The sequence below is a fragment of the Carassius carassius genome, chromosome 27 (assembly GCF_963082965.1).
Source record: "Carassius carassius chromosome 27, fCarCar2.1, whole genome shotgun sequence".
NCBI classification, from domain to species: Eukaryota; Metazoa; Chordata; class Actinopteri; order Cypriniformes; family Cyprinidae; genus Carassius; species Carassius carassius.
Genome location: NC_081781.1, coordinates 26,793,454 through 26,865,542, shown reverse-complemented (window position 1 = coordinate 26,865,542; position 72,089 = coordinate 26,793,454).

Genomic DNA, 72,089 nt, shown 5'->3' with positions numbered 1-72,089 from the left:
AGAGAAGCATTTTAGCAGATTTGGGCTAGATTTCTCTTAATTTGAATAGAAGCACTATTTCAACATTACTGGTCTCAGAAACCTGTAAACTGACAATCTTCAGCATTGAAGTCCTAACATAAGTTTTTGTGCATATAACTTCTAACACATTAAAAACTGTCTTACAGCATTGCAGAAAACATTTTATTTCATAAGACATAAGCATATTTCAGTTTGGCAAGATTTGCACTGAACATTGAATGAAGCAGCTCTATCTCACAAAGAGACAAGCTTTTGAGCAGATTTGGGCTAGACTTCACTTCATTTGAACAGAAGCACTATTTCAACATTACTGGACTCAGAAACCTGTAAACTGACAATCTTGAGCATTGAAGTCCTAACATAAGTTTTTGTGCATATAACTTCCAACACATTAAAAACTGTCTTACAGCATTGCAAAAACATTGTATTTCATAAGGCATAAGCATCTTTCAGTTTGGCAAGATTTGCACTGAATATTGAATGAAGTAGCTTTCTCTAATAGAGAGACAAGCTTTTGAGCAGATTTGGGCTAGATTTCACTTCATTTGAACAGAAGCACTATTTCAACATTACAGGTCTCAGAAACCTGTAAACTGACAATCTTGAGCATTGAAGCTCTAACATTAGTTTTTGTGCATATAACTTCTAACACATTAAAAATTGTATTACAGCATTGCAGAAAACATTTTATTTCATAAGACATAAGCATATTTCAGTTTGGCAAGGTTTGCACTGAACATTGAATGAAGCAGCTCTATCTCACAGAGAGAGAAGCTTTTTAGCAGATTTGGGCTGGATTTCACTTCATTTGAACAGAAGCACTATTTCAACATTACTGGACTCAGAAACCTGTAAACTGACAATCTTGATATTTGATGTCCTAACATAAGTTTTTGTGCATATAACTTCTAACACATTAAAAACTGTCTTACAGCATTGCAGAAAACATTTTATTTCATATGACATAAGCATCTGTAAGTTTGGCTAGATTTGCACTGAACATTGAATGAAGCAGCTCTATCTCACAGAGAGAGAAGCTTTTTAGCAGATTTGGGCTAGATTTCACTTCATTTGAACAGAAGCACTATTTCAACATTACTAGTCTCAGAAACCTTTAAACTGACAATCTTGATCATTGAGATGTCCTAACATAAGTTTTTGTGCATATAACTTCTAACACATTAAAAACTGTCTTACAGCTTTGCAAAAACATTGTATTTCATAAGACATAAGCATCTTTCAGTTTGGCAAGATTTGCACTGAACATTGAATGAAGCAGCTCTATCTCACAAAGAGAGAAGCTTTTTAGCAGATTTGGGCTAGATGTCACTTCATTTGAACAGCACTATTTCAACATTACTGGACTCAGAAACCTGTAAACTGACAATCTTGATATTTGATGTCCTAACATAAGTTTTTGTGCATATAACTTCCAACACATTAAAAACTGTCTTACAGCATTGCAAAAACATTTTAATTCATAAGACATAAGCATCTTTCAGTTTGGCAAGATTTGCACTGAACATTGATTGAAGCAGCTCTATCTCACAGATAGAGAAGCTTTTGAGCAGATTTGGGCTAGATTTCACTTCATTTGAACAGAAGCACTATTTCAACATTACTGGACTCAGAAACCTGTAAACTGACAATCTTGAGCATTGAAGTCCTAACATAAGTTTTGTGCATATAACTTCTAACACATTAAAAACAGCATTGCAAAAACATTGTATTTCATAAGGCATAAGCATCTTTCAGTATGGCAAGATTTGCACTGAATATTAAATGAAGCAGCTTTCTCTAATAGAGAGACAAGCTTTTGATCAGATTTGGGCTAGATTTCACTTCATTTGAACAGAAGCACTATTTCAACATTACTGGTCTCAGAAACCTGTAAACTGACAATCTTGAGCATTACTTTTTGTGCATATAACTTCTAACACATTAAAAACTGTCTTACAGCATTGCAAAAACATTGTAATTCATAAGGCATAAGCATCTTTCAGTTTGGCAAGATTTGCTCTGAATATTGAATGAAGTAGCTTTCTCTAATAGAGAGACAAGCTTTTGAGCAGATTTGGGCTAGATTTCACTTCATTTGAACAGAAGCACTATTTCAACATTACAGGTCTCAGAAACCTGTAAACTGACAATCTTGAGCATTAAGCTCTAACATTTTTTTTTTGCATATAACTTCTAACACATTAAAAACTGTATTACAGCATTGCAGAAAACATTTTATTTCATAAGACATAAGCATCTTTCAGTTTGGCAAGATTTGCACTGAACATTGAATGAAGCAGCTCTATCTCACAGAGAGAGAAGCTTTTTAGCAGATTTGGGCTAGATTTCACTTCATTTGAACAGAAGCACTATTTCAACATTACTGGACTCAGAAACCTGTAAACTGACAATCTTGAGCATTGAAGTCCTAACATAAGTTTTTGTGCATATAACTTCTAACACATTAAAAACTGTCTTACAGCATTGCAAAAACATTGTATTTCATAAGGCATAAGCATCTTTCAGTTTGGCAAGATTTGCACTGAATATTGAATGAAGCAGCTTTCTCTAATAGAGAGACAAGCTTTTGAGCAGATTTGGGCTAGATTTCACCTCATTTGAACACAAGCACTATTTTAACATTACAGGTCTCAGAAACCTGTAAACTGACAATCTTGAGCATTGAAGCTCTAACATTAGTTTTTGTGCATATAACTTCTAACACATTAAAAACTGTCTTACAGCATTGCAAAAACATTGTATTTCATAAGGCATAAGCATCTTTCAGTTTGGCAAGATTTGCACTGAATATTGAATGAAGCAGCTTTCTCTAATAGAGAGACAAGCTTTTGAGCAGATTTGGGCTAGATTTCACTTCATTTGAACAGAAGCACTATTTCAACATTACTGGACTCAGAAACCTGTAAACTGACAATCTTGATATTTGATGTCCTAACATAAGTTTTTGTGCATATAACTTCCAACACATTAAAAACTGTCTTACAGCATTGCAAAAACATTTTAATTCATAAGACATAAGCATCTTTCAGTTTGGCAAGATTTGCACTGAACATTGAATGAAGCAGCTCTATCTCACAGATAGAGAAGCTTTTGAGCAGATTTGGGCTAGATTTCACTTCATTTGAACAGAAGCACTATTTCAACATTACTGGACTCAGAAACCTGTAAACTGACAATCTTGAGCATTGAAGTCCTAACATAAGTTTTGTGCATATAACTTCTAACACATTAAAAACAGCATTGCAAAAACATTGTATTTCATAAGGCATAAGCATCTTTCAGTATGGCAAGATTTGCACTGAATATTGAATGAAGCAGCTTTCTCTAATAGAGAGACAAGCTTTTGATCAGATTTGGGCTAGATTTCACTTCATTTGAACAGAAGCACTATTTCAACATTACTGGTCTCAGAAACCTGTAAACTGACAATCTTGAGCATTACTTTTTGTGCATATAACTTCTAACACATTAAAAACTGTCTTACAGCATTGCAAAAACATTGTAATTCATAAGGCATAAGCATCTTTCAGTTTGGCAAGATTTGCTCTGAATATTGAATGAAGTAGCTTTCTCTAATAGAGAGACAAGCTTTTGAGCAGATATGGGCTAGATTTCACTTCATTTGAACAGAAGCACTATTTCAACATTACAGGTCTCAGAAACCTGTAAACTGACAATCTTGAGCATTAAGCTCTAACATTTTTTTTTTTGCATATAACTTCTAACACATTAAAAACTGTATTACAGCATTGCAGAAAACATTTTATTTCATAAGACATAAGCATCTTTCAGTTTGGCAAGATTTGCACTGAACATTGAATGAAGCAGCTCTATCTCACAGAGAGAGAGGCTTTTTAGCAGATTTGGGCTAGATTTCACTTCATTTGAACAGAAGCACTATTTCAACATTACTGGACTCAGAAACCTGTAAACTGACAATCTTGAGCATTGAAGTCCTAACATAAGTTTTTGTGCATATAACTTCTAACACATTAAAAACTGTCTTACAGCATTGCAAAAACATTGTATTTCATAAGGCATAAGCATCTTTCAGTTTGGCAAGATTTGCACTGAATATTGAATGAAGCAGCTTTCTCTAATAGAGAGACAAGCTTTTGAGCAGATTTGGGCTAGATTTCACCTCATTTGAACACAAGCACTATTTTAACATTACAGGTCTCAGAAACCTGTAAACTGACAATCTTGAGCATTGAAGCTCTAACATTAGTTTTTGTGCATATAACTTCTAACACATTAAAAACTGTCTTACAGCATTGCAAAAACATTGTATTTCATAAGGCATAAGCATCTTTCAGTTTGGCAAGATTTGCACTGAATATTGAATGAAGCAGCTTTCTCTAATAGAGAGACAAGCTTTTGAGCAGATTTGGGCTAGATTTCACTTCATTTGAACAAAAGCACTATTTCAACATTACTGGACTCAGAAACCTGTAAACTGACAATCTTGAGCATTGAAGTCCTAACATAAGTTTTGTGCATATAACTTCTAACACATTAAAAACAGCATTGCAAAAACATTGTATTTCATAAGGCATAAGCATCTTTCAGTTTGGCAAGATTTGCACTGAATATTGAATGAAGCAGCTTTCTCTAATAGAGAGACAAGCTTTTGAGCAGATTTGGGCTAGATTTCACTTCATTTGAACAGAAGCACTATTTCAACATTACTGGTCTCAGAAACCTGTAAACTGACAATCTTGAGCATTGAAGTCCTAACATAAGTTTCTGTACATATAACTTTTAACACATTAAAAACTGTCTTACAGCATTGCAAAAACATTGTATTTCATAAGGCATAAGCATCTTTCAGTTTGGCAAGATTTGCACTGAATATTGAATGAAGCAGCTTTCTCTAATAGAGAGACAAGCTTTTGAGCAGATTTGGGCTAGATTTCTTTTAATTTGAATAGAAGCACTATTTCAACATTACTGGTCTCAGAAACCTGTAAACTGACAATCTTCAGCATTGAAGTCCTAACATAAGTTTTTGTGCATATAACTTCTAACACATTAAAAACTGTCTTACAGCATTGCAGAAAACATTGTATTTCATAAGGCATAAGCATCTTTCAGTTTGGCTAGATTTGCACTGAATATTGAATGAAGAAGCTTTCTCTAATAGAGAGACAAGCTTTTGAGCAGATTTGGGCTAGATTTCACTTCATTTGAACAGAAGTACTAATTCAACATTACTGGACTCAGAAACCTGTAAACTGACAATCTTGAGCATTGAAGTCCTAACCAGTGGCGGCTGGTGAAAATTATGTTAGGTGGGGCTGTCATATTCGGTTATTTTAAATAGCTTGGCCTTGGTAACCATGGGACACCAGGTCTTATAGCATTGTGGCTCCCAGGTTGTGGAATGCTTTTGCTCAAGCGTCTGTCAAGCATTCACCCTTTTCTCCTTCAAAACCTTTTTTTTTTGTCTGAATATTACTCTTTAGCTCAGAATCTTTAAATTTTACCTTATTATTAATGTTTATGTTACTTGCTTGAATCTTTAACCTAACTTTGTAACTGAACTCTGTATATTTATATCTGCCCTTGGTATGTCTATCTTTGATGTTGAGGTTTATTTAGTTCAATTCCTTAACCTAGGCCTATATTGTAAAGCGACTTTGTTGGAAAGGCTATATAAATAAAAAAATCCTATTATAATTAATAACCACCCAGGATACCAGTGCTCTGTGAAAAGTAATTATTTAATGCCAATATTAAAAGGTTGAGGCATTTTTGCACAAAAACAAACATATTGCACAAACTTTCTATTTGCATTTGAAATTTAACTCAAACAAAATACTTAGTCATTAATTAGCTGATTAAATACAACTATTACCTGCAACAATTTTGAGTGATTTCAAACAAATGTTCCACAAAATGTACAGTAAATAAACATAATAAACTCGATACTTTAGTAGTGGCTCGCGCCCATTGCTCGCGCCTCGCGGCCGCGCGCAGTTTGGGGCGCTAGGCGAAGCGCCCATAGCTGACTAGATTTTAGCTCGCTGATTGGCTACAGTTTATGTCAAACATTTATATCTAAAATCAGCAATTGGCTAAACTGCTCCAAAGACCCGCCTTTCTGGGGCGCTTTCTCCAGCGCCCCAGAGCTGATCACGTGTACAGATCTAGACGGGACGTGTAGAAAAACAAACATTTTGAATTTCTATAATATTTTTCAAATATACTAGCTGCATTTACTATCTCAAACACACAAATATTGATAATTTTATATATGATTTATTTATGTATTTACATGTATTTGACTGCAGTCTATGGTATATGCTCATGGGGGGGCGGCGGCCTAGCGCCCTCTATTGGCCAGCCGCCCCTGGTCCTAACATTAGTTTTGCAAGATTTGCACTGAACATTGAATGAAGCAGCTCTATCTAAGAAAGAGAGAAGCTTTTTAGCAGATTTGGGCTAGATGTCACTTCATTTGAACAGAAGCAGTATTTCAACATTACTGGTCTCAGAAACCTGTAAACTGACAATCTTGAGCATTAAAGTCCTAACATAAGTTTCTGTGCATATAACTTGTAACACATTAAAAACTGTCTTACAGCATTGCAAAAACATTGTATTTCATAAGGCATTAGCATCTTTCAGTTTGGCAAGATTTGCACTGAATATTGAATGAAGCAGCTTTCTCTAATAGAGAGACAAGCTTTTGAGCAGATTTTGGCTAGATTTCACTTCATTTGAACAGAAGTACTATTTCAACATTACTGGACTCAGAAACCTGTAAACTGACAATCTTGAGCATTGAAGTCCTAACATTAGTTTTTGTCCATATAACTTCTAACACATTAAAAAGTGTCTTACAGCATTGCAAAAATATTGTAATTCATAAGACATAAGCATCTTTCAGTTTGCCAAGATTTGCACTGAACATTGAATGAAGTAGCTTTCTCTAATAGAGAGACAAGCTTTTGAGCAGATTTGGGCTAGATTTCACTTCATTTGAACAGAAGCACTATTTCAACATTACTGGACTCAGAAACCTGTAAACTGACAATCTTGAGCATTGAAGTCCTAACATAAGTTTTTGTGCATATAACTTCCAACACATTAAAAACTGTCTTACAGCATTGCAAAAACATTTTAATTCATAAGACATAAGCATCTTTCAGTTTGGCAAGATTTGCACTGAACATTGAATGAAGCAGCTCTATCTCACAGATAGAGAAGCTTTTGAGCAGATTTGGGCTAGATTTCACTTCATTTGAACAGAAGCACTATTTCAACATTACTGGACTCAGAAACCTGTAAACTGACAATCTTGAGCATTAAAGTCCTAACATAAGTTTCTGTGCATATAACTTGTAACACATTAAAAACTGTCTTACAGCATTGCAAAAACATTGTATTTCATAAGGCATTAGCATCTTTCAGTTTGGCAAGATTTGCACTGAATATTGAATGAAGCAGCTTTCTCTAATAGAGAGACAAGCTTTTGAGCAGATTTTGGCTAGATTTCACTTTATTTGAACAGAAGTACTATTTCAACATTACTGGACTCAGAAACCTGTAAACTGACAATCTTGAGCATTGAAGTCCTAACATTAGTTTTTGTCCATATAACTTCTAACACATTAAAAAGTGTCTTACAGCATTGCAAAAAAATTGTAATTCATAAGACATAAGCATCTTTCAGTTTGCCAAGATTTGCACTGAACATTGAATGAAGTAGCTTTCTCTAATAGAGAGACAAGCTTTTGAGCAGATTTGGGCTAGATTTCACTTCATTTGAACAGAAGCACTATTTCAACATTACTGGACTCAGAAACCTGTAAACTGACAATCTTGAGCATTAAAGTCCTAACATAAGTTTCTGTGCATATAACTTGTAACACATTAAAAACTGTCTTACAGCATTGCAAAAACATTGTATTTCATAAGGCATTAGCATCTTTCAGTTTGGCAAGATTTGCACTGAATATTGAATGAAGCAGCTTTCTCTAATAGAGAGACAAGCTTTTGAGCAGATTTTGGCTAGATTTCACTTCATTTGAACAGAAGTACTATTTCAACATTACTGGACTCAGAAACCTGTAAACTGACAATCTTGAGCATTGAAGTCCTAACATTAGTTTTTGTCCATATAACTTCTAACACATTAAAAAGTGTCTTACAGCATTGCAAAAATATTGTAATTCATAAGACATAAGCATCTTTCAGTTTGCCAAGATTTGCACTGAACATTGAATGAAGTAGCTTTCTCTAATAGAGAGACAAGCTTTTGAGCAGATTTGGGCTAGATTTCACTTCATTTGAACAGAAGCACTATTTCAACATTACTGGACTCAGAAACCTGTAAACTGACAATCTTGAGCATTGAAGTCCTAACATAAGTTTTTGTGCATATAACTTCCAACACATTAAAAACTGTCTTACAGCATTGCAAAAACATTTTAATTCATAAGACATAAGCATCTTTCAGTTTGGCAAGATTTGCACTGAACATTGAATGAAGCAGCTCTATCTCACAGATAGAGAAGCTTTTGAGCAGATTTGGGCTAGATTTCACTTCATTTGAACAGAAGCACTATTTCAACATTACTGGACTCAGAAACCTGTAAACTGACAATCTTGAGCATTGAAGCTCTAACATTAGTTTTTGTGCATATAAGTTCTAACACATTAAAAACTGTATTACAGCATTGCAGAAAACATTTTATTTCATAAGACATAAGCATCTTTCAGTTTGGCAAGATTTGCACTGAACATTGAATGAAGCAGCTCTATCTCACAGAGAGAGAAGCTTTTTAGCAAATTTGGGCTAGATTTCACTTCATTTGAACAGAAGCACTATTTCAACATTACTGGACTCAGAAACCTGTAAACTGACAATCTTGATATTTGATGTCCTAACATAAGTTTTTATGCATATAACTTCTAACACATTAAAAACTGTCTTACAAGCATTGCAGAAAACATTGTATTTCATAAGGCATAAGCATCTTTCAGTTTGGCAAGATTTGCACTGAAAATTGAATGAAGCAGCTTTCTCTAATAGAGAGACAAGCTTTTGAGCAGATTTGGGCTAGATTTCACCACATTTGAACATAAGCACTATTTTAACATTACAGGTCTCAGAAACCTGTAAACTGACAATCTTGAGCATTGAAGCTCTAACATTAGTTTCTGTGCATATAACTTCTAGCACATTAAAAACTGTCTTACAGCATTGCAAAAACATTGTATTTCATAAGGCATAAGCATCTTTCAGTTTGGCAAGATTTGCACTGAACATTGAATGAAGCAGCTCTATCTCACAAAGAGAGAAGCTTTTTAGCAGATTTGGGCTAGATGTCACTTCATTTGAACAGCACTATTTCAACATTACTGGACTCAGAAACCTGTAAACTGACAATCTTGATATTTGATGTCCTAACATAAGTTTTTGTGCATATAACTTCTAACACATTAAAAACTGTCTTACAGCATTGCAAAAACATTGTATTTCATAAGGCATAAGCATCTTTCAGTTTGGCAAGATTTGCACTGAACATTGAATGAAGCAGCTCTATCTCACAAAGAGAGAAGCTTTTTAGCAGATTTGGGCTAGATGTCACTTCATTTGAACAGCACTATTTCAACATTACTGGACTCAGAAACCTGTAAACTGACAATCTTGATATTTGATGTCCTAACATAAGTTTTTGTGCATATAACTTCCAACACATTAAAAACTGTCTTACAGCATTGCAGAAAACATTTTATTTAATAAAACATAAGCATCTTTCAGTTTGGCAAGATTTGCACTGAACATTGAATGAAGCAGCTCTATCTCACAAAGAGAGAAGCATTTTAGCAGATTTGGGCTAGATTTCACTTCATTTGAACAAAAGCACTATTTCAACATTACTGGACTCAGAAACCTGTAAACTGACAATCTTGAGCATTGAAGTCCTAACATAAGTTTTGTGCATATAACTTCTAACACATTAAAAACAGCATTGCAAAAACATTGTATTTCATAAGGCATAAGCATCTTTCAGTTTGGCAAGATTTGCACTGAATATTGAATGAAGCAGCTTTCTCTAATAGAGAGACAAGCTTTTGAGCAGATTTGGGCTAGATTTCACTTCATTTGAACAGAAGCACTATTTCAACATTACTGGTCTCAGAAACCTGTAAACTGACAATCTTGAGCATTGAAGTCCTAACATAAGTTTTTTTGCATATAACTTCCAACACATTAAAAACTGTCTTACAGCATTGCAGAAAACATTGTATTTCATAAGACATAAGCATCTTTCAGTTTGGCAAGACTTGCACTGAACATTGAATGAAGCAGCTCTATCTCACAGAGAGAGAAGCATTTTAGCAGATTTGGGCTAGATTTCACTTCATTTGAACAAAAGCACTATTTCAACATTACTGGACTCAGAAACCTGTAAACTGACAATCTTGAGCATTGAAGTCCTAACATAAGTTTTGTGCATATAACTTCTAACACATTAAAAACCGCATTGCAAAAACATTGTATTTCATAAGGCATAAGCATCTTTCAGTTTGGCAAGATTTGCACTGAATATTGAATGAAGCAGCTTTCTCTAATAGAGAGACAAGCTTTTGAGCAGATTTGGGCTAGATTTCACTTCATTTGAACAGAAGCACTATTTCAACATTACTGGTCTCAGAAACCTGTAAACTGACAATCTTGAGCATTGAAGTCCTAACATAAGTTTTTTTGCATATAACTTCCAACACATTAAAAACTGTCTTACAGCATTGCAGAAAACATTGTATTTCATAAGACATAAGCATCTTTCAGTTTGGCAAGACTTGCACTGAACATTGAATGAAGCAGCTCTATCTCACAGAGAGAGAAGCTTTTTAGCAGATTTGGGCTAGATTTCACTTCATTTGAACAGAAGCACTATTTCAACATTACTGGACTCAGAAACCTGTAAACTGACAATCTTGATATTTGATGTCCTAACATAAGTTTTTATGCATATAACTTCTAACACATTAAAAACTGTCTTAAAAGCATTGCAAAAACATTGTATTTCATAATGCATAAGCATCTTTCAGTTTGGCAAGATTTGCACTGAATATTGAATGAAGCAGCTTTCTCTAATAGAGAGACAAGCTTTTGAGCAGATTTGGGCTAGATTTCACCTCATTTGAACATAAGCACTATTTTAACATTACAGGTCTCAGAAACCTGTAAACTGACAATCTTGAGCATTGAAGCTCTAACATTAGTTTTTGTGCATATAACTTTTAACACATTAAAACTGTCTTACAGCATTGCAAAAACATTGTATTTCATAAGACATAAGCATCTTAAAGTTTGGCAAGATTTGCACTGAACATTGAATGAAGCAGCTCTATCTCACAGATAGACAAGCTTTTGAGCAGATTTGGGCTAGATTTCTCTTCATTTGAACAGAAGCACTATTTCAAATTACTGGTCTCAGAAACCTGTAAACTGACAATCTTGAGCATTGAAGCTCTAACATTAGTTTCTGTGCATATAACTTGTAACACATTAAAAACTGTCTTACAGCATTGCAACAACATTGTATTTCATAAGGCATTAGCATCTTTCAGTTTGGCAAGATTTGCACTGAATATTGAATGAAGCAGCTTTCTCTAATAGAGAGACAAGCTTTTGAGCAGATTTTGGCTAGATTTCACTTTATTTGAACAGAAGTACTATTTCAACATTACTGGACTCAGAAACCTGTAAACTGACAATCTTGAGCATTGAAGTCCTAACATTAGTTTTTGTCCATATAACTTCTAACACATTAAAAAGTGTCTTACAGCATTGCAAAAAAATTGTAATTCATAAGACATAAGCATCTTTCAGTTTGCCAAGATTTGCACTGAACATTGAATGAAGTAGCTTTCTCTAATAGAGAGACAAGCTTTTGAGCAGATTTGGGCTAGATTTCACTTCATTTGAACAGAAGCACTATTTTAACATTACTGGACTCAGAAACCTGTAAACTGACAATCTTGAGCATTGAAGTCCTAACATAAGTTTTTGTGCATATAACTTCCAACACATTAAAAACTGTCTTACAGCGTTGCAAAAACATTTTATTTCATAAGACATAAGCATCTTTCAGTTTGGCAAGATTTGCACTGAACATTGAATGAAGCAGCTCTATCTCACAGATAGAGAAGCTTTTGAACAGATTTGGGCTAGATTTCACTTCATTTGAACAGAAGCACTATTTCAACATTACTGGACTCAGAAACCTGTAAACTGACAATCTTGAGCATTGAAGTCCTAACATAAGTTTTTGTGCATATAACTTCCAACACATTAAAAACTGTCTTACAGCATTGCAGAAAACATTGTATTTCATAAGACATAAGCATCTTTCAGTTTGGCAAGACTTGCACTGAATATTGAATGAAGCAGCTCTATCTCACAGATAGAGAAGCTTTTGAGCAGATTTGGGCTAGATTTCACTTCATTTGAACAGAAGCACTATTTCAACATTACAGGTCTCAGAAACCTGTAAACTGACAATCTTGAGCATTGAAGCTCTAACATTAGTTTTTGTGCATATAACTTCTAACACATTAAAAACTGTCTTACAGCATTGCAGAAAACATTTTATTTCATAAGACATAAGCATCTTTCAGTTTGGCAAGATTTGCACTGAACATTGAATGAAGCAGCTCTATCTCACAACGAGACAAGCTTTTGAGCAGATTTGGGCTAGATTTCACTTCATTTGAACAGAAGCACTATTTCAACATTACTGGACTCAGAAACCTGTAAACTGACAATCTTGAGCATTGAAGTCCTAACATAAGTTTTTGTGCATATAACTTCCAACACATTAAAAACTGTCTTACAAGCATTGCAGAAAACATTGTATTTCATAAGGCATAAGCATCTTTCAGTTTGGCAAGATTTGCACTGAACATTGAATGAAGCAGCTCTATCTCACAACGAGACAAGCTTTTGAGCAGATTTGGGCTAGATTTCACTTCATTTGAACAGAAGCAATATTTCAACATTACTGGACTCAGAAACCTGTAAACTGACAATCTTGAGCATTGAAGTCCTAACATAAGTTTTGTGCATATAACTTCCAACACATTAAAAACTGTCTTACAGCATTGCAGAAAACATTGTATTTCATAAGACATAAGCATCTTTCAGTTTGGCAAGATTTGCACTGAATATTGAATGAAGCAGCTTTCTCTAATAGAGATACAAGCTTTTGAGCAGATTTGGGCTAGATTTCTCTTAATTTGAATAGAAGCACTATTTCAACATTACTGGTCTCAGAAACCTGTAAACTGACAATCTTGAGCATTCAAGTCCTAACATAAGTTTTTGTGCATATAACTTCTAACACATTAAAAACTGTCTTACAGCATTGCAAAAACATTGTATTTCATAAGGCATAAGCATCTTTCAGTTTGGCAAGATTTGCACTGAATATTAAATGAAGCAGCTTTCTCTAATAGAGAGACAATCTTTTGAGCAGATTTGGGCTAGATTTCACTTCATTTGAACAGAAGCACTATTTCAACATTACTGGACTCAGAAACCTGTAAACTGACAATCTTGAGCATTGAAGTCCTAACATAAGTTTTTGTGCATATAACTTCCAACACATTAAAAACTGTCTTACAAGCATTGCAGAAAACATTGTATTTCATAAGGCATAAGCATCTTTCAGTTTGGCAAGATTTGCACTGAACATTGAATGAAGCAGCTCTATCTCACAACGAGACAAGCTTTTGAGCAGATTTGGGCTAGATTTCACTTCATTTGAACAGAAGCAATATTTCAACATTACTGGACTCAGAAACCTGTAAACTGACAATCTTGAGCATTGAAGTCCTAACATAAGTTTTGTGCATATAACTTCCAACACATTAAAAACTGTCTTACAGCATTGCAGAAAACATTGTATTTCATAAGACATAAGCATCTTTCAGTTTGGCAAGATTTGCACTGAATATTGAATGAAGCAGCTTTCTCTAATAGAGATACAAGCTTTTGAGCAGATTTGGGCTAGATTTCTCTTAATTTGAATAGAAGCACTATTTCAACATTACTGGTCTCAGAAACCTGTAAACTGACAATCTCGAGCATTCAAGTCCTAACATAAGTTTTTGTGCATATAACTTCTAACACATTAAAAACTGTCTTACAGCATTGCAAAAACATTGTATTTCATAAGGCATAAGCATCTTTCAGTTTGGCAAGATTTGCACTGAATATTAAATGAAGCAGCTTTCTCTAATAGAGAGACAATCTTTTTAGCAGATTTGGGCTAGATTTCACTTCATTTGAACAGAAGCACTATTTCAACATTACAGGGCTCAGAAACCTGTAAACTGACAATCTTGAGCATTGAAGTCCTAACATAAGTTTTGTGCATATAACTTCCAACACATTAAAAACTGTCTTACAGCATTGCAGAAAACGTCCCAAGGTTACGTATGTAACCCTAGTTCCTTGAAGGAACGAGACGCTGCGTCGAAACGCTTTTGGGGAACGTCCCTGACGAGACCGACTCTGAATATCGTGTGCAATCAGTCCATCGGAAAGGCGTGACGTCACGGGCGGGGTGACGTAGCGACCAAGAAGCTATAAAAGCACGTGCCGTGCAGCTGGCTTCAGCTTCGAGTAGGGAAGCAAGCGCCGGCAGGGGTGCCGGGAGTATGGCTCTGCGACGCAGCGTCTCGTTCCTTCAAGGAACTAGGGTTACATACGTAACCTTGGGACGTTCCTTTTCAGGAACTCGAGCTGCGTCGAAACGCTTTTGGGGAACGATGTGCCAACGCTGCCAGACTTCCAAATCCCTGCCTAGTGTGTAGTCAAAAGAGCACAGCTAAGACGAGAGGACAGAAGAGCCCGGCGTGGCTCGCATGTCAAGATCGTAAAATCGGACAAATGTGGAGGGCGTGGACCACCCCGCAGCGTTGCAGATGTCCAAGAGGGACACACCTGCTGAGAAGGCCTTGGAGGCCGCCATACTCCGAGTAGAGTGAGCCTTGGCCCCCAAAGGGGGGGGAAGACCAGAGGACTCATAGGAGAGGTTGATAGCCTCGACTATCCAACGACTAAGGGTCTGCTTGGTGGCAGGAGAACCCTTGTTAGAAGGACCGTAGCAAACAAGCAATTGGTCTGATTTTCTCCACAGGGCAGCTCTGTGGACGTATGCGTCCAGTGCTCGCACTGGACACATACAGTTTAGCTTCTCTTGGTCGTGCTCCCGAAAGGGAGGAGGACAGAAGGCCTGCAGTACGATAGGCTGTGGTGTAACAGAGGGAACCTTCGGAACGTAACCCGCTCGAGGGTATAAAAATGCTTTGGCCATACCAGGGGCAAAGTCTAAGTAGGTAGGGGCCACCGAAAGGGCCTGAAGATCTCCAACTCTCTTTAGTGAGGTGATTGCCAGTAATAGGGCAGTTTTAAGTGTCAGATGTCTATCTGAGATATCTTGTATAGGCTCGAATGGAGCTTTACAAAGAGCCTCTAGAACCACAACCAAATCCCAGGGGGGAACACGGGATCGTACTGGAGGTTTCAGCCTCAGCGCACCGCGGAGGAAACGTGTAACTAGGGGGTGTCTACCCACTGACTGACCATTGAAAGGGACGTGGAAAGCAGCTATGGCCGCCACGTAAACCTTTAAGGTGGAGTGGGATAACCCCGCAGAGAGCCTGGCTTGAAAAACTCCAGAACTGTACCAACTGGGCAGTCTGCTGGGTCAAGCTGGCGGTCTCTGCACCATGAAGTGAAGAGCTTCCACTTCAGGGCGTACAGTTTCCTCGTAGAGGGAGCTCTGGATTGGAGTAGGGTCTCAACAACCTCGGTTGAGAGACCGGCTGCTAACAGCTGTGCCCCCTCAGGGGCCACACCCACAGCCTCCACAACTCCGGGCGAGGGTGAATTATCGTGCCCTGCGCCTGTGAGAGTAGGTCTGTCCTGATCGGTATCTCCCACGGAGAGCCGTCGAGGAGCGAGACTAGATCTGAGAACCATACTCGGCCCGGCCAGAACGGGGCTACTAGTAGTAGACGGGCCCCGTCCCGGCGTACTCTCGCCAGAACTCCCGGGAGCAGAGCGATAGGGGGAAAAGCGTACAGACGAAGCCTCGGCCAGGTCTGTACCATAGCGTCCAGTCCCAGAGGAGCTGGATGAACTAGAGAGAACCAGAGGGGACATTGCGATGTCTCCTGAGTCGCAAAGAGGTCCACCTGAGCTGTACCAAATACTCTCCATATCTGCTTCACCACCTCGGGGTGAAGCATCCATTCCCCGGGCCTCGGCCCCTGTCTCGACAGTATGTCTGCTCCCACATTCAATCTCCCAGGAATATACGCTGCTCTGATCGAGAGGAGCTTGCCCTGGGACCACAGAAGGATCTGGTGTGCCAGCTTGTACAAGGGGCGCGAACGCAGACCCCCCTGGTGATTGATATAAGAGACCACTGATGTGTTGTCGGTGCGCACCAACACATGGTGACCTCTCAGGTCCGGGAGGAAATATTTCAATGCTCGATAGACCGCTAGTATCTCTAGGCAATTGATGTGCCATGTTAGATGGCGACCACTCCACAGACTGCGGGCAGGGTGGCCACTCATGACCGCACCCCAACCGGTGAGGGACGCATCTGTCGCTAGCGTTACACGGCGACAAGGAACTCCCAGCACCGGGCCCTGATTCAAGAACCAAGGTTTCCTCCACATGTCTAAGGCACGAAGGCACCGCTGCGTGACCTTGATAACTCGACGTGGATTTCCCCTCGGGGAAAAACCCTTGGACTTGAGCCACCACTGTAGGGGTCTCATGTACAGCAGGCCAAAAGGTATCACGTTTGACGCAGCTGCCATCAGCCCTAACAATCTCTGGAATTGTTTGACAGTGAGTGACTGGCCTTCTTTGACTCTCTCGACTGATGTGAGGATCGACTCGATCCGAGCAGGAGACAAGCGTGCCTGCATCGTGGTCGAATTCCACACTACGCCTAGATAGGTGGTTCTCTGAACTGGAGAAAGTACACTCTTCTTGGCGTTTAGTCTCAAACCCAGCTCCCCCATGTGTGCGAGAACGACATCTCGATGTCGAGCCGCCATCTGCTCTGATTGAGCTAGGATCAACCAATCGTCGATATAATTTAAAATGCGGATGCCCAGCATACGGAGGGATACCAGAGCCGCATCCATACATTTCGTGAACGTGCGGGGTGAGAGTGCGAGGCCAAAGGGAAGTACTCGATATTGATAAGCTTTGCCCCCGAAAGCGAACCTCAGAAACTTCCTGTGTTGTGGAAGGATGGATATGTGGAAGTATGCATCTTTGAGATCTATTGTGACAAACCAGTCCTCGGATCTGATTTGAGCTACAACCTGGTTGACAGTGAGCATCTTGAACTTCAGTGACATAACTGAGCGGTTCAGGAGACGCAAGTCCAGGATCGGACGCAACCCCCCATCCTTCTTTGGAACTATGAAATACCGGCTGTAAAATCCGGATTCCCTGTCTAGAGGAGGGACCACCTCGATGGCCTCCTTCCTTAATAGGGTATTCACTTCTTGTTCCATAACCAGAGCCTGCTGGGGGCCGACCACAGTCGGTGTAACCCCGTTGAACTTCGGTGGTGGATGACCGAACTGAATGCAATAGCCTCTTTCTATTGTACGCAGGATCCATTGAGATACATTTGGCAGTAGCTTCCACGCTGCTAAATAATCTACTAAGGGAATCAGTCTCTCGAGACTGACCTCTGGTGTAAGAGGCCCCTGAAGGGGCGGCGAGCATCCCAGCTCCGCTACGGTCACGGGCGGAAGTAACTGGGAGTGGTGCTCGCTGGAGGCCGCTGCGCCCTGAAACTCTGGCAGGGTTGGCAGACCGACCTCCTGAGGGTACTGAGGTGAGACGGGCACCGTGTAATGAGGTGAACCGCGCTCTACCCCAGCAGGGGCTACCCTCTGGATCCTGGCGTCAGGATCGTTTCGTCGAGGACTTCCGGGCTTCGATGACAGATCTTAAATCGGCTTTCGCCCTAGAAGCCCCCGACTCAGAGCGTCGTTGCCCTCGGTCCCGACGTGGGGGAGCACGAGTGGCGACGCTCTGTTTTTGCGCTACCCGGTGTGAGGAGCCGGTATGTGGCGTGGTCATCTCCCGCCCAGATGTACCACGAGAGCGACGAGGGAGGAAACTCTGGAACGCCGCCGCCTGCTTGTGCGCCTCCTGGAACCTGTCGACGACAGTATTAACTGTGTCGCCGAACAGGCCCGAGGCTTGAAGCGGGGCGTCCAGGAGGCAGACCCTGTCCCGTTCTTTAATTTCTGACAGGGTCAGCCACAAATGCCTCTCCGCGGCCACTAAAGCTGCCATAGACCGCCCAATTGCGCGAGCGGTCTCCTTAGTGGCGCGGAGGGAGAGATCAGCGGTCTTCCTGAGTTCTTCAATCTCCTCAGACTTAATCCCCTCCCCCTCATCGACATCTCTCAGCAGGTCAGCCTGATAAGCTTGCAGGACTGCCATAGTATGAAGGCACGCCCCCGCCTGACCTGCTGCCACATAACCTTTGCCCACTAGCGATGATGTAACTCGAAGCGGCTTAGTGGGCAATGTCGGAGCCTTTAGAGACGAGGCCGAACCGGGTGACAGATAGCTCGCGAGCGTCTGTTCAGCCCGTGGCATCGCTCTATAACCACGCTCTCCCAGCCCCATCACGTTGCCATAGTATAGTGAATCAGGGCCAAAGAGGCGGGTCGAATACGGGTGTTTCCACGATCTAGATAACTCGTCATGGAGATCGGGAAAATATGGAAGGCTCCGACGTGGAGGTGGTTGCTGCGGCCGCAGAAAGCGTTCATCTAATTTGCTTCTCTGCGGCTCAGTCTGTTTTTCAGCAGGCCAGTCAATTTTTAATTTATCTACTGCCCGCGTGACCACCTCCAACAGCTCCTCATACTGGGGCGACAGGGGTGGCGAATCCCCAGCAACAGTCTCCACATCGACCTCCTCGGAGGACGAGAGGTGAAGAGCTGATCCCTCACCCTGGGGGGAAGAAACCGACGAGCGTGCTTCCGAACCCAGGGTTTGGGCGCCGGATCTGGCAGATGAGGAAGGAGATAAGGACTGGCCCGTCTCCATTCCTTCTGACAGATCCACCTGCGAGCCCCACGAGTGCAGCAGCCGCTCTGCCTCGGCAGAAGCGGGGCCAGCACCGCGAGGAACGCTGGTAAAGGCTCCCTCCTCGAAGAGAGCCCTCCGGGATCGAAGCGTCCGCATTGGCAAACGTTCACAATGCGGGCAGTCGGCCCCCTCGAGAGCCGACTCAGCGTGCTTCGATCCCAGGCAAGCCACGCACAGCATGTGTGTATCCCCACTCGTAATGTAGCGAGTGCAGGGAGGAACACACAGTCTGTAACGCGGCTTGGAATCGCCCTTCAAATGTTTGGTCTTTTGCTTTTGTTTAGGCATATTGTAGCTGTTTTAGCGATCTTTTTAAGCTAAGGGACAGACAACAATAAATAGGACCAACAGACAGACTTTTGCACATGCACACACAGAGCGCTTGCTGACAGATTCGAAGCTGAAGCCAGCTGCACGGCACGTGCTTTTATAGCTTCCTGGTCGCTACGTCACCCCGCCCGTGACGTCACGCCTTTCCGATGGACTGATTGCACACGATATTCAGAGTCGGTCTCGTCAGGGACGTTCCCCAAAAGCGTTTCGACGCAGCTCGAGTTCCTGAAAAGGAACATTGTATTTCATAAGACATAAGCATCTTTCAGTTTGGCAAGATTTGCACTGAATATTGAATGAAGCAGCTTTCTCTAATAGAGATACAAGCTTTTGAGCAGATTTGGGCTAGATTTCTCTTAATTTGAATAGAAGCACTATTTCAACATTACTGGTCTCAGAAACCTGTAAACTGACAATCTTGAGTATTCAAGTCCTAACATAAGTTTTTGTGCATATAACTTCTAACACATTAAAAACTGTCTTACAGCATTGCAAAAACATTGTATTTCATAAGGCATAAGCATCTTTCAGTTTGGCAAGATTTGCACTGAATATTAAATGAAGCAGCTTTCTCTAATAGAGAGACAATCTTTTGAGCAGATTTGGGCTAGATTTCACTTCATTTGAACAGAAGCACTATTTCAACATTACTGGACTCAGAAACCTGTAAACTGACAATCTTGAGCATTGAAGTCCTAACATAAGTTTTTGTGCATATAACTTCCAACACATTAAAAACTGTCTTACAAGCATTGCAGAAAACATTGTATTTCATAAGGCATAAGCATCTTTCAGTTTGGCAAGATTTGCACTGAACATTGAATGAAGCAGCTCTATCTCACAACGAGACAAGCTTTTGAGCAGATTTGGGCTAGATTTCACTTCATTTGAACAGAAGCAATATTTCAACATTACTGGACTCAGAAACCTGTAAACTGACAATCTTGAGCATTGAAGTCCTAACATAAGTTTTGTGCATATAACTTCCAACACATTAAAAACTGTCTTACAGCATTGCAGAAAACATTGTATTTCATAAGACATAAGCATCTTTCAGTTTGGCAAGATTTGCACTGAATATTGAATGAAGCAGCTTTCTCTAATAGAGATACAAGATTTTGAGCAGATTTGGGCTAGATTTCTCTTAATTTGAACAGAAGCACTATTTCAACATTACAGGGCTCAGAAACCTGTAAACTGACAATCTTGAGCATTGAAGTCCTAACATTAGTTTTTGAGCATATAACTTCTAACACATTAAAAACTGTCTTACAGCATTGCAGAAAACATTTTATTTCAAAAGGCATAAGCATCTTTCTGTTTGGCAAGATTTGCACTGAATATTGAATGAAGCAGCTTTCTCTAATAGAGAGACAAGCCTTTGAGCAGATTTGGGCTAGATTTAACTTCATTTGAACAGAAACACTATTTCAACATTACTGGACTCAGAAACCTGTAAACTGACAATCTTGAGCATTGACGTCCTAACATAAGTTTTTGTGCATATAACTTCTAACACATTAAAAACTGTCTTACAGCATTGCAGAAAACATTTTATTTCATAAGACATAAGCATCTGTCAGTTTGGCTAGGTTTGCACTGAACATTGAATGAAGCAGCTCTATCTCACAGAGAGAGAAACTTTTTAGCAGATTTGGGCTAGATTTCACTTCATTTGAACAGAAGCACTATTTCAACATTACTGGTCTCAGAAACCTGTAAACTGACAATCTTGAGCATTGAAGCTCTAACATTAGTTTTTGTGCATATAACTTCTAACACATTAAAAACTGTTTTACAGCATTGCAGAAAACGTTGTATTTCATAAGGCATAAGCATCTTTCTGTTTGGCAAGATTTGCACTGAATATTAAATGAAGCAACTTTCTCTAATAGAGAGACAAGCTTTTTAGCAGATTTGGGCTAGATTTCACTTCATTTGAACAGAAGCACTATTTCAACATTACAGGACTCAGAAACCTGTAAACTGACAATCTTGAGCATTGAAGTCCTAACATAAGTTTTTGTGCATATAACTTCTAACACATTAAAAACTGTCTTACAGCATTGCAAAAACATTGTATTTCATAAGGCATAAGCAACTTTCAGTTTGGCAAGATTTGCACTGAATATTGAATGAAGCATCTTTCTCTAATAGAGAGACAAGCTTTTGAGCAGATTTGGGCTAGATTTCACTTCATTTGAACAGAAGCACTATTTCAACATTACTGGACTCAGAAACCTGTAAACTGACCATCTTGAGCATTGAAGTCCTAACATAAGTTTCTGTGCATATAACTTCTAACACATTAAAAACTGTCTTACAACATTGCAAAAACATTGTATTTCATAAGGCATAAGCATCTTTCAGTTTGGCAAGATTTGCACTGAATATTGAATGAAGCAGCTTTCTCTAATAGAGAGACAAGCTTTTGAGCAGATTTGGGCTAGATTTCACTTCATTTGAACAGAAGCACTATTTCAACATTACAGGACCCAGAAACCTGTAAACTGACAATCTTGAGCATTGAAGTCCTAACATAAGTTCCTTTTCAGGAACTCGAGCTGCGTCGAAACGCTTTTGGGGAACGTCCCTGACGAGTCCGACTCTGAATATCGTGTGCAATCAGTCCATCGGAAAGGCGTGACGTCACGGGCGGGGTGACGTAGCGACCAGGAAGCTATAAAAGCACGTGCCGTGCAGCTGGCTTCAGCTTCGAATCTGTCAGCAAGCGCTCTGTGTGTGCATGTGCAAAAGTCTGTCTGTTGGTCCTATTTATTGTTGTCTGTCCCTTAGCTTAAAAAGATCGCTAAAACAGCTACAATATGCCTAAACAAAAGCAAAAGACCAAACATTTGAAGGGCGATTCCAAGCCGCGTTACAGACTGTGTGTTCCTCCCTGCACTCGCTACATTACGAGTGGGGATACACACATGCTGTGCGTGACTTGCCTGGGATCGAAGCACGCTGAGTCGGCTCTCGAGGGGGCCGACTGCCCGCATTGTGAACGTTTGCCAATGCGGACGCTTCGATCCCGGAGGGCTCTCTTCGAGGAGGGAGCCTTTACCAGCGTTCCTCGCGGTGCTGGCCCCGCTTCTGCCGAGGCAGAGCGGCTGCTGCACTCGTGGGGCTCGCAGGTGGATCTGTCAGAAGGAATGGAGACGGGCCAGTCCTTATCTCCTTCCTCATCTGCCAGATCCGGCGCCCAAACCCTGGGTTCGGAAGCACGCTCGTCGGTTTCTTCCCCCCAGGGTGAGGGATCAGCTCTTCACCTCTCGTCCTCCGAGGAGGTCGATGTGGAGACTGTTGCTGGGGATTCGCCACCCCTGTCGCCCCAGTATGAGGAGCTGTTGGAGGTGGTCACGCGGGCAGTAGATAAATTAAAAATTGACTGGCCTGCTGAAAAACAGACTGAGCCGCAGAGAAGCAAATTAGATGAACGCTTTCTGCGGCCGCAGCAACCACCTCCACGTCGGAGCCTTCCATATTTTCCCGATCTCCATGACGAGTTATCGAGATCGTGGAAACACCCGTATTCGACCCGCCTTGGCAACGTGATGGGGCTGGGAGAGCGTGGTTATAGAGCGCTGCCACGGGCTGAACAGACGCTCGCGAGCTATCTGTCACCCGGTTCGGCCTCGTCTCTAAAGGCTCCGACATTGCCCACTAAGCCGCTCGAGTTACATCATCGCTAGTGGGCAAAGGTTATGTGGCAGCAGGTCAGGCTGGGGCGTGCCTTCATACTATGGCAGTCCTGCAAGCTTATCAGGCTGACCTGCTGAGAGATGTCGATGAGGGGGAGGGGATTAAGTCTGAGGAGATTGAAGAACTCAGGAAGACCGCTGATCTCTCCCTCCGCGCCACTAAGGAGACCGCTCGCGCAATTGGGCGGTCTATGGCAGCTTTAGTGGCCGCGGAGAGGCATTTGTGGCTGACCCTGTCAGAAATTAAAGAACGGGACAGGGTCTGCCTCCTGGACGCCCCGCTTCAAGCCTCGGGCCTGTTCGGCGACACAGTTAATACTGTCGTCGACAGGTTCCAGGAGGCGCACAAGCAGGCGGCGGCGTTCCAGAGTTTCCTCCCTCGTCGCTCTCGTGGTACATCTGGGCGGGAGATGACCACGCCACATACCGGCTCCTCACACCGGGTAGCGCAAAAACAGAGCGTCGCCACTCGTGCTCCCCCACGTCGGGACCGAGGGCAACGACGCTCTGAGTCGGGGGCTTCTAGGGCGAAAGCCGATTTAAGATCTGTCATCGAAGCCCGGAAGTCCTCGACGAAACGATCCTGACGCCAGGATCCAGAGGGTAGCCCCTGCTGGGATAGAGCGCGGTTCACCTCATTACACGGTGCCCGTCTCACCTCAGTACCCTCAGGAGGTCGGTCTGCCAACCCTGCCAGAGTTTCAGGGCGCAGCGGCCTCCAGCGAGCACCACTCCCAGTTACTTCCGCCCGTGACCGTAGCGGAGCTGGGATGCTCGCCGCCCCTTCGGGGGCCTCTTACACCAGAGGTCAGTCTCGAGAGACTGATTCCCTTAGTAGATTATTTAGCAGCGTGGAAGCTACTGCCAAATGTATCTCAATGGGTCCTGCGTACAATAGAAAGAGGCTATTGCATTCAGTTCGGTCATCCACCACCGAAGTTCAACGGGGTTACACCGACTGTGGTCGGCCCCCAGCAGGCTCTGGTTATGGAACAAGAAGTGAATACCCTATTAAGGAAGGAGGCCATCGAGGTGGTCCCTCCTCTAGACAGGGAATCCGGATTTTACAGCCGGTATTTCATAGTTCCAAAGAAGGATGGGGGGTTGCGTCCGATCCTGGACTTGCGTCTCCTGAACCGCTCAGTTATGTCACTGAAGTTCAAGATGCTCACTGTCAACCAGGTTGTAGCTCAAATCAGATCCGAGGACTGGTTTGTCACAATAGATCTCAAAGATGCATACTTCCACATATCCATCCTTCCACAACACAGGAAGTTTCTGAGGTTCGCTTTCGGGGACAAAGCTTATCAATATCGAGTACTTCCCTTTGGCCTCGCACTCTCACCCCGCACGTTCACGAAATGTATGGATGCGGCTCTGGTATCCCTCCGTATGCAGGGCATCCGCATTTTAAATTATATCGACGATTGGTTGATCCTAGCTCAATCAGAGCAGATGGCGGCTCGACATCGAGATGTCGTTCTCGCACACATGGGGGAGCTGGGTTTGAGACTAAACGCCAAGAAGAGTGTACTTTCTCCAGTTCAGAGAACCACCTATCTAGGCGTAGTGTGGAATTCGACCACGATGCAGGCACGCTTGTCTCCTGCTCGGATCGAGTCGATCCTCACATCAGTCGAGAGAGTCAAAGAAGGCCAGTCACTCACTGTCAAACAATTCCAGAGATTGTTAGGGCTGATGGCAGCTGCGTCCAACGTGATACCTTTTGGCCTGCTGTACATGAGACCCCTACAGTGGTGGCTCAAGTCCAAGGGTTTTTCCCCGAGGGGAAATCCACGTCGAGTTATCAAGGTCACGCGGCGGTGCCTTCGTGCCTTAGACATGTGGAGGAAACCTTGGTTCTTGAATCAGGGCCCGGTGCTGGGAGTTCCTTGTCGCCGTGTAACGCTAGCGACAGATGCGTCCCTCACCGGTTGGGGTGCGGTCATGAGTGGCCACCCTGCCCGCGGTCTGTGGAGTGGTCGCCATCTAACATGGCACATCAATTGCCTAGAGATACTAGCGGTCTATCGAGCATTGAAATATTTCCTCCCGGACCTGAGAGGTCACCATGTGTTGGTGCGCACCGCCAACACATCAGTGGTCTCTTATATCAATCACCAGGGGGGTCTGCGTTCGCGCCCCTTGTACAAGCTGGCACACCAGATCCTTCTGTGGTCCCAGGGCAAGCTCCTCTCGATCAGAGCAGCGTATATTCCTGGGAGATTGAATGTGGGAGCAGACATACTGTCGAGACAGGGGCCGAGGCCCGGGGAATGGATGCTTCACCCCGAGGTGGTGAAGCAGATATGGAGAGTATTTGGTACAGCTCAGGTGGACCTCTTTGCGACTCAGGAGACATCGCAATGTCCCCTCTGGTTCTCTCTAGTTCATCCAGCTCCTCTGGGACTGGACGCTATGGTACAGACCTGGCCGAGGCTTCGTCTGTACGCTTTTCCCCCTATCGCTCTGCTCCCGGGAGTTCTGGCGAGAGTACGCCGGGACGGGGCCCGTCTACTACTAGTAGACGGTGCGCTGAGGCTGAGACCTCCAGTACGATCCCGTGTTCCCCCCTGGGATTTGGTTGTGGTTCTAGAGGCTCTTTGTAAAGCTCCATTCGAGCCTATACAAGATATCTCAGATAGACATCTGACACTTAAAACTGCCCTATTACTGGCAATCACCTCACTAAAGAGAGTTGGAGATCTTCAGGCCCTTTCGGTGGCCCCTACCTACTTAGACTTTGCCCCTGGTATGGCCAAAGCATTTTTATACCCTCGAGCGGGTTACGTTCCGAAGGTTCCCTCTGTTACACCACAGCCTATCGTACTGCAGGCCTTCTGTCCTCCTCCCTTTCGGGAGCACGACCAAGAGAAGCTAAACTGTATGTGTCCAGTGCGAGCACTGGACGCATACGTCCACAGAGCTGCCCTGTGGAGAAAATCAGACCAATTGCTTGTTTGCTACGGTCCTTCTAACAAGGGTTCTCCTGCCACCAAGCAGACCCTTAGTCGTTGGATAGTCGAGGCTATCAACCTCTCCTATGAGTCCTCTGGTCTTCCCCCCCCTTTGGGGGCCAAGGCTCACTCTACTCGGAGTATGGCGGCCTCCAAGGCCTTCTCAGCAGGTGTGTCCCTCTTGGACATCTGCAACGCTGCGGGGTGGTCCACGCCCTCCACATTTGTCCGATTTTACGATCTTGACATGCGAGCCACGCCGGGCTCTTCTGTCCTCTCGTCTTAGCTGTGCTCTTTTGACTACACACTAGGCAGGGATTTGGAAGTCTGGCAGCGTTGGCACATCGTTCCCCAAAAGCGTTTCGACGCAGCTCGAGTTCCTGAAAAGGAACGTCCCAAGGTTACGTATGTAACCCTAGTTCCTTGAAGGAACGAGACGCTGCGTCGCAGAGCCATACTCCCGGCACCCCTGCCGGCGCTTGCTTCCCTACTCGAAGCTGAAGCCAGCTGCACGGCACGTGCTTTTATAGCTTCCTGGTCGCTACGTCACCCCGCCCGTGACGTCACGCCTTTCCGATGGACTGATTGCACACGATATTCAGAGTCGGTCTCGTCAGGGACGTTCCCCAAAAGCGTTTCGACGCAGCGTCTCGTTCCTTCAAGGAACTAGGGTTACATACGTAACCTTGGGACGTTTTTGTGCATATAACTTCTAACACATTAAAAACTGTCTTACAGCATTGCAAAAACATTGTATTTCATAAGGCATAAGCATCTTTCAGTTTGGCAAGATTTGCACTGAATATTGAATGAAGCAGCTTTCTCTAATAGAGAGACAAGTTTTTGAGCAGATTTGGGCTAGATTTCACTTCATTTGAACAGAAGCACTATTTCAACTTTTCTGGACTCAGAAAACCTGTAAACTGACAATCTTGAGAATTGAAGTCCTAACATAAGTTTCTGTGCATATAACTTCTAACACATTAAAAACTGTCTTACAGCATTGCAAAAACAATGTATTTCATAAGGCATAAGCATCTTTCAGTTTGGCAACATTTGCACTGAATATATAATGAAGCAGTTTTCTCTAAAAGAGAGACAAGCTTTTGAGCAGATTTGGGCTAGATTTCTCTTAATTTGAATAGAAGCACTATTTCGACATTACTGGTCTCAGAAACCTTTAAACTGACAATCTTGAGCATTGAAGTCCTAACATAAGTTTTTGTGCATATAACTTCTAAAGCATTAAAAACTGTCTTACAACATTGCAAAAACATTGTATTTCATAAGGCATAAGCATCTTTCAGTTTGGCAAGATTTGCACTGAATATTGAATGAAGCAGCTTTCTCTAATAGAGAGACAAGCTTTTTAGCAGATTTGGGCTAGATTTCACTTCAATTGAACAGAAGCACTATTTCAACATTACAGGACCCAGAAACCTGTAAACTGACAATCTTGAGCATTGAAGTCCTAACATAAGTTTCTGTGCATATAACTTCTAACACATTAAAAACTGTCTTACAGCATTGCAGAAAACATTGTATTTCATAAGACATAAGCATCTTTCAGTTTGGCAAGATTTGCACTGAACATTGAATGAAGCAGCTCTATCTCACAAAGAGAGAAGCTTTTTAGCAGATTTGGGCTAGATTTCACTTCATTTGAACAGAAGCACTATTTCAACATTACTGGTCTCAGAAACCTGTAAACTGACAATCTTGAGCATTGAAGTCCTAACATAAGTTTTTGTGCATATAACTTCTAACACATTAAAAACTGTCTTACAGCATTGCAAAAACATTGTTTTTCATAAGGCATAAGCATCTTTCAGTTTGGCAAGATTTGCACTGAATATTGAATGAAGCAGCTTTCTCTAATAGAGAGAGAAGCTTTTTAGCAGATTTGGGCTAGATTTCACTTCATTTAAACAGAAGCACTATTTCAACATTACTGGTCTCAGAAACCTGTAAACTGACAATCTTGAGCATTGAAGTCCTAACATAAGTTTTTGTGCATATAACTTCTAACACATTAAAAACTGTCTTACAGCATTGCAGAAAACATTTTATTTCATAAGACATAAGCATCTGTCAGTTTGGCTTGGTTTGCACTGAACATTGAATGAAGCCGCTCTATCTCACAGAGAGAGAAACTTTTTAGCAGATTTGGGCTAGATTTCACTTCATTTGAACAGAAGCACTATTTCAACATTACTGGTCTCAGAAACCTTTAAACTGACAATCTTGAGCATTGAAGCTCTAACATTAGTTTTTGTGCATATAACTTCTAACACATTAAAAACTGTCTTACAGTATTGCAGAAAACGTTGTATTTCATAAGGCTTAAGCATCTTTCTGTTTGGCAAGATTTGCACTGAATATTGAATGAAGCAGCTTTCTCTAATAGAGATACAAGCTTTTGAGCAGATTTGGGCTAGATTTCTCTTAATTTGAATAGAAGCACTATTTCAACATTACTGGTCTCAGAAACCTGTAAACTGACAATCTCGAGCATTCAAGTCCTAACATAAGTTTTTGTGCATATAACTTCTAACACATTAAAAACTGTCTAACAGCATTGCAAAAACATTGTATTTCATAAGGCATAAGCATCTTTCAGTTTGGCAAGATTTGCACTGAATATTAAATGAAGCAGCTTTCTCTAATAGAGAGACAATCTTTTTAGCAGATTTGGGCTAGATTTCACTTCATTTGAACAGAAGCACTATTTCAACATTACAGGGCTCAGAAACCTGTAAACTGACAATCTTGAGCATTGAAGTCCTAACATTAGTTTTTGAGCATATAACTTCTAACACATTAAAAACTGTCTTACAGCATTGCAGAAAACATTGTATTTCAAAAGGCATAAGCATCTTTCTGTTTGGCAAGATTTGCACTGAATATTGAATGAAGCAGCTTTCTCTAATAGAGAGACAAGCCTTTGAGCAGATTTGGGCTAGATTTCACTTCATTTGAACAGAAGCACTATTTCAACTTTTCTGGACTCAGAAAACCTGTAAACTGACAATCTTGAGCATTGAAGTCCTAACATAAGTTTCTGTGCATATAACTTCTAACACATTAAAAACTGTCTTACAGCATTGCAAAAACAATGTATTTTATAAGGCATAAGCATCTTTCAGTTTGGCAACATTTGCACTGAATATATAATGAAGCAGTTTTCTCTAAAAGAGAGACAAGCTTTTGAGCAGATTTGGGCTAGATTTCTCTTAATTTGAATAGAAGCACTATTTCAACATTACTGGTCTCAGAAACCTGTAAACTGACAATCTTGAGCATTGAAGTCCTAACATAAGTTTCTGTGCATATAACTTCTAAAGTATTAAAAACTGTCTTACAACATTGCAAAAACATTGTATTTCATAAGGCATAAGCATCTTTCAGTTTGGCAAGATTTGCACTGAATATTGAATGAAGCAGCTTTCTCTAATAGAGAGACAAGCTTTTTAGCAGATTTGGGCTAGATTTCACTTCAATTGAACAGAAGCACTATTTCAACATTACAGGACCCAGAAACCTGTAAACTGACAATCTTGAGCATTGAAGTCCTAACATAAGTTTCTGTGCATATAACTTCTAACACATTAAAAACTGTCTTACAGCATTGCAGAAAACATTGTATTTCATAAGACATAAGCATCTTTCAGTTTGGCAAGATTTGCACTGAACATTGAATGAAGCAGCTCTATCTCACAAAGAGAGAAGCTTTTTAGCAGATTTGGGCTAGATTTCACTTCATTTGAACAGAAGCACTATTTCAACATTACTGGTCTCAGAAACCTGTAAACTGACAATCTTGAGCATTGAAGTCCTAACATAAGTTTTTGTGCATATAACTTCTAACACATTAAAAACTGTCTTACAGCATTGCAAAAACATTGTTTTTCATAAGGCATAAGCATCTTTCAGTTTGGCAACTTTTGCACTGAATATTGAATGAAGCAGCTTTCTCTAATAGAGAGAGAAGCTTTTTAGCAGATTTGGGCTAGATTTCACTTCATTTAAACAGAAGCACTATTTCAACATTACTGGTCTCAGAAACCTGTAAACTGACAATCTTGAGCATTGAAGTCCTAACATAAGTTTTTGTGCATATAACTTCTAACACATTAAAAACTGTCTTACAGCATTGCAGAAAACATTTTATTTCATAAGACATAAGCATCTGTCAGTTTGGCTTGGTTTGCACTGAACATTGAATGAAGCAGCTCTATCTCACAGAGAGAGAAACTTTTTAGCAGATTTGGGCTAGATTTCACTTCATTTGAACAGAAGCACTATTTCAACATTACTGGTCTCAGAAACCTTTAAACTGACAATCTTGAGCATTGAAGCTCTAACATTAGTTTTTGTGCATATAACTTCTAACACATTAAAAACTGTCTTACAGTATTGCAGAAAACGTTGTATTTCATAAGGCTTAAGCATCTTTCTGTTTGGCAAGATTTGCACTGAATATTGAATGAAGCAGCTTTCTCTAATAGAGATACAAGCTTTTGAGCAGATTTGGGCTAGATTTCTCTTAATTTGAATAGAAGCACTATTTCAACATTACTGGTCTCAGAAACCTGTAAACTGACAATCTTGAGCATTGAAGTCCTAACATTAGTTTTTGAGCATATAACTTCTAACACATTAAAAACTGTCTTACAGCATTGCAGAAAACATTGTATTTCAAAAGGCATAAGCATCTTTCTGTTTGGCAAGATTTGCACTGAATATTGAATGAAGCAGCTTTCTCTAATAGAGAGACAAGCCTTTGAGCAGATTTGGGCTAGATTTAACTTCATTTGAACAGAAACACTATTTCAACATTACTGGACTCAGAAACCTGTAAACTGACAATCTTGAGCATTGACGTCCTAACATAAGTTTTTGTGCATATAACTTCTAACACATTAAAAACTGTCTTACAGCATTGCAGAAAACATTTTATTTCATAAGACATAAGCATCTGTCAGTTTGGCTAGGTTTGCACTAAACATTGAATGAAGCAGCTCTATCTCACAGAGAGAGAAACTTTTTAGCAGATTTGGGCTAGATTTCACTTCATTTGAACAGAAGCACTATTTCAACATTACTGGTCTCAGAAACCTGTAAACTGACAATCTTGAGCATTGAAGCTCTAACATTAGTTTTTGTGCATATAACTTCTAACACATTAAAAACTGTTTTACAGCATTGCAGAAAACGTTGTATTTCATAAGGCATAAGCATCTTTCTGTTTGGCAAGATTTGCACTGAATATTAAATGAAGCAACTTTCTCTAATAGAGAGACAAGCTTTTTAGCAGATTTGGGCTAGATTTCACTTCATTTGAATAGAAGCACTATTTCAACATTTCAGGACTCAGAAAACTGTAAACTGACAATCTTGAGCATTGAAGTCCTAACATAGGTTTTTGTGCATATAACTTCTAACACATTAAAAACTGTCTTACAGCATTGCAAAAACATTGTATTTCATAAGGCATAAGCATCTTTCAGTTTGGCAAGATTTGCACTGAATATTGAATGAAGCAGCTTTCTCTAATAGAGAGACAAGTTTTTGAGCAGATTTGGGCTAGATTTCACTTCATTTGAACAGAAGCACTATTTCAACTTTTCTGGACTCAGAAAACATGTAAACTGACAATCTTGAGCATTGAAGTCCTAACATAAGTTTCTGTGCATATAACTACTAACACATTAAAAACTGTCTTACAGCATTGCAAAAACAATGTATTTCATAAGGCATAAGCATCTTTCAGTTTGGCAACATTTGCACTGAATATATAATGAAGCAGTTTTCTCTAAAAGAGAGACAAGCTTTTGAGCAGATTTGGGCTAGATTTCTCTTAATTTGAATAGAAGCACTATTTCAACATTACTGGTCTCAGAAACCTGTAAACTGACAATCTTGAGCATTGAAGTCCTAACATAAGTTTTTGTGCATATAACTTCTAAAGCATTAAAAACTGTCTTACAACATTGCAAAAACATTGTATTTCATAAGGCATAAGCATCTTTCAGTTTGGCAAGATTTGCACTGAATATTGAATGAAGCAGCTTTCTCTAATAGAGAGACAAGCTTTTTAGCAGATTTGGGCTAGATTTCACTTCAATTGAACAGAAGCACTATTTCAACATTACAGGACCCAGAAACCTGTAAACTGACAATCTTGAGCATTGAAGTCCTAACATAAGTTTCTGTGCATATAACTTCTAACACATTAAAAACTGTCTTACAGCATTGCAGAAAACATTGTATTTCATAAGACATAAGCATCTTTCAGTTTGGCAAGATTTGCACTGAACATTGAATGAAGCAGCTCTATCTCACAAAGAGAGAAGCTTTTTAGCAGATTTGGGCTAGATTTCACTTCATTTGAACAGAAGCACTATTTCAACATTACTGGTCTCAGAAACCTGTAAACTGACAATCTTGAGCATTGAAGTCCTAACATAAGTTTTTGTGCATATAACTTCTAACACATTAAAAACTGTCTTACAGCATTGCAAAAACATTGTATTTCATAAGGCATAAGCATCTTTCAGTTTGGCAAGATTTGCACTGAATATTGAATGAAGCAGCTTTCTCTAATAGAGAGACAAGCTCTTGAGCAGATTTGGGCTAGATTTCACTTCATTTGAACAGAAACACTATTTCAACATTACTGGACTCAGAAACCTGTAAACTGACAATCTTGAGCATTGAAGTCCTAACATATGTTTTTGTGCATATAACTTCTAACGCATTAAAAACTGTCTTACAACATTGCAAAAACATTGTTTTTCATAAGGCATAAGCATCTTTCAGTTTGGCAAGATTTGCACTGAATATTGAATGAAGCAGCTTTCTCTAATAGAGAGAGAAGCTTTTTAGCAGATTTGGGCTAGATTTCACTTCATTTGAACAGAAGCACTATTTCAACATTACTGGTCTCAGAAACCTGTAAACTGACAATCTTGAGCATTGAAGTCCTAACATAAGTTTTTGTGCATATAACTTCTAACACATTAAAAACTGTCTTACAGCATTGCAGAAAACATTTTATTTCATAAGACATAAGCATCTGTCAGTTTGGCTTGGTTTGCACTGAACATTGAATGAAGCAGCTCTATCTCACAGAGAGAGAAACTTTTTAGCAGATTTGGGCTAGATTTCACTTCATTTGAACAGAAGCACTATTTCAACATTACTGGTCTCAGAAACCTTTAAACTGACAATCTTGAGCATTGAAGCTCTAACATTAGTTCCTTTTCAGGAACTCGAGCTGCGTCGAAACGCTTTTGGGGAACGTCCCTGACGAGACCGACTCTGAATATCGTGTGCAATCAGTCCATCGGAAAGGCGTGACGTCACGGGCGGGGTGACGTAGCGACCAGGAAGCTATAAAAGCACGTGCCGTGCAGCTGGCTTCAGCTTCGAATCTGTCAGCAAGCGCTCTGTGTGTGCATGTGCAAAAGTTTGTCCTGTTGGTCCTATTTATTGTTGTCTGTCCCTTAGCTTAAAAAGATCGCTAAAACAGCTCAATATGCCTAAGCAAAAGACCAAACATTTGAAGGGCGATTCCAAGCCGCGTTACACACTGTACAGACTTGCCTGGGATCGAAGCACGCTGAGTCGGCTCTCGAGGGGGCCGACTGCCCGCATTGCGAACGTTTGCCGATGCGGACGCTTCGATCCCGGAGGGCTCTCTTCGAGGAGGGAGCCTTCACCAGCGTTCCTCGCGGTGCTGGCCCCGCTTCTGCCGAGGCAGAGCGGCTGCTGCACTCGTGGGGTTCGCAGGTGGATCTGTCAGAAGGAATGGAGACGGGCCAGTCCTTATCTCCTTCCTCATCTGCCAGATCCGGCGCCCAAACCCTGGGTTCGGAAGCACGCTCGTCGGTTTCTTCCCCCCAGGGTGAGGGATCAGCTCTTCACCTCTCGTCCTCCGAGGAGGTCGATGTGGAGACTGTTGCTGGGGATTCGCCACCCCTGTCGCCCCAGTATGAGGAGCTTTTGGAGGTGGTCACGCGGGCAGTAGATAAATTAAAAATCGACTGGCCTGCTGAAAAACAGACTGAGCCGCAGAGAAGCAAATTAGACGAACGCTTTCTGCGGCCGAAGCAACCACCTCCACGTCGGAGCCTTCCATATTTTCCCGATCTCCATGATGAGTTATCGAGATCGTGGAAACACCCGTATTCGACCCGCCTCTTTGGCCCTGATTCACTATATTATGGCAACGTGATGGGGCTGGGAGAGCGTGGTTATAGAGCGATGCCACGGGTTGAACAGACGCTTGCGGGCTATCTGTCACCCGGTTCGGCCTCGTCTCTAAAGGCTCCGACATTGCCCACTAAGCCGCTTCGAGTTACATCATCGCTAGTGGGCAAAGGTTATGTGGCAGCAGGTCAGGCTGGGGCGTGCCTTCATACTATGGCAGTCCTGCAAGCTTATCAGGCTGACCTGCTGAGAGATGTCGATGAGGGGGAGGGGATTAAGTCTGAAGAGATTGAAGAACTCAGAAAGACCGCTGATCTCTCCCTCCGCGCCACTAAGGAGACCGCTCGCGCAATTGGGCGGTCTATGGCAGCTTTAGTGGCCGCGGAGAGGCATTTGTGGCTGACCCTGTCAGAAATTAAAGAACGAGACAGGGTCTGCCTCCTGGACGCCCCGCTTCAAGCCTCGGGCCTGTTCGGCGACACAGTTAATACTGTCGTCGACAGGTTCCAGGAGGCGCACAAGCAGGCGGCGGCGTTCCAGAGTTTCCTCCCTCGTCGCTCTCGTGGTGCATCTGGGCGGGAGATGACCACGCCACATACCGGCTCCTCACACCGGGAAGCGCAGAAGCAGAGCGTCGCCACTCGTGCTCCCCCACGTCGGGACCGAGGGCAACGACGCTCTGAGTCGGGGGCTTCTAGGGCGAAAGCCGATTTAAGATCTGTCATCGAAGCCCGGAAGTCCTCGACGATAAGATCCTGACGCCAGGATCCAGAGGGTAGCCCCTGCTGGGGTAGAGCGCGGTTCACCTCATTACACGGTGCCCGTCTCACCTCAGTACCCTCAGGAGGTCGGTCTGCCAACCCTGCCAGAGTTTCAGGGCGCAGCGGCCTCCAGCGAGCGCCACTCCCAGTTACTTCCGCCCGTGAGCGTAGCGGAGCTGGGATGCTCGCCGCCCCTTCGGGGGCCTCTTACACCAGAGGTCAGTCTCGAGAGACTGATTCCCTTAGTAGATTATTTAGCAGCGTGGAAGCTACTGCCAAATGTATCTCAATGGGTCCTGCGTACAATAGAAAGAGGCTATTGCATTCAGTTCGGTCATCCACCACCGAAGTTCAACGGGGTTACACCGACTGTGGTCGGCCCCCAGCAGGCTCTGGCTATGGAACAAGAAGTGAATACCCTATTAAGGAAGGAGGCCATCGAGGTGGTCCCTCCTCTAGACAGGGAATCCGGATTTTACAGCCGGTATTTCATAGTTCCAAAGAAGGATGGGGGGTTGCGTCCGATCCTAGACTTGCGTCTCCTGAACCGCTCAGTTATGTCACTGAAGTTCAAGATGCTCACTGTCAACCAGGTTGTAGCTCAAATCAGATCCGAGGACTGGTTTGTCACAATAGATCTCAAAGACGCATACTTCCACATATCCATCCTTCCACAACACAGGAAGTTTCTGAGGTTCGCTTTCGGGGGCAAAGCTTATCAATATCGAGTACTTCCCTTTGGCCTCGCACTCTCACCCCGCACGTTCACGAAATGTATGGATGCGGCTCTGGTATCCCTCCGTATGCAGGGCATCCGCATTTTAAATTATATCGACGATTGGTTGATCCTAGCTCAATCAGAGCAGATGGCGGCTCGACATCGAGATGTCGTTCTCGCACACATGGGGGAGCTGGGTTTGAGACTAAACGCCAAGAAGGGTGTACTTTCTCCAGTTCAGAGAACCACCTATCTAGGCGTAGTGTGGAATTCGACCACGATGCAGGCACGTTTGTCTCCTGCTCGGATCGAGTCGATCCTCACATCAGTCGAGAGAGTCAAAGAAGGCCAGTCACTCACTGTCAAACAATTCCAGAGATTGTTAGGGCTGATGGCAGCTGCGTCCAACGTGATACCTTTTGGCCTGCTGTACATGAGACCCCTACAGTGGTGGCTCAAGTCCAAGGGCTTTTCCCCGAGGGGAAATCCACGTCGAGTTATCAAGGTCACGCGGCGGTGCCTTCGTGCCTTAGACATGTGGAGGAAACCTTGGTTCTTGAATCAGGGCCCGGTGCTGGGAGTTCCTTGTCGCCGTGTAACGCTAGCGACAGACGCGTCCCTCACCGGTTGGGGTGCGGTCATGAGCGGCCACCCTGCCCGCGGTCTGTGGAGTGGTCGCCATCTAACATGGCACATCAATTGCCTAGAGATACTAGCGGTCTATCGAGCATTGAAATATTTCCTCCCAGACCTGAGAGGTCACCATGTGTTGGTGCGCACCGACAACACATCAGTGGTCTCTTATATCAATCACCAGGGGGGTCTGCGTTCGCGCCCCTTGTACAAGCTGACACACCAGATCCTTCTGTGGTCCCAGGGCAAGCTCCTCTCGATCAGAGCAGCGTATATTCCTGGGAGATTGAATGTGGGAGCAGACATACTGTCGAGACAGGGGCCGAGGCCCGGGGAATGGATGCTTCACCCCGAGGTGGTGAAGCAGATATGGAGAGTATTTGGTACAGCCCAGGTGGACCTCTTTGCGACTCAGGAGACATCGCAATGTCCCCTCTGGTTCTCTCTAGTTCATCCAGCTCCTCTGGGACTGGACGCTATGGTACAGACCTGGCCGAGGCTTCGTCTGTACGCTTTTCCCCCTATCGCTCTGCTCCCGGGAGTTCTGGCGAGAGTACGCCGGGACGGGGCCCGTCTACTACTAGTAGCCCCGTTCTGGCCGGGCCGAGTATGGTTCTCAGATCTAGTCTCGCTCCTCGACGGCTCTCCGTGGGAGATACCGATCAGGACAGACCTACTCTCACAGGCGCAGGGCACGATAATTCACCCTCGCCCGGAGTTGTGGAAGCTGTGGGTGTGGCCCCTGAGGGGGCACAGCTGTTAGCAGCTGGTCTCTCAACCGAGGTTGTTGAGACCCTACTCCAATCCAGAGCTCCCTCTACGAGGAAACTGTACGCCCTGAAGTGGAAGCTCTTCACTTCATGGTGCAGAGACCGCCAGCTTGACCCAGCAGACTGCCCAGTTGGTACAGTTCTGGAGTTTTTACAAGCCAGGCTCTCTGCGGGGTTATCCCACTCCACCTTAAAGGTTTACGTGGCGGCCATAGCTGCTTTCCACGTCCCTTTCAATGGTCAGTCAGTGGGTAGACACCCCCTAGTTACACGTTTCCTCCGCGGTGCGCTGAGGCTGAGACCTCCAGTACGATCCCGTGTTCTCCCCTGGGATTTGGTTGTGGTTCTAGAGGCTCTTTGTAAAGCTCCATTCGAGCCAATACAAGATATCTCAGATAGACATCTGACACTTAAAACTGCCCTATTACTGGCAATCACCTCACTAAAGAGAGTTGGAGATCTTCAGGCCCTTTCGGTGGCCCCTACCTACTTAGACTTTGCCCCTGGTATGGCCAAAGCATTCTTATACCCTCGAGCGGGTTACGTTCCGAAGGTTCCCTCTGTTACACCACAGCCTATCGTACTGCAGGCCTTCTGTCCTCCTCCCTTTCGGGAGCCAGACCAAGAGAAGCTAAACTGTATGTGTCCAGTGCGAGCACTGGACGCATACGTCCACAGAGCTGCCCTGTGGAGGAAATCAGACCAATTGCTTGTTTGCTACGGTCCTTCTAACAAGGGTTCTCCTGCCACCAAGCAGACCCTTAGTCGTTGGATAGTCGAGGCTATCAACTTCTCCTATGAGTCCTCTGGTCTTCCCCCTCCTTTGGGGGCCAAGGCTCACTCTACTCGGAGTATGGCGGCCTCCAAGGCCTTCTCAGCAGGTGTGTCCCTCTTGGACATCTGCAACGCTGCGGGGTGGTCCACGCCCTCCACATTTGTCCGATTTTACGATCTTGACATGCGAGCCACGCCGGGCTCTTCTGTTCTCTCGTCTTAGCTGTGCTCTTTTGACTACACACTAGGCAGGGATTTGGAAGTCTGGCAGCGTGGGCACATCGTTCCCCAAAAGCGTTTCGACGCAGCTCGAGTTCCTGAAAAGGAACGTCTCAAGGTTACGTATGTAACCCTAGTTCCTTGAAGGAACGAGACGCTGCGTCGCAGAGCCATACTCCCGGCACCCCTGCCGGCGCTTGCTTCCCTACTCGAAGCTGAAGCCAGCTGCACGGCACGTGCTTTTATAGCTTCCTGGTCGCTACGTCACCCCGCCCGTGACGTCACGCCTTTCCGATGGACTGATTGCACACGATATTCAGAGTCGGTCTCGTCAGGGACGTTCCCCAAAAGCGTTTCGACGCAGCGTCTCGTTCCTTCAAGGAACTAGGGTTACATACGTAACCTTGAGACGTTTTTGTGCATATAACTTCTAACACTTTAAAAACTGTCTTACAGTATTGCAGAAAACGTTGTATTTCATAAGGCTTAAGCATCTTTCTGTTTGGCAAGATTTGCACTGAACATTGAATGAAGCAGCTCTATCTCACAGAGAGAGAAACTTTTTAGCAGATTTGGGCTAGATTTCACTTCATTTGAACAGAAGCACTATTTCAACATTACTGGTCTCAGAAACCTTTAAACTGACAATCTTGAGCATTGAAGCTCTAACATTAGTTTTTGTGCATATATCTTCTAACACATTAAAAACTGTCTTACAGTATTGCAGAAAACGTTGTATTTCATAAGGCTTAAGCATCTTTCTGTTTGGCAAGATTTGCACTGAATATTGAATGAAGCAGCTTTCTCTAATAGAGAGACAAGCTTTTGAGCAGATTTGGGCTAGATTTATCTTAATTTGTATAAAAGCACTATTTCAACATTACTGGTCTCAGAAACCTGTAAACTGACAATCTTGAGCATTGACGTTCTAACATAAGTTTTTGTGCATATAACTTCTAACACATTAAAAACTGTCTTACAGCATTGCAGAAAACATTTTATTTCATAAGACATAAGCATCTGTCAGTTTGGCTTAGTTTGCACTGAACATTGAATGAAGCAGCTCTATCTCACAGAGAGAGAAACTTTTTAGCAGATTTGGGCTAGATTTCACTTCATTTGAACAGAAGCACTATTTCAACATTACTGGTCTCAGAAACCTTTAAACTGACAATCTTGAGCATTGAAGCTCTAACATTAGTTTTTGTGCATATAACTTCTAACACATTAAAAACTGTTTTACAGCATTGCAGAAAACGTTGTATTTCATAAGGCTTAAGCATCTTTCTGTTTGGCAAGATTTGCACTGAATATTGAATGAAGCAGCTTTCTCTAATAGAGAGACAAGCTTTTGAGCAGATTTGGGCTAGATTTCTCTTAATTTGAATAGAAGCACTATTTCAACATTACTGGTCTCAGAAACCTGTAAACTGACAATCTTGAGCATTGAAGTCCTAACATAAGTTTTTGTGCATATAACTTCTAACACATTAAAAACTGTCTTATAACATTGCAAAAACATTGCATTTCATAAGGCATAAGCATCTTTCAGTTTGGCAAGATTTGCACTGAATATTGAATGAAGCAGCTTTCTCTAATAGAGAGACAAGCTTTTTAGAAGATTTGGGCTAGATTTCTTTTCATTTGAACAGAAGCACTATTTCAACATTACTGGTCTCAGAAACCTGTAAACTGACAATCTTGAGCATTGAAGTCCTAACATAAGTTTTTGTGCATATAACTTCCAACATATTAAAAACTGTCTTACAGCATTGCAGAAAACTAATGTTAGAGCTTCAATGCTCAAGATTGTCAGTTTACAGGTTTCTGAGACCTGTAATGTTGAAATAGTGCTTCTGTTCAAATGAAGTGAAATCTAGTCCAAATCTGCTCAAAAGCTTGTCTCTCTATTAGAGAAAGCTGCTTCATTCAATATTCAGTGCAAATCTTGCCAAACTGAAAGATGCTTATGCCTTATGAAATACAATGTTTTTGCAATGCTGTAAGACAGTTTTTAATGTGTTAGAAGTTATATGCACAAAAACTTATGTTAGGACTTCAATGCTCAAGATTGTCAGTTTACAGGTTTCTGAGACCAGTAATGTTGAAATAGTGCTTCTGTTCAAATGAAGTGAAATCTAGCCCAAATCTGCTAAAAAGCTTGTCTCTCTATTAGAGAAAGCTGCTTCATTTAATATTCAGTGCAAATCTTGCCAAACTGAAAGATGCTTATGCCTTATGAAATACAATGTTTTGCAATGCTGTAAGACAGTTTTTAATGTGTTAGAAGTTATATGCACAAAAACTTATGTTAGGACTTCAATGCTCAAGATTGTCAGTTTACAGGTTTCTGAGACCAGTAATGTTGAAATAGTGCTTCTATTCAAATTAAGAGAAATCTAGCCCAAATCTGCTCAAAAGCTTGTCTCTCTATTAGAGAAAGCTGCTTCATTCAATATTCAGTGCAAATCTTTCCAAACAGAAAGATGCTTATGCCTTATGAAATACAATGTTTTCTGCAATGCTGTAAGACAGTTTTTAATGTGTTAGAAGTTATATGCACAAAAACTTATGTTAGGACTTCAATGCTCAAGATTGTCAGTTTACAGGTTTCTGAGACCAGTAATGTTGAAATAGTGCTTCTGTTCAAATGAAGTGAAATCTAGCCCAAATCTGCTCAAAAGCTTGTCTCTTTATTAGAGAAAGCTGCTTCATTCAATATTCAGTGCAAATCTTTCCAAACAGAAAGATGCTTATGCCTTATGAAATACAATGTTTTCTGCAATGCTGTAAGACAGTTTTTAATGTGTTAGAAGTTATATGCACAAAAACTAATGTTAGAGCTTCAATGCTCAAGATTGTCAGTTTACAGGTTTCTGAGACCAGTAATGTTGAAATAGTGCTTCTGTTCAAATGAAGTGAAATCTAGCCCAAATCTGCTCAAAAGCTTGTCTCTCTATTAGAGAAAGCTGCTTCATTCAATACTCAGTGCAAATCTTGCCAAACTGAAAGATGCTTATGCCTTTTGAAATACAATGTTTTTGCAATGTTGTAAGACAGTTTTTAATGTGTTAGAAGTTAAATGCACAAAAACTTATGTTAGGACTTCAATGCTCAAGATTGTCAGTTTACAGGTTTCTGAGACCAGTAATGTTGAAATAGTGCTTCTATTCAAATTAAGAGAAATCTAGCCCAAATCTGCTCAAAAGCTTGTCTCTCTATTAGAGAAAGATGCTTTATTATATATTCAGTGCAAATGTTGCCAAACTGAAAGATGCTCATGCCTTGTGAAATACAATGTTTTTGCAATGCTGTAAAACAGTTTTTAATGTGTTAGAAGTTATATGCACAAAAACTTATGTTAGGACTTCAATGCTCAAGATTGTCAGTTTACAGGTTTCTGAGTCCTGTAATGTTGAAATAGTGCTTCTGTTCAAATGAAGTGAAATCTAGCCCAAATCTGCTAAAAAGCTTGTCTCTCTATTAGAGAAAGCTCCTTCATTCAATATTCAGTGCAAATCTTGCCAAACTGAAAGATGCTTATGCCTTATGAAATACAATGTTTTTGCAATGCTGTAAGACAGTTTTTAATGTGTTAGAAGTTATATGCACAGAAACTAATGTTAGAGCTTCAATGCTCAAGACTGTCAGTTTACAGGTTTCTGAGACCAGTAATGTTGAAATAGTGCTTCTGTTCAAATGAAGTGAAATCTAGCCCAAATCTGTTAAAAAGCTTCTCTCTTTGAGAGAAAGAGCTGGTTCATTCAATGTTTAGTGCAAATCTTGCCAAACTGAAAGATGCTTATGTCTTATGAAATACAAAGTTTTTGTGCATATAACTTCTAACACATTAAAAACTGTCTTACAGCATTGCAGAAAACATTGTATTTCAAAAGGCATAAGCATCTTTCTGTTTGGCAAGATTTGCACTGAATATTGAATGAAGCAGCTTTCTCTAATAGAGAGACAAGCCTTTGAGCAGATTTGGGCTAGATTTCACTTCATTTGAACAGAAACACTATTTCAACATTACTGGACTCAGAAACCTGTAAACTGACAATCTTGAGCATTCAAGTCCTAACATAAGTTTTTGTGCATATAACTTCTAACACATTAAAAACTGTCTTACAGCATTGCAAAAACAATGTATTTCATAAGGCATAAGCATCTTTCAGTTTGGCAAGATTTGCACTGAATATTAAATGAAGCAGCTTTCTCTAATAGAAAGACAAGCTTTTTAGCAGATTTGGGCTAGATTTCACTTCATATGAACAGAAGCACTATTTCAACATTACTGGTCTCAGAAACCTGTAAACTGACAATCTTGAGCATTGAAGTCCTAACATAAGTTTTTGTGCATATAACTTCTAACACATTAAAAACTGTCTTACAGCATTGCAAAAACATTGTATTTCATAAGGCATAAGCATCTTTCAGTTTGGCAAGATTTGCACTGAATATTGAATGAAGCAGCTTTCTCTAATAGAGAGACAAGCTTTTGAGCAGATTTGGACTAGATTTCACTTCATTTGAACAGAAGCACTATTTCAACATTACAGGTCTCAGAAACCTGTAAACTGACAATCTTGAGCATTGAAGCTCTAACATTAGTTTTTGTGCATAAAACTTCTAACACATTAAAAACTGTTTTACAGCATTGCAGAAAACGTTGTAATTTCATAAGGCATAAGCATCTTTCTGTTTGGCAAAATTTGCACTGAATATTAAATGAAGCAGCTTTCTCTAATAGAGAGACAAGCTTTTTAGCAGATTTGGGCTAGATTTCACTTCATTTGAACAGAAGCACTATTTCAACATTACAGGACTCAGAAACCTGTAAACTGACAATCTTGAGCATTGAAGTCCTAACATAAGTTTTTGTGCATATAACTTCTAACACATTAAAAACTGTCTTACAGCATTGCAAAATCATTGTATTTCATAAGGCATAAGCATCTTTCAGTTTGGCAAGATTTGCACTGAATATTGAATGAAGCATCTTTCTCTAATAGAGAGACAAGCTTTTGAGCAGATTTGGGCTAGATTTCACTTCATTTGAACAGAAGCACTATTTCAATATTACAGGTCTCAGAAACCTGTAAACTGACAATCTTGAGCATTGAAGCTCTAACATTAGTTCCTTTTCAGGAACTCGAGCTGCGTCGAAACGCTTTTGGGGAACGTCCCTGACGAGACCGACTCTGAATATCGTGTGCAATCAGTCCATCGGAAAGGCGTGACGTCACGGGCGGGGTGACGTAGCGACCAGGAAGCTATAAAAGCACGTGCCGTGCAGCTGGCTTCAGCTTCGAATCTGTCAGCAAGCGCTCTGTGTGTGCATGTGCAAAAGTCTGTCTGTTGGTCCTATTTATTGTTGTCTGTCCCTTAGCTTAAAAAGATCGCTAAAACAGCTACAATATGCCTAAACAAAAGCAAAAGACCAAACATTTGAAGGGCGATTCCAAGCCGCGTTACAGACTGTGTGTTCCTCCCTGCACTCGCTACATTACGAGTGGGGATACACACAGGCTGTGCGTGGCTTGCCTGGGATTGAAGCACGCTGAGTCGGCTCTCGAGGGGGCCGACTGCCCGCATTGTGATCGTTTGCCAATGCGGACGCTTCGATCCCGGAGGGCTCTCTTCGAGGAGGGAGCCTTCACCAGCGTTCCTCGCGGTGCTGGCCCCGCTTCTGCCGAGGCAGAGCGGCTGCTGCACTCGTGGGGTTCGCAGGTGGATCTGTCAGAAGGAATGGAGACGGGCCAGTCCTTATCTCCTTCCTCATCTGCCAGATCCGGCGCCCAAACCCTGGGTTCGGAAGCACGCTCGTCGGTTTCTTCCCCCCAGGGTGAGGGATCAGCTCTTCACCTCTCGTCCTCCGAGGAGGTCGATGTGGAGACTGTTGCTGGGGATTCGCCACCCCTGTCGCCCCAGTATGAGGAGCTGTTGGAGGTGGTCACGCGGGCAGTAGATAAATTAAAAATTGACTGGCCTGCTGAAAAACAGACTGAGCCGCAGGGAAGCAAATTAGACGAACGCTTTCTGCGGCCGAAGCAACCACCTCCACGTCGGAGCCTTCCATATTTTCCCGATCTCCATGACGAGTTATCGAGATCGTGGAAACACCCGTATTCGACCCGCCTCTTTGGCCCCGATTCACTATACTATGGCAACGTGATGGGGCTGGGAGAGCGTGGTTATAGAGCGATGCCACGGGCTGAACAGACGCTCGCGAGCTATCTGTCACCCGGTTCGGCCTCGTCTCTAAAGGCTCCGACATTGCCCACTAAGCCGCTTCGAGTTACATCATCGCTAGTGGGCAAAGGTTATGTGGCAGCAGGTCAGGCTGGGGCGTGCCTTCATACTATGGCAGTCCTGCAAGCTTATCAGGCTGACCTGCTGAGAGATATCGATGAGGGGGAGGGGATTAAGTCTGAGGAGATTGAAGAACTCAGGAAGACCGCTGATCTCTCCCTCCGCGCCACTAAGGAGACCGCTCGCGCAATTGGGCGGTCTATGGCAGCTTTAGTGGCCGCGGAGAGGCATTTGTGGCTGACCCTGTCAGAAATTAAAGAACGGGACAGGGTCTGCCTCCTGGACGCCCCGCTTCAAGCCTCGGGCCTGTTCGGCGACACAGTTAATACTGTCGTCGACAGGTTCCAGGAGGCGCACAAGCAGGCGGCGGCGTTCCAGAGTTTCCTCCCTCGTCGCTCTCGTGGTACATCTGGGCGGGAGATGACCACGCCACATACCGGCTCCTCACACCGGGTAGCGCAAAAACAGAGCGTCGCCACTCGTGCTCCCCCACGTCGGGACCGAGGGCAACGACGCTCTGAGTCGGGGGCTTCTAGGGCGAAAGCCGATTTAAGATCTGTCATCGAAGCCCGGAAGTCCTCGACGAAACGATCCTGACGCCAGGATCCAGAGGGTAGCCCCTGCTGGGGTAGAGCGCGGTTCACCTCATTACACGGTGCCCGTCTCACCTCAGTACCCTCAGGAGGTCGGTCTGCCAACCCTGCCAGAGTTTCAGGGCGCAGCGGCCTCCAGCGAGCACCACTCCCAGTTACTTCCGCCCGTGACCGTAGCGGAGCTGGGATGCTCGCCGCCCCTTCGGGGGCCTCTTACACCAGAGGTCAGTCTCGAGAGACTGATTCCCTTAGTAGATTATTTAGCAGCGTGGAAGCTACTGCCAAATGTATCTCAATGGGTCCTGCTTACAATAGAAAGAGGCTATTGCATTCAGTTCGGTCATCCACCACCGAAGTTCAACGGGGTTACACCGACTGTGGTCGGCCCCCAGCAGGCTCTGGTTATGGAACAAGAAGTGAATACCCTATTAAGGAAGGAGGCCATCGAGGTGGTCCCTCCTCTAGACAGGGAATCCGGATTTTACAGCCGGTATTTCATAGTTCCAAAGAAGGATGGGGGGTTGCGTCCGATCCTGGACTTGCGTCTCCTGAACCGCTCAGTTATGTCACTGAAGTTCAAGATGCTCACTGTCAACCAGGTTGTAGCTCAAATCAGATCCGAGGACTGGTTTGTCACAATAGATCTCAAAGATGCATACTTCCACATATCCATCCTTCCACAACACAGGAAGTTTCTGAGGTTCGCTTTCGGGGGCAAAGCTTATCAATATCGAGTACTTCCCTTTGGCCTCGCACTCTCACCCCGCACGTTCACGAAATGTATGGATGCGGCTCTGGTATCCCTCCGTATGCAGGGCATCCGCATTCTGAACTATATCGACGATTGGTTGATCCTAGCTCAATCAGAGCAGATGGCGGCTCGACATCGAGATGTCGTCCTCGCACACATGGGGGAGCTGGGTTTGAGACTAAACGCCAAGAAGAGTGTACTTTCTCCAGTTCAGAGAACCACCTATCTAGGCGTAGTGTGGAATTCGACCACGATGCAGGCACGTTTGTCTCCTGCTCGGATCGAGTCGATCCTCACATCAGTCGAGAGAGTCAAAGAAGGCCAGTCACTCACTGTCAAACAATTCCAGAGATTGTTAGGGCTGATGGCAGCTGCGTCCAACGTGATACCTTTTGGCCTGCTGTACATGAGACCCCTACAGTGGTGGCTCAAGTCCAAGGGTTTTTCCCCGAGGGGAAATCCACGTCGAGTTATCAAGGTCACGCGGCGGTGCCTTCGTGCCTTAGACATGTGGAGGAAACCTTGGTTCTTGAATCAGGGCCCGGTGCTGGGAGTTCCTTGTCGCCGTGTAACGCTAGCGACAGATGCGTCCCTCACCGGTTGGGGTGCGGTCATGTGTGGCCACCCTGCCCGCGGTCTGTGGAGTGGTCGCCATCTAACATGGCACATCAATTGCCTAGAGATACTAGCGGTCTATCGAGCATTGAAATATTTCCTCCCGGACCTGAGAGGTCACCATGTGTTGGTGCGCACCGACAACACATCAGTGGTCTCTTATATCAATCACCAGGGGGGTCTGCGTTCGCGCCCCTTGTACAAGCTGGCACACCAGATCCTTCTGTGGTCCCAGGGCAAGCTCCTCTCGATCAGAGCAGCGTATATTCCTGGGAGATTGAATGTGGGAGCAGACATACTGTCGAGACAGGGGCCGAGGCCCGGGGAATGGATGCTTCACCCCGAGGTGGTGAAGCAGATATGGAGAGTGTTTGGTACAGCTCAGGTGGACCTCTTTGCGACTCAGGAGACATCGCAATGTCCCCTCTGGTTCTCTCTAGTTCATCCAGCTCCTCTGGGACTGGACGCTATGGTACAGACCTGGCCGAGGCTTCGTCTGTACGCTTTTCCCCCTATCGCTCTGCTCCCGGGAGTTCTGGCGAGAGTACGCCGGGACGGGGCCCGTCTACTACTAGTAGCCCCGTTCTGGCCGGGCCGAGTATGGTTCTCAGATCTAGTCTCGCTCCTCGACGGCTCTCCGTGGGAGATACCGATCAGGACAGACCTACTCTCACAGGCGCAGGGCACGATAATTCACCCTCGCCCGGAGTTGTGGAGGCTGTGGGTGTGGCCCCTGAGGGGGCACAGCTGTTAGCAGCCGGTCTCTCAACCGAGGTTGTTGAGACCCTACTCCAATCCAGAGCTCCCTCTACGAGGAAACTGTACGCTCTGAAGTGGAAGCTCTTCACTTCATGGTGCAGAGACCGCCAGCTTGACCCAGCAGACTGCCCAGTTGGTACAGTTCTGGAGTTTTTACAAGCCAGGCTCTCTGCGGGGTTATCCCACTCCACCTTAAAGGTTTACGTGGCGGCCATAGCTGCTTTCCACGTCCCTTTCAATGGTCAGTCAGTGGGTAGACACCCCCTAGTTACACGTTTCCTCCGCGGTGCGCTGAGGCTGAGACCTCCAGTACGATCCCGTGTTCCCCCCTGGGATTTGGTTGTGGTTCTAGAGGCTCTTTGTAAAGCTCCATTCGAGCCTATACAAGATATCTCAGATAGACATCTGACACTTAAAACTGCCCTATTACTGGCAATCACCTCACTAAAGAGAGTTGGAGATCTTCAGGCCCTTTCGGTGGCCCCTACCTACTTAGACTTTGCCCCTGGTATGGCCAAAGCATTTTTATACCCTCGAGCGGGTTACGTTCCGAAGGTTCCCTCTGTTACACCACAGCCTATCGTACTGCAGGCCTTCTGTCCTCCTCCCTTTCGGGAGCACGACCAAGAGAAGCTAAACTGTATGTGTCCAGTGCGAGCACTGGACGCATACGTCCACAGAGCTGCCCTGTGGAGAAAATCAGACCAATTGCTTGTTTGCTACGGTCCTTCTAACAAGGGTTCTCCTGCCACCAAGCAGACCCTTAGTCGTTGGATAGTCGAGGCTATCAACCTCTCCTATGAGTCCTCTGGTCTTCCCCCCCCTTTGGGGGCCAAGGCTCACTCTACTCGGAGTATGGCGGCCTCCAAGGCCTTCTCAGCAGGTGTGTCCCTCTTGGACATCTGCAACGCTGCGGGGTGGTCCACGCCCTCCACATTTGTCCGATTTTACGATCTTGACATGCGAGCCACGCCGGGCTCTTCTGTCCTCTCGTCTTAGCTGTGCTCTTTTGACTACACACTAGGCAGGGATTTGGAAGTCTGGCAGCGTTGGCACATCGTTCCCCAAAAGCGTTTCGACGCAGCTCGAGTTCCTGAAAAGGAACGTCCCAAGGTTACGTATGTAACCCTAGTTCCTTGAAGGAACGAGACGCTGCGTCGCAGAGCCATACTCCCGGCACCCCTGCCGGCGCTTGCTTCCCTACTCGAAGCTGAAGCCAGCTGCACGGCACGTGCTTTTATAGCTTCCTGGTCGCTACGTCACCCCGCCCGTGACGTCACGCCTTTCCGATGGACTGATTGCACACGATATTCAGAGTCGGTCTCGTCAGGGACGTTCCCCAAAAGCGTTTCGACGCAGCGTCTCGTTCCTTCAAGGAACTAGGGTTACATACGTAACCTTGGGACGTTTTTGAGCATATAACTTCTAACACATTAAAAACTGTCTTACAGCATTGCAGAAAACTTTGTATTTCAAAAGGCATAAGCATCTTTCTGTTTGGCAAGATTTGCACTGAATATTGAATGAAGCAGCTTTCTCTAATAGAGAGACAAGCCTTTGAGCAGATTTGGGCTAGATTTCACTTCATTTGAACAGAAACACTATTTCAACATTACTGGACTCAGAAACCTGTAAACTGACAATCTTGAGCATTGACGTCCTAACATAAGTTTTTGTGCATATAACTTCTAACACATTAAAAACTGTCTTACAGCATTGCAGAAAACATTTTATTTCATAAGACATAAGCATCTGTCAGTTTGGCTAGGTTTGCACTGAACATTGAATGAAGCAGCCTATCTCACATTGAGAGAAACTTTTTAGCAGATTTGGGCTAGATTTCACTTCATTTGAACAGAAGCACTATTTCAACATTACTGGTCTCAGAAACCTGTAAACTGACAATCTTGAGCATTGAAGCTCTAACATTAGTTTTTGTGCATAAAACTTCTAACACATTAAAAACTGTTTTACAGCATTGCAGAAAACGTTGTATTTCATAAGGCATAAGCATCTTTCTGTTTGGCAAGATTTGCACTGAATATTAAATGAAGCAGCTTTCTCTAATAGAGAGACAAGCTTTTTAGCAGATTTGGGCTAGATTTCACTTCATTTGAACAGAAACACTATTTCAACATTACTGGACTCAGAAACCTGTAAACTGACAATCTTGAGCATTGAAGCTCTAACATTAGTTTTTGTGCATATAACTTCTAACACATTAAAAATTGTCTTACAGCATTGCAGAAAACATTGTATTTCATAAGGCATAAGCATCTTTCAGTTTGGCAAGATTTGCACTGAATATTAAATGAAGCAGCTTTCTTTGAGCAGATTTGGGCTAGATTTCACTTCATTTGAACAGAAGCACTATTTCAACATTACTGGTCTCAGAAACCTGTAAACTGACAATCTTGAGCATTGAAGTCCTAACATAAGTTTTTGTGCATATAACTTCTAACACATTAAAAACTGTCTTACAGCATTGCAGAAAACATTGTATTTCATAAGGCATAAGCATCTTTCTGTTTGGAAAGATTTGCACTGAATATTGAATGAAGCAGCTTTCTCTAATAGAGAGACAAGCTTTTTATCAGATTTGGGCTAGATTTCACTTCATTTGAACAGAAGCACTATTTCAACATTACTGGTCTCAGAAACCTGTAAACTGACAATCTTGAGCATTGAAGTCCTAACATAAGTTTTTGTGCATATAACTTCTAACACATTAAAAACTGTCTTACAGCATTGCAAAAACATTGTATTTCATAAGGCATAAGCATCTTTCAGTTTGGCAAGATTTGCACTGAATATTGAATGAAGCAGCTTTCTCTATTAGAGAGACAAGCTTTTGAGCAGATTTGGACTAGATTTCACTTCATTTGAACAGAAGCACTATTTCAACATTACAGGTCTCAGAAACCTGTAAACTGACAATCTTGAGCATTGAAGCTCTAACATTAGTTTTTGTGCATATAACTTCTAACACATTAAAAACTGTCTTACAGCATTGCAGAAAACATTGTATTTCAAAAGGCATAAGCATCTTTCTGTTTGGCAAGATTTGCACTGAATATTGAATGAAGCAGCTTTCTCTAATAGAGAGACAAGCCTTTGAGCAGATTTGGGCTAGATTTCACTTCATTTGAACAGAAACACTATTTCAACATTACTGGACTCAGAAACCTGTAAACTGACAATCTTGAGCATTGACGTCCTAACATAAGTTTTTGTGCATATAACTTCTAACACATTAAAAACTGTCTTACAGCATTGCAGAAAACATTTTATTTCATAAGACATAAGCATCTGTCAGTTTGGCTAGGTTTGCACTGAACATTGAATGAAGCAGCTCTATCTCACAGAGAGAGAAACTTTTTAGCAGATTTGGGCTAGATTTCTCTTAATTTGAATAGAAGCACTATTTCAACATTACTGGTCTCAGAAACCTGTAAACTGACAATCTTGAGCATTCAAGTCCTAACATAAGTTTTTGTGCATATAACTTCTAACACATTAAAAACTGTCTTACAGCATTGCAAAAACATTGTATTTCATAAGGCATAAGCATCTTTCAGTTTGGCAAGATTTGCACTGAATATTAAATGAAGCAGCTTTCTCTAATAGAGAGACAAGCTTTTTAGCAGATTTGGGCTAGATTTCACTTCATTTGAACAGAAGCACTATTTCAACATTACTGGTCTCAGAAACCTGTAAACTGACAATCTTGAGCATTGAAGTCCTAACATAAGTTTTTGTGCATATAACTTCTAACACATTAAAAACTGTCTTACAGCATTGCAAAAACATTGTATTTCATAAGGCATAAGCATCTTTCAGTTTGGCAAGATTTGCACTGAATATTGAATGAAGCAGCTTTCTCTAATAGAGAGACAAGCTTTTGAGCAGATTTGGACTAGATTTCACTTCATTTGAACAGAAGCACTATTTCAACATTACAGGTCTCAGAAACCTGTAAACTGACAATCTTGATTATTGAAGCTCTAACATTAGTTTTTGAGCATATAACTTCTAACACATTAAAAACTGTCTTACAGCATTGCAGAAAACTTTGTATTTCAAAAGGCATAAGCATCTTTCTGTTTGGCAAGATTTGCACTGAATATTGAATGAAGCAGCTTTCTCTAATAGAGAGACAAGCCTTTGAGCAGATTTGGGCTAGATTTCACTTCATTTGAACAGAAACACTATTTCAACATTACTGGACTCAGAAACCTGTAAACTGACAATCTTGAGCATTGACGTCCTAACATAAGTTTTTGTGCATATAACTTCTAACACATTAAAAACTGTCTTACAGCATTGCAGAAAACATTTTATTTCATAAGGCATAAGCATCTTTCAGTTTGGCAAGATTTGCACTGAACATTGAATGAAGCATCTTTCTCTAATAGAGAGACAAGCTTTTTAGCAGATTTGGGCTAGATTTCACTTCATTTGAACAGAAGCACTATTTCAACATTACTGGTCTCAGAAACCTGTAAACTGACAATCTTGAGCATTGAAGCTCTAACATTAGTTTTTGTGCATAAAACTTCTAACACATTAAAAACGTCTCAGGTTACGACTGTAACCTATGTTCCCTGAGAACAGGGAACGAGACACTACGTCAGAATGACGCTTTGGGGAACGCCTCAGGCGTGACAGGTGTCTGAAATCACTATCAAATCACGGCAATCATAATGACCGGCGACAGCCCGTGAATCATTAACGTGAATGATTAACGTGCGACCTGCAAGTATAAAAGGGAGCCTTGCAAACATCCTATCGTCTGAAGGGACTGTTGCAGGCAGGCCCCGAGGCATGGCAGGAAGACGTAGTGTCTCGTTCCCTGTTCTCAGGGAACATAGGTTACAGTCGTAACCTGAGACGTTCTCTTTCGAAAGGGAACTCTACACTACGTCAGAATGACGCTTTGGGGAACGATATACCAACGCCACCATGCTAAGGGGAGTGCCTGCCAAGCGGCAGTGACAACTGACAGAACTAGCAAATTCAAATGAAACGCTAGAACCACTCACCCTCAGGTCACACTGGGCTGTCAGTGACAGCACTCCCTACGGTCATAGCCCAAGCTATATGATACCACAGAAAAACCTCCATAAACATAGTTTTAGTGAAAGGTCTACCTGGGCCTGCTCAAGGGCCTAGGACCACAACTTCAACTTCTTAGAAGGGGTCCCTTCTAGGGAATGTGGCTAGGGAACCTGAGGGAACCCCAGCCAGTCACTATTCAGGGGAACGTGCCACCTGAAATGCCACCAGGCAGGCCTGACCTGGTGTCACCATACAAGACACTATAGTCTGGCCACTTCCTGTCTGTCCGAAGACAGAGCCTCTAGACACTTGCCTTTAGGAAGGCATCCAACCCGAGGGACTGCGAAGCAGGCAGTGAACCACTCGGACCGGATCTCAGAGACGGGATATCCTGGAGAGTATGACTCAGCATAGTGCATTACAACCCTTGCCACCGAGGGGAGTTTCTCTACTCGATCCACAGATCAACCCAGTGTTTGTGTTTCAAAACACTAAGGAGGCCTGTGAGGGCCTAAGGACTGATCTAACTGGGAGGCCTCATGAGAGGCCTACGACCGACTGATCAGACTCAGGAGACCACATACTCATACTGACCCTCAGTGAGGGGAGCATTAGATCTACCTGGTAGGCAACCAGGCTGTAGCAAGATAAAGAGGTTCCAGGAGGGAACCCGTAGCAGAGAATAAAAACTTGAGTCGAGCCAGGGCGCAAGCTCACCTTTGGTAGCTGCCCGATAAGGTCTGCTAAACTGAAAGTAAGCGGCCACTAGCTTACAAAACCCAGCACCACTGTGAAACTACTCAGGGAGACCTGGAGAGGCCTACTACCTGACAACCACAGTATGTGGGAGCTCACCATCAGAGAGGCCTGGTCCAGCCTACTATCTGATAACCATAAAACGTGAGAGCTCACTTTCAGAGAGGCCTGGAGAGGCCTACTACCTGAAAAACCATGCTCAGTGGAACACACAGTAAGTGGGAGCTAACCTTCCAAGGAGGCCTGGAGAGGCCTACTACATGATAACCACAGTATGTGGGAGCTCAACTTCAGGGAGGCCTAGTGAGGCCTACTACCTGATAACCACAGCGCATGGGAGTTCACTTACAGAGAGGCCTGGAGAGGCCTACTACATGACAACCACAGTATGCGGGGGCTCAACTTCAGGGAGGCCTAGTGAGGCCTACTACCTGATAACCACAGCGCATGGGAGTTCACTTACAGAGAGGCCTGGAGAGGCCTGCTACATGACAACCACAAAACCTGGGAGCTCAACTTAAGGGAGGCCTAGCTTTGAAGCCTACCACAGTACATAGGAGTTCGCTTACAGAGAGGCCTAGAGAGGCCTACTACCCATTACCAGAAAAACCACATTAAGTGGAAACTCAAAGTATGTTGGAACTCAACTCCAGGGAGGCCTGGTGAGGCCTACTACCAGAGAACCATGACATGAAGGAGCTTACTTTCAGGGAGGCCTGGAGAGGCCTACTACCTGAAAACCACAGCTGACAGTGGGCCAGACTGGCAGTCCAGTTGACTGTCTATGGGGCTTTGCCTTCAGGGAGGCCTTATGAGCCCTACTACCTGATAGTTCAACCTCAGGGCCACTTAGTACCACAGTATGAGGGATTCAGCCCTCAGGGAGGCCTAGTAAAGCCTACTACCTGATCTCCACAAAAAATGTGGGAGCCCATCTTCAGGGAGGCCTGAAGAGGCCTACTTCCTGAAACGGTCTAATCAGCTGGATGTGTACTGCTGCTGGGGACTCGCCTAACAGGGAGGCCCGGTCGAGCCTACTAGCCGATAGCGAGTCGTTCTGCTACTTTAATGAACACTGCTGGAACCATACTAATAAAAAACTTTCCTAAAGTTTTGACCTAGTGTATGCTCCACAATGTTGTGACCCACCTCCGAGGAGGCCTGTTAAGACCTACTACTCGGTAGTGAGTCTTCTGCCCAAACTACCAGGGCCAACCACCAAAGGTGAGCTGGCCTGGGAGCCCTATCTTAGGGGTTACCCAGTCAAGGACGCCTGCTGGGGCCTACTACCTAACTGTGCAGCCTTCAAGGCAGAAAAACTGTTACTACAGCGCTTACAGCATCCTGGTACCTAATCACATTGCCAAAGGCAGTGTACTCAGCAAAAAGCAATACCCTCATAGCAGGGGAGTACAACATACGCCACTCTGCCTAGTGGAGGCCCCATTTTAAGGGCCTACCTACTAAATGCAAGGGCACCAGCTCATGGCAATGCTCTGGCTTCAAGGGAGCGGAGTTCAAATACCGGAATGAAATGTAGTTAGAACTCCCTGCTCAACCGGAGCCATCATGGTGTGAGGTAGATAATACAGAGCTGAGAATGGATCACTCAAAACTACCCTGCGTTAGCGGGGGAGTAACACCATATGCCCCTGAAATGTTAGACAGGGAGCGGGCCTGCAAGTGGCTCCAAACGGTGACAGGGATTTGTCCTGTGCCCAGCCTGGGGGAGCGGAGCTTGCTTGCAAGCCAACCAACTTTCCCCCATCGTCCGAGCGGTTCAGCTCAACGGGCTGAGTGGAGCCAGCTCTAGAGGCCTAAAAACAAGTAGCTCTGTTCGGCAGGGTCTAGCAAACTATCACATCGCAGAGCGAAAGACAGCCTGACCCGCCTGAAGGATCATACCTCAACTACCACCCTGCATTACTCTATCACCCCTGAATGCAGTGAAAGGGGCGGGCTTTGGCCAACAACTCCCATTTAAGGGAGGAGGCTGAAATCTCGGGGAGGAAGCCTACACATAATAAAATGCGGCAGCTATACTTAGCAAAACGCCTCCAACATCCCAAACATAGCCTAGGCCAGCTACAGAGGCGGCCCGGGTTAGGGCCGACCTACAAGCATAGATCTACCTGAGGGCTCGGAGGAGCCACAGCCTACTTGATTGAGAGGCTGTGAAACACTCAACCTACTGCCAGGGGAGCAAAGTACTCAGGATACCAATGTCACAAACCGAAAGGTAGGACATAAGATCTATCTGAAGCGCCAGCGTCAGTCTAAACCTAAAGTAAAAAAGTTTTTTTTTTTTTTTTTTTTTTTAGGAAGACCAACTACTCTACCCCTAGGCGACTTAAAGCCCTGAGGCTAACATAGAAATGAGTGGTGGCCCACCACGCATAAAAATGTCCTGACAGGAAGGCCATCACCTACTCACACGGGAGTCAAATCTTTTTTTTTTGAGCTTCTCCCTAAATCGTTCTAGCCACAAGCTGGGGGGGGGGGGCTTCAGGGCCCTGAAGTTCCAATACCTTACCTCATTGCTCCTCTAAGAATGACTCCCTAGGTCTATACAGGGAACAAGGTCTGTAGAGAAATACAAATCAGTGTTAGTATACACACAGAAATTATATTAAAAACCAACCAGTTCACCTGCGGCGTGCAGAGTGAAGACTCGCCAGAGAGTTCTCTATGAACCTGGGGGCCATCACTTTACATGCCTGAAAGAGGCGCTCTCACCAACCAAGCCGAGGCGGGCCATCAGAACCTTGTTCTCATCATAGCCCCAGCCCCAGGCCTGGTGTAAGAAACGCCTGGGGAGTCGGGAAAAAGAGGAGAGGGCTAGGATAGTAACAGCCCTCCAGGAGATGATCCATCACTAACGCTGTGATCGTTTGTACTGGATCACCTCCCTCAGATCCTTCTTTTTCCTGCGGGAGTCACGCCTCCTCTGTGACCTGCTCCTACATGGAGGGAGTGCACGAGAGGCGACACTAGCTCTCTGGCCCTGTCTACGGCCCTCAGGTCGTGAAGGGCCAGGCTCTCCCGCCTGTCTGGACTCGGATCCGGATCTCAGCGGTATACAGGTCTTAAACGCCGCTGAGCGCGCCTTCGCCTCCCTGAACTTTCCAACCACCGCCTCCACGGAGGTGCCAAAAAGTTCAGAGGGCGAAACCGGTGCATCAAGGAGAAAGGCCTTCTCTTTCTCCCCGATGCCAGCCAGGTTCAACCACAGATGCCTCTCCGTGGCCACCATTGTCTGTTTAGTGGCCCGGAGAGCAAGATCTGTGGTGCGGCGCAGTTCAGCCACCGCCTCAGGGGACAGCCCTGCCCCCTGGTCGAGATCCCCCAGCAGGTCGGCCTGGTACGCCTGCAACACCGCCATAGTGTGCAGGGCAGCACCGGCCTGACCCGCTGCCGTGTATGCTCTGCCATTCAAACGCGCTGTGGTCTTGAGCGGTTTGGATGGCAGGGCTGGAGCACTCAGTGTCGACGCCCGCCCAGACACGAGATGGTTCGCAAACGTCTCGTCAATGGGCGGCATCGACACATACCCATACTTGCCGATCCCCTCAACATCAGCGAAACTAGCCCGCTGATGTCGGTGGATCCGAGCAGAGTATGGGTTCTTCCATGCCCTCTCAATCTCAGTATGGAGATCAGGAAGAAATGGAAGGCTCGCCTGAGCTGGTGGTCTATGGCCGGGGAGAAATCGATCGTCCAGCCTGCCACGAACAACTTCTCCCCTAAAGCGCCGCCATGGCAGTTGCAACCTGTCAGTGGCGCGTTCCATTACATCCAGCAGCTCAGCATACACGGGGCAGGGTGGCTGAGAGGGTTCAGGGTCCACCTGAATGACCTCCTCATCATCCATCACCTGCCCGTCCTGAAGAGCATCTGTTGCAGGAACAGTAGGAGAAAAATCCTCTTCGTCATCCACCTGCAACTTACCCTCGTCATCCGCCGAATCATCTGAGAGGTTAACACCCCTCTCAAGACGATCGGCGAGATCCCTCTGGGAACCCCATGACGCGAGTCGCCGCTCTGCCTCAGCGCGAGCGGGACCTGAGCCACGAGGTACAGATGGTGAGCCCTCCTCACTCGAGAAGAAGGCTAGACGAGAGCGGAGCGTTTTCAAAGCAAAACGCTCACAGTTTGCACAGACAGCTCCCTCAAGAGCCGCCTGTGCATGCTCTTTGCCCAGACAGAGAATGCACAGTTCGTGTGAATCACCCGGCGTCAAATACCTTGGGCACGGATCCGCACACTTCCTGAAGCTTTCAGCCTTCTCCGTGCGTTTCATTTTCTTTGCCGACTTTTCCAGCGATATCAAACAGACAGTCCCTGAAGACGAAAAGATGTTTGTCATGTTTGCAAGGCTCCCTTTTATACTTGCAGGTCGCACGTTAATCATTTACGTTAATGATTCACGGGCTGTCGCCGGTCATTATGATTGCCATGATTTGATAGTGATTTCAGACACCTGTCACGCCTGAGGCGTTCCCCAAAGCGTCATTCTGACGTAGTGTAGAGTTCCCTTTCGAAAGGGAACTGTTTTACAGCATTGCAGAAAACGTTGTATTTCATAAGGCATAAGCATCTTTCTGTTTGGCAAGATTTGCACTGAATATTGAATAAAGCAGCTTTCTCTAATAGAGAGACAAGCTTTTTAGAAGATTTGGGCTAGATTTCTTTTCATTTGAACAGAAGCACTATTTCAACATTACTGGTCTCAGAAACCTGTAAACTGACAATCTTGAGCATTGAAGCTCTAACATTAGTTCCCTTTCAAGGGAACGAGACACTGCGTCCTCTGAGGGGACACTATGGGGAACACCTCGTCGTGACCCGTGTCTGAAGCATACTTTGAAAAACGCCAACGTGTTGGCCGGCGACAGCCTCTGACGTCACTACCAGCGCGACTATAAATACGCGCCCGTAGGACCCGTCACTATCTTCTTCGTCTTCAGTTGACTGTTTTGTTTGAAGCGTGCATCTGAGAAACGACCAAAACGGTAAGAGCGATCTATTACTGTTTTCATCATGGCTTCCACTAGCAAGGCGTTTAGACAGTGTGTGCATCCGTGTCAGCGTTATCTGACACCCGATGACACGCACACTCTTTGCGTCTCTTGTTTGGGCGAAGAGCACGCGCGCGATGTCCTTGAGGGGGCGGTCTGCGTGCACTGCGAGCGTTTCTCTCTGAGAAAGCTCCACTCTCGTTTGTCTCTCTTTTCGAGGAAAGAGGGACAGCCATCTGGATCCCGCGGCTCAGGTCCCGCCGTTGCCGAGGCACGGAGGAGAATGAGCTCGTGGGGATCACAAATGGATCTCGCTGAGGAGTGTAGAGAGGGACCTTCCTTTTCACACTCTCTGGCGGCGAACGAGAGCGAACTTCGGGAGGCAGATGTGGTATCATTAACCCATTCTGACACTGAAGTTAGTGCTCTGCTGAGGAAGAGCAGGAGATGTCTGAGAGTGGTGAAGAAGCTGAGGCTGAGCCTTCTCAATCCTCCTGTCCCGCGTATGAGGAGCTGTTAGAGGTTATGGATCGCGCCACGGCAAAATTAGATTTGCCATGGAAGCGTGCCAGCAAGGTGGCGCCACGAGGTCGCCTTGCTGAGCGGTACTTGTCTGACCATAGCCCTCCAGCCCAGGTGAGCCTTCCATTCTTGCCTGACTTACATGCAGAAGTCGAAAAGGAATGGAAGAGGCCGTTTTCCTCTCGCATCCACCGGTTTCAGCATACGAGCTATGCTAATATCGAGGGCTTGCATGAGAACGGCTATGAGAGGATGCCCCTTGTAGAAGAGACGCTGGCTTGCTATCTCTCTGTGGGGCAAACATCCTCTCTTAAATCTCCCGCTTTGCCATCTAAGCCCCTCCAAGATACATCCCGCTTAAATGTCAGGTCATACGCGGCAGCCGGTCAGGCTGTGGCTTCACTGCACACGATGGCGGTGCTCCAGGCCTACCAGGCTGACCTGCTGAAGGACCTGGATACAGGTGAGGGCCTTTCACCTGACCAGGTAGCCGAGCTGCGCCGCACCACAGACCTCTCTCTCCGAGCTACCAAGCAGGCCGCCTCCGCCATGGGCAGGTCTATGGCGGCCATGGTGGTGACGGAGAGACATCTGTGGGTGAACCTGGCTGACATCGGGAAGGAAGAAAGGGGGTTTCTTCTCGATGCTCCGGTCTCGCCTTCTAAGCTTTTTGGTACCTCCATCGAGATGGTGGTCGGGAAGTTCAGGGAGGCAAGGGCGCGCTCAGCGGCCTTTAAATCCTTCATTCCACGAAGGTCCAGGTCTGAGCCCGAGCAACTCAGGGGTCCTGGCTCATCTCGATCTGAGGGTCGTAGAGGGGCGCAGAAGGCTAGTGTTGCGGCTCGCGCTCCTCCCCCGCCTAAGGGCAGGGGCAAGAGGAACCGCGGGTCACGGAGCGGTAAGCAGGGTCTGAGGGACGTGATTCGGACGAGGCAGCGTCCTCGCCCGGGTCAGAGCGGTAGTATGACCTAGTAGCTCCGGATGTTTTTAACCTCTGTTTTTAACCTCTGTTTTTTGTCCTCCCCTGCCTAATTCCCCTGTAGCCACCAGCTTCCACCTGATCGAGGTTAGGTGGACGGTGCTGGTGGTTATATGTCTACTAACAATCTCTGTGAGTTTCCTTACAGTAGCTAGGTGGCCAAAGAATTGGCACAGCACTGCAGGGAATTCCATAGATGTCCGGCTAGAGGACGCAGTGTCTCGTTCCCTCTCAGGGAACCATGGTTACATTCGTAACCTGAGACGTTCCCTTTCAAGGGAACTTCGAACTGTGTCCTCTGAGGGGCCGCCTGGCGAGGTGATGCTCCCCTCGCCTAGAAAAGAGGGTTGGAGCTCACCGCTCCCGTGCGATCCAGCGCCTCTGCGATGCTTGGGAACCTCTCTGTACACACGCTTGCCTGTGTACTTTCTCAAAGCCACATAATGGTCAGTGTGCACGTTAACGCTTTGCGCACTGTCTAAAATCCACGTAAAGTGGTAAGTGTGCACGCAAGACTCTGCGCACTTTCTGAAATCCACATAAAGTGGTAAGTGTGCACACAAGACTCTGCGCACTTTCTAAAATCCTGTATGGTAAGGGTTACGCGCTCCGCTTCGTTCCCTTTCTTGGGATGATTCGCCCCCGGTGTTCCTTGGGCTTCATCCAACCAGTGTGTATTTGTTATGCACCTCAAGCATCGCTTCCCTCAACATGAGGGGCTGGGTGGTCTCCCTGGAGATTTGGCTCCCACATACTGTGCGTCTCCACTAAATAGCATATTGTGGTTTTCAGATAGTAGGCTTCACCAGGTCTCTCTGAAGGTGAGCTCCCACGTTCGGTGGTCGCCAGGTAGTAGGCCTCACCAGGCCTCCCTGGAGATTTAGCTCCCACATACTATGCGTTTCCACGGAATAGCATGTTGTGGCTTTTTTCAGATAGTAGGCTTCACCAGGTCTCTCTGAAGACGAGCTCCCACATACTGTGGTTGCCAGGTAGTAGGCCTCACCAGGCCTCCCTGGAGATTTAGCTCCCACATATTGTGCGTTCCACTAAATAGCACATTGTGGTTTTCAGATAGTAGGCTTCATCAGGTCTCTCTGAAGACGAGCTCCCACATACTGTGGTTGCCAGGTGGTAGGCCTCACCAGGCCTCCCTGGAGATTTAGCTCCCACATATTGTGCGTTCCACTAAATAGCACATTGTGGTTTTCAGATAGTAGGCTTCATCAGGTCTCTCTGAAGACGAGCTCCCACATACTGTGGTTGCCAGGTGGTAGGCCTCACCAGGCCTCCCTGGAGATTTAGCTCCCACATACTGTGCGTTTCATAAAGAAAATACGAGCTCCCGCGATTTGTGGTTGTCAGGTGGTAGGCCTCACCAAGCCTCCCTGGAGTTGAGTTCCATATTGCTTTCAGTTTCCACTGAGGTGGTTATCTGGTAACAGATAGTAAGCCTCTCTAGGCCTCTCTGTAGATGAACTCCCACATATTGTGGTTATCAGGTAGCAGGCTTCACAGGCCTCTCTGAATGTGAGCTCCCACATACTGTGGTTGTCAGGTAACCTTTCAGTACACACGCTTGCCTGTGTACTTTCTCAAATCCACGTAAAGTGGTAAGTGTGCACGCAAGACTCTGCGCACTTTCTGAAATCCACGTAAAGTGGTAAGTGTGCACGCAAGACTCTGCGCACTTTCTAAAATCCTGTATGGTAAGGGTTACGCGCTCCACTTCGTTCCCTTTCTCGGGATGATTCGCCCCGGTGTTCCTTGGGCTTCATCCAACCGGTGTGTACTTATTGTACACCCCAAGCCCCCTCAACTTGGGGGGGCTGTGTGGGCAATTCTCGGGTAGTTCAGCAGCACCCCCCTTTTCTGAAAGGGTCACCTATGAGCATGCTGCTCGGAGCTCGGAGTCTTCCTCTCTTGGGAGACTGATTCCCGGTTCTTCAGAGCGCTCCAGTACCACATACTGTTTGAGACGCTCTGTGAGAGCAGGCATCCTGCTGAGGCAGGGGCTGAGGCCTCCAATTGCTCTGCTCCCGGGCCATTCTTCTACGAGCTGCTCTGACAGAGTCCCACGAGAACCCCTCCTTAGAACAGTATTTTAAATCCATGTTATGGTAAGTGTGCACGGGAGTCTTTGCGCACTTTCTAAAAATCCACATTGTGGTAAGTTCGCACGCTAGTCTCTGCGTTCTTTCTAAAATCCCTAGATGGTAAGGGCTTCGCGCTGCTGCTTCGTGCCCTTTTCTTGAGTTGGTTTAGCCCCGTTCATCTTGGGCACCACTCCACCTAGGTATCCTCGGATACCTCTAGAACAGGGCGCCGCTACTAGAGTGCTGTAGGGACAGCCCTTTCGGCAGGTTTTTGCGAAAGCTAGCAGTAGCCCCTGTGTGACAGGCAAAGACTTGGTAGAGGAAAGTGCCAGGCTCTTAGCCGTATCCCTTTAAAGGAATCTCCGTGATTCCAAGCCTTTAGCTCTACCCCGGGCCAAGGCCCTACAGGATAAGTTGGGTATGTAGCTTAGGCCTTTGGCCGTAAGGGATAATGTCATAAGGCAGCCGTCAGACCGTCCCAGGGGCGACTCCCGGTGAAGAGAAAAGCGGTAGAGTTGGTACTTAGTGTTTGCCATGATTCTGGTCTGCACTCCCCTCAGCATGGCGGCGTGGGTATACTGTTCCCCATAGTGTCCCCTCAGAGGACGCAGTTCGAAGTTCCCTTGAAAGGGAACGTCTCAGGTTACGAATGTAACCATGGTTCCCTGAGAGGGAACGAGACACTGCGTCCTCTAGCTCCCTGCCATGCTTCGGACGCAAGCTTCACGAAGAAGATAGTGACGGGTCCTACGGGCGCGTATTTATAGTCGCGCTGGTAGTGACGTCAGAGGCTGTCGCCGGCCAACACGTTGGCGTTGTTCAAAGTATGCTTCAGACACGGGTCACGACGAGGTGTTCCCCATAGTGTCCCCTCAGAGGACGCAGTGTCTCGTTCCCTCTCAGGGAACCATGGTTACATTCGTAACCTGAGACGTTTTTGTGCATAAAACTTCTAACACATTAAAAACTGTTTTACAGCATTGCAGAAAACGTTGTATTTCATAAGGCATAAGCATCTTTCTGTTTGGCAAGATTTGCACTGAATATTAAATGAAGCAGCTTTCTCTAATAGAGAGACAAGCTTTTTAGCAGATTTGGGCTAGATTTCACTTCATTTGAACAGAAGCACTATTTCAACATTACAGGACTCAGAAACCTGTAAACTGACAATCTTGAGCATTGAAGTCCTAACATAAGTTTTTGTGCATATAACTTCTAACACATTAAAAACTGTCTTACAGCATTGCAGAAAACATTGTATTTCATAAGGCATAAGCATCTTTCAGTTTGGCAAGATTTGCACTGAATATTGAATGAAGCATCTTTCTCTAATAGAGAGACAAGCTTTTGAGCAGATTTGGGCTAGATTTCACTTCATTTGAACAGAAGCAAAATTTCAATATTACAGGTCTCAGAAACCTGTAAACTGACAATCTTGAGCATTGAAGTCCTAACATAAGTTTTTGTGCATATAACTTCTAACACATTAAAAACTGTCTTACAGCATTGCAAAAACATTGTATTTCATAAGGCATAAGCATCTTTCAGTTTGGCAAGATTTGCACTGAATATTGAATGAAGCAGCTTTCTCTAATAGAGAGACAAGCTTTTTAGCAGATTTGGGCTAGATTTCACTTCATTTGAACAGAAGCACTATTTCAACATTACTGGTCTCAGAAACCTGTAAACTGACAATCTTGAGCATTGAAGTCCTAACATAAGTTCCTTTTCAGGAACTCGAGCTGCGTCGAAACGCTTTTGGGGAACGTCCCTGACGAGACCGACTCTGAATATCGTGTGCAATCAGTCCATCGGAAAGGCGTGACGTCACGGGCGGGGTGACGTAGCGACCAGGAAGCTATAAAAGCACGTGCCGTGCAGCTGGCTTCAGCTTCGAATCTGTCAGCAAACGCTCTGTGTGTGCATGTGCAAAAGTCTGTCTGTTGGTCCTATTTATTGTTGTCTGTCCCTTAGCTTAAAAAGATCGCTAAAACAGCTACAATATGCCTAAACAAAAGCAAAAGACCAAACATTTGAAGGGCGATTCCAAGCCGCGTTACAGACTGTGTGTTCCTCCCTGCACTCGCTACATTACGAGTGGGGATACACACATGCTGTGCGTGGCTTGCCTGGGATCGAAGCACGCTGAGTCGGCTCTCGAGGGGGCCGACTGCCCGCATTGTGAACGTTTGCCAATGCGGACGCTTCGATCCCGGAGGGCTCTCTTCGAGGAGGGAGCCTTTACCAGCGTTCCTCGCGGTGCTGGCCCCGCTTCTGCCGAGGCAGAGCGGCTGCTGCACTCGTGGGGCTCGCAGGTGGATCTGTCAGAAGGAATGGAGACGGGCCAGTCCTTATCTCCTTCCTCATCTGCCAGATCCGGCGCCCAAACCCTGGGTTCGGAAGCACGCTCGTCGGTTTCTTCCCCCCAGGGTGAGGGATCAGCTCTTCACCTCTCGTCCTCCGAGGAGGTCGATGTGGAGACTGTTGCTGGGGATTCGCCACCCCTGTCGCCCCAGTATGAGGAGCTGTTGGAGGTGGTCACGCGGGCAGTAGATAAATTAAAAATTGACTGGCCTGCTGAAAAACAGACTGAGCCGCAGAGAAGCAAATTAGATGAACGCTTTCTGCGGCCGCAGCAACCACCTCCACGTCGGAGCCTTCCATATTTTCCCGATCTCCATGACGAGTTATCGAGATCGTGGAAACACCCGTATTCGACCCGCCTCTTTGGCCCTGATTCACTATACTATGGCAACGTGATGGGGCTGGGAGAGCGTGGTTATAGAGCGATGCCACGGGCTGAACAGACGCTCGCGAGCTATCTGTCACCCGGTTCGGCCTCGTCTCTAAAGGCTCCGACATTGCCCACTAAGCCGCTTCGAGTTACATCATCGCTAGTGGGCAAAGGTTATGTGGCAGCAGGTCAGGCGGGGGCGTGCCTTCATACTATGGCAGTCCTGCAAGCTTATCAGGCTGGCCTGCTGAGAGATGTCGATGAGGGGGAGGGGATTAAGTCTGAGGAGATTGAAGAACTCAGGAAGACCGCTGATCTCTCCCTCCGCGCCACTAAGGAGACCGCTCGCGCAATTGGGCGGTCTATGGCAGCTTTAGTGGCCGCGGAGAGGCATTTGTGGCTGACCCTGTCAGAAATTAAAGAACGGGACAGGGTCTGCCTCCTGGACGCCCCGCTTCAAGCCTCGGGCCTGTTCGGCGACACAGTTAATACTGTCGTCGACAGGTTCCAGGAGGCGCACAAGCAGGCGGCGGCGTTCCAGAGTTTCCTCCCTCGTCGCTCTCGTGGTACATCTGGGCGGGAGATGACCACGCCACATACCGGCTCCTCACACCGGGTAGCGCAAAAACAGAGCGTCGCCACTCGTGCTCCCCCACGTCGGGACCGAGGGCAACGACGCTCTGAGTCGGGGGCTTCTAGGGCGAAAGCCGATTTAAGATCTGTCATCGAAGCCCGGAAGTCCTCGACGAAACGATCCTGACGCCAGGATCCAGAGGGTAGCCCCTGCTGGGGTAGAGCGCGGTTCACCTCATTACACGGTGCCCGTCTCACCTCAGTACCCTCAGGAGGTCGGTCTGCCAACCCTGCCAGAGTTTCAGGGCGCAGCGGCCTCCAGCGAGCACCACTCCCAGTTACTTCCGCCCGTGACCGTAGCGGAGCTGGGATGCTCGCCGCCCCTTCGGGGGCCTCTTACACCAGAGGTCAGTCTCGAGAGACTGATTCCCTTAGTAGATTATTTAGCAGCGTGGAAGCTACTGCCAAATGTATCTCAATGGGTCCTGCGTACAATAGAAAGAGGCTATTGCATTCAGTTCGGTCATCCACCACCGAAGTTCAACGGGGTTACACCGACTGTGGTCGGCCCCCAGCAGGCTCTGGTTATGGAACAAGAAGTGAATACCCTATTAAGGAAGGAGGCCATCGAGGTGGTCCCTCCTCTAGACAGGGAATCCGGATTTTACAGCCGGTATTTCATAGTTCCAAAGAAGGATGGGGGGTTGCGTCCGATCCTGGACTTGCGTCTCCTGAACCGCTCAGTTATGTCACTGAAGTTCAAGATGCTCACTGTCAACCAGGTTGTAGCTCAAATCAGATCCGAGGACTGGTTTGTCACAATAGATCTCAAAGATGCATACTTCCACATATCCATCCTTCCACAACACAGGAAGTTTCTGAGGTTCGCTTTCGGGGGCAAAGCTTATCAATATCGAGTACTTCCCTTTGGCCTCGCACTCTCACCCCGCACGTTCACAAAATGTATGGATGCGGCTCTGGTATCCCTCCGTATGCAGGGCATCCGCATTTTAAATTATATCGACGATTGGTTGATCCTAGCTCAATCAGAGCAGATGGCGGCTCGACATCGAGATGTCGTTCTCGCACACATGGGGGAGCTGGGTTTGAGACTAAACGCCAAGAAGAGTGTACTTTCTCCAGTTCAGAGAACCACCTATCTAGGCGTAGTGTGGAATTCGACCACGATGCAGGCACGCTTGTCTCCTGCTCGGATCGAGTCGATCCTCACATCAGTCGAGAGAGTCAAAGAAGGCCAGTCACTCACTGTCAAACAATTCCAGAGATTGTTAGGGCTGATGGCAGCTGCGTCCAACGTGATACCTTTTGGCCTGCTGTACATGAGACCCCTACAGTGGTGGCTCAAGTCCAAGGGTTTTTCCCCGAGGGGAAATCCACGTCGAGTTATCAAGGTCACGCGGCGGTGCCTTCGTGCCTTAGACATGTGGAGGAAACCTTGGTTCTTGAATCAGGGCCCGGTGCTGGGAGTTCCTTGTCGCCGTGTAACGCTAGCGACAGATGCGTCCCTCACCGGTTGGGGTGCGGTCATGAGTGGCCACCCTGCCCGCGGTCTGTGGAGTGGTCGCCATCTAACATGGCACATCAATTGCCTAGAGATACTAGCGGTCTATCGAGCATTGAAATATTTCCTCCCGGACCTGAGAGGTCACCATGTGTTGGTGCGCACCGACAACACATCAGTGGTCTCTTATATCAATCACCAGGGGGGTCTGCGTTCGCGCCCCTTGTACAAGCTGGCACACCAGATCCTTCTGTGGTCCCAGGGCAAGCTCCTCTCGATCAGAGCAGCGTATATTCCTGCGAGATTGAATGTGGGAGCAGACATACTGTCGAGACAGGGGCCGAGGCCCGGGGAATGGATGCTTCACCCCGAGGTGGTGAAGCAGATATGGAGAGTATTTGGTACAGCTCAGGTGGACCTCTTTGCGACTCAGGAGACATCGCAATGTCCCCTCTGGTTCTCTCTAGTTCATCCAGCTCCTCTGGGACTGGACGCTATGGTACAGACCTGGCCGAGGCTTCGTCTGTACGCTTTTCCCCCTATCGCTCTGCTCCCGGGAGTTCTGGCGAGAGTACGCCGGGACGGGGCCCGTCTACTACTAGTAGCCCCGTTCTGGCCGGGCCGAGTATGGTTCTCAGATCTAGTCTCGCTCCTCGACGGCTCTCCGTGGGAGATACCGATCAGGACAGACCTACTCTCACAGGCGCAGGGCACGATAATTCACCCTCGCCCGGAGTTGTGGAGGCTGTGGGTGTGGCCCCTGAGGGGGCACAGCTGTTAGCAGCCGGTCTCTCAACCGAGGTTGTTGAGACCCTACTCCAATCCAGAGCTCCCTCTACGAGGAAACTGTACGCCCTGAAGTGGAAGCTCTTCACTTCATGGTGCAGAGACCGCCAGCTTGACCCAGCAGACTGCCCAGTTGGTACAGTTCTGGAGTTTTTACAAGCCAGGCTCTCTGCGGGGTTATCCCACTCCACCTTAAAGGTTTACGTGGCGGCCATAGCTGCTTTCCACGTCCCTTTCAATGGTCAGTCAGTGGGTAGACACCCCCTAGTTACACGTTTCCTCCGCGGTGCGCTGAGGCTGAGACCTCCAGTACGATCCCGTGTTCCCCCCTGGGATTTGGTTGTGGTTCTAGAGGCTCTTTGTAAAGCTCCATTCGAGCCTATACAAGATATCTCAGATAGACATCTGACACTTAAAACTGCCCTATTACTGGCAATCACCTCACTAAAGAGAGTTGGAGATCTTCAGGCCCTTTCGGTGGCCCCTACCTACTTAGACTTTGCCCCTGGTATGGCCAAAGCATTTTTATACCCTCGAGCGGGTTACGTTCCGAAGGTTCCCTCTGTTACACCACAGCCTATCGTACTGCAGGCCTTCTGTCCTCCTCCCTTTCGGGAGCACGACCAAGAGAAGCTAAACTGTATGTGTCCAGTGCGAGCACTGGACGCATACGTCCACAGAGCTGCCCTGTGGAGAAAATCAGACCAATTGCTTGTTTGCTACGGTCCTTCTAACAAGGGTTCTCCTGCCACCAAGCAGACCCTTAGTCGTTGGATAGTCGAGGCTATCAACCTCTCCTATGAGTCCTCTGGTCTCCCCCCCCCTTTGGGGGCCAAGGCTCACTCTACTCGGAGTATGGCGGCCTCCAAGGCCTTCTCAGCAGGTGTGTCCCTCTTGGACATCTGCAACGCTGCGGGGTGGTCCACGCCCTCCACATTTGTCCGATTTTACGATCTTGACATGCGAGCCACGCCGGGCTCTTCTGTCCTCTCGTCTTAGCTGTGCTCTTTTGACTACACACTAGGCAGGGATTTGGAAGTCTGGCAGCGTTGGCACATCGTTCCCCAAAAGCGTTTCGACGCAGCTCGAGTTCCTGAAAAGGAACGTCCCAAGGTTACGTATGTAACCCTAGTTCCTTGAAGGAACGAGACGCTGCGTCGCAGAGCCATACTCCCGGCACCCCTGCCGGCGCTTGCTTCCCTACTCGAAGCTGAAGCCAGCTGCACGGCACGTGCTTTTATAGCTTCCTGGTCGCTACGTCACCCCGCCCGTGACGTCACGCCTTTCCGATGGACTGATTGCACACGATATTCAGAGTCGGTCTCGTCAGGGACGTTCCCCAAAAGCGTTTCGACGCAGCGTCTCGTTCCTTCAAGGAACTAGGGTTACATACGTAACCTTGGGACGTTTTTGTGCATATAACTTCTAACACATTAAAAACTGTCTTACAGCATTGCAAAAACATTGTATTTCATAAGGCATAAGCATCTTTCAGATTGGCAAGATTTGCACTGAATATTGAATGAAGCAGCTTTCTCTAATAGAGAGACAAGCTTTTGAGCAGATTTGGACTAGATTTCACTTCATTTGAACAGAAGCACTATTTCAACATTACAGGTCTCAGAAACCTGTAAACTGACAATCTTGAGCATTGAAGCTCTAACATTAGTTTTTGTGCATATAACTTCTAACACATTAAAAACTGTCTTACAGCATTGCAGAAAACATTGTATTTCAAAAGGCATAAGCATCTTTCTGTTTGGCAAGATTTGCACTGAATATTGAATGAAGCAGCTTTCTCTAATAGAGAGACAAGCCTTTGAGCAGATTTGGGCTAGATTTCACTTCATTTGAACAGAAACACTATTTCAACATTTCTGGACTCAGAAACCTGTAAACTGACAATTTTGAGCATTGACGTCCTAACATAAGTTTTTGTGCATATAACTTCTAACACATTAAAAACTGTCTTACAGCATTGCAGAAAACATTTTATTTCATAAGACATAAGCATCTGTCAGTTTGGCTAGGTTTGCACTGAACATTGAATGAAGCAGCTCTATCTCACAGAGAGAGAAACTTTTTAGCAGATTTGGGCTAGATTTCTCTTAATTTGAATAGAAGCACTATTTCAACATTACTGGTCTCAGAAACCTGTAAACTGACAATCTTGAGCATTCAAGTCCTAACATAAGTTTTTGTGCATATAACTTCTAACACATTAAAAACTGTCTTACAGCATTGCAAAAACATTGTATTTCATAAGGCATAAGCATCTTTCAGTTTGGCAAGATTTGCACTGAATTTTAAATGAAGCAGCTTTCTCTAATAGAGAGACAAGCTTTTTAGCAGATTTGGGCTAGATTTCACTTCATTTGAACAGAAGCACTATTTCAACATTACTGGTCTCAGAAACCTGTAAACTGACAATCTTGAGCATTGAAGTCCTAACATAAGTTTTTGTGCATATAACTTCTAACACATTAAAAACTGTCTTACAGCATTGCAAAAACATTGTATTTCATAAGGCATAAGCATCTTTCAGTTTGGCAAGATTTGCACTGAATATTGAATGAAGCAGCTTTCTCTAATAGAGAGACAAGCTTTTGAGCAGATTTGGACTAGATTTCACTTCATTTGAACAGAAGCACTATTTCAACATTACAGGTCTCAGAAACCTGTAAACTGACAATCTTGAGCATTGAAGCTCTAACATTAGTTTTTGTGCATAAAACTTCTAACACATTAAAAACTGTTTTACAGCATTGCAGAAAACGTTGTATTTCATAAGGCATAAGCATCTTTCTGTTTGGCAAGATTTGCACTGAATATTGAATGAAGCAGCTTTCTCTAATAGAGAGACAAGCTTTTGAGCAGATTTGGACTAGATTTCACTTCATTTGAACAGAAGCACTATTTCAACATTACAGGTCTCAGAAACCTGTAAACTGACAATCTTGAGCATTGAAGCTCTAACATTAGTTTTTGTGCATAAAACTTCTAACACATTAAAAACTGTTTTACAGCATTGCAGAAAACGTTGTATTTCATAAGGCATAAGCATCTTTCAGTTTGGCAAGATTTGCACTGAATATTGAATGAAGCAGCTTTCTCTAATAGAGAGACAAGCTTTTGAGCAGATTTGGACTAGATTTCACTTCATTTGAACAGAAGCACTATTTCAACATTACAGGTCTCAGAAACCTGTAAACTGACAATCTTGAGCATTGAAGCTCTAACATTAGTTTTTGTGCATATAACTTCTAACACATTAAAAACTGTCTTACAGCATTGCAGAAAACATTGTATTTCAAAAGGCATAAGCATCTTTCTGTGTGGCAAGATTTGCACTGAATATTGAATGAAGCAGCTTTCTCTAATAGAGAGACAAGCCTTTGAGCAGATTTGGGCTAGATTTCACTTCATTTGAACAGAAACACTATTTCAACATTACTGGACTCAGAAACCTGTAAACTGACAATCTTGAGCATTGAAGCTCTAACATTAGTTTTTGTGCATATAACTTCTAACACATTAAAAACTGTCTTACAGCATTGCAGAAAACATTGTATTTCATAAGGCATAAGCATCTTTCTGTTTGGAAAGATTTGCACTGAATATTGAATGAAGCAGCTTTCTCTAATAAAGAGACAAGCTTTTGAGCAGATTTGGGCTAGATTTCACTTCATTTGAACAGAAGCACTATTTCAACATTACTGGTCTCAGAAACCTGTAAACTGACAATCTTGAGCATTGAAGTCCTAACATAAGTTTTTGTGCATATAACTTCTAACACATTAAAAACTGTCTTACAGCATTGCAGAAAACATTGTATTTCATAAGGCATAAGCATCTTTCTGTTTGGAAAGATTTGCACTGAATATTGAATGAAGCAGCTTTCTCTAATAGAGATACAAGCTTTTGAGCAGATTTGGGCTAGATTTCTCTTAATTTGAATAGAAGCACTATTTCAACATTACTGGTCTCAGAAACCTGTAAACTGACAATCTTGAGCATTGAAGTCCTAACATAAGTTTTTCTGCATATAACTTCTAACACATTAAAAACTGTCTTACAGCATTGCAAAAACATTGTATTTCATAAGGCTTAAGCATCTTTCAGTTTGGCAAGATTTGCACTGAATATTGAATGAAGCAGCTTTCTCTAATAGAGAGACAAGCTTTTGAGCAGATTAGGACTAGATTTCACTTCATTTGAACAGAAGCACTATTTCAACATTACAGGTCTCAGAAACCTGTAAACTGACAATCTTGAGCATTGAAGCTCTAACATTAGTTTTTGTGCATATAACTTCTAACACATTAAAAACTGTCTTACAGCATTGCAGAAAACATTGTATTTCAAAAGGCATAAGCATCTTTCTGTTTGGCAAGATTTGCACTGAATATTGAATGAAGCAGCTTTCTCTAATAGAGAGACAAGCCTTTGAGCAGATTTGGGCTAGATTTCACTTCATTTGAACAGAAACACTATTTCAACATTACTGGACTCAGAAACCTGTAAACTGACAATCTTGAGCATTGACGTCCTAACATAAGTTTTTGTGCATATAACTTCTAACACATTAAAAACTGTCTTACAGCATTGCAGAAAACATTGTATTTCAAAAGGCATAAGCATCTTTCTGTTTGGCAAGATTTGCACTGAATATTGAATGAAGCAGCTTTCTCTAATAGAGAGACAAGCTTTTGAGCA